The following is a 72,089-nucleotide window of genomic DNA, read 5'->3' on the forward strand; positions in this document are numbered from 1 at the left end:
TCGGCACTGTACGGCTTCTTACGGTAACCACAGTTACCCGCAGACAGCCACGCCACGCTCGTGCTAACCGCTCGGTTCGCTACTCCACTCTCCAACTCAGCTCCTTCTACCACACTCTGATCGATTATACATACGGTGTTTCAAAATTCATGTCTCACGCGTCTAGACATTTTAGTGGGGACTCAGTAGAACAAGTTTTGCGTCGGAATCCATGTCCGGAAACGCTCCAGAGCGTCAAAGTTATAGGCGCCGATGCCTGTAAATGTATGTTTATTCAGGATAATGCCGTAATAATGTTACGAACTTTCTATGAAGATGGAGAAGAATATATGTATCAATTTTAGCTGAGGGTCCATGTACCGGAAACCGTTCTGATACGTCTCACAGTGAAATACATGTGATGACATTGTTGTTAATGACAGTCTAGGGTAGGCAGCTTTCAGAGGTGGTGATATGGATCAAAACAACAAAAAATGTCTGTTAAATATGGGCTCGGAAACGCATATCTTAAGACCTATACGCGGTTGTTAAGTAAAGGAGATGTGTTTCGCAACAGTGAAGATGATCGAGTGCTCGAAGATCCTTGGGTATGCATTTTAGAGCCCAAGTTTATTGGACACATTACCTTATTTTGCTCTGTGCCATCACCCCTTAAAGATGCCTACCTGCAAGCTTTAGAAACAATAGTACCATTACATGTACTCCACTGTCAGAGGTATCAGAGCGATTTTCCCTTATAATTTTCGACTCGTTAGTTTCTGGTACAGCGAGCCTCAGCTAAAATTTGTACATTTATTCTTCTCCGTCATCCTAAAGTTTGTAACATCAGTAGGAGTGCCTATAACTTTAACGCCATGTGGTGCCGTTGTATGGCGTTCCCCGACATGAGTTCCTACGTAAAATTCGATTTATTAAGTCCCCTCAGCAACCTCTAGAGGAGCGTAACATGAAACGTGGAACATCCTGAAGATCAGTAGCTTATCTCTTTGAAAAACAGCCGAAAAACTACGGGTCGACTCCGATCTAATAGGGTAGATCCTTCAACACAGCTTGAAGTTGTTACGAAGTGTATCAACTAAAATATTGTGAGATTACTGAAAATTATTGCAACTGAACATAAGAAAAAAGTTTTTGATGCTTTTATTATGAAGGTGCTATATCTCGGGGCATATTAAAACAGCTACAGAAATTATTAAAAGTATGGTACCTGCTACGAGATCTGACTGTTGTAATCAGTATCAAACCCTGCACAAGTCGCATGCGGACTGACAGTCCGCACAAATGTATTTTTTCCTTTCCTTCTAATTTCTTTCGGCCTAAGAATCAGAAGACCCGAATATCTCCCTGCAAGCTGCAATACTACATTACTATCCTGTTTTTTTTTTTTTTTTTTTTTTTTTTTTTTTTTTTTTTTTTTTAAGGTTCAAATGTGTGTGAAATCTTATGCGACTTCATTGCTAAGGTCATCAGTCCCTAAGCTTACACACTAGTTAACCTAAATTATCCTAAGGACAAACACACACAAATACTCATTCCCGATTGAGGACTCGAACCTCCGCAGGGACCAGCAGCACAGTCCATCACTGCAGCGCCTCAGACCGCTCGGCTAATCCCGTGCGGAGCTATTCTGTTTCATTAGGACAAGAGCACCGGCGGCACACCGATCAACAGCTGCAGACTGACGGTCCCATGCGAACAACGGCGTTATGTATAATTTGCATTGTTGCCTTTAGGAGATATGGTAATAGAGAAGCCATTATATCCGTATCATAGTTGTTTCCCAACGTATTTCTTATTATTCCAATGTTACTTTCTATTAGTTACATTGTTTTGTTAGGTACGGCTTAGTTAACTGTTTTTTTTTTTTTTTTTTTTTTTTTTTTTTTTTTTTTTTTTGCGGAATGATTTTGCCACTTGAATTCACGAAGTCAAGTAAGCGTCCACTGCGTTCAAATATGTTTCTTTTAAAAAATCTCGTATTCTTGTATTATGTATTGTATTTCTAGGAAAAGCAAAAGTGATGACAGTCGCGATGAAGAGATAGGCAAATCAGAGAAGACAGTTTCGTACACTCGACGGAAGCAGGTGAAGTCATGTGTGACGCGTTGTGTGCGTTCTACTACTGCGCAAGACACACTCGTAGCCTATGGTCGTATTTTATTAATTACTAAACGCTGGAGATAATCAATTATTCAGTAATTCATGCTGCTAACATGCCAGACAGCGGCAGATCAAGAGATTTCCTACATTTTCTGTTTAATCCATTTGTTTCAAAACATATGAAAGTTCGAGCTGCCGTTAAAATTTAAACGTAGCACATCATGTGTTCCCAATTACTTTGATGATTTTTTTACTTGTACATCTATACTGATGTCATGTATATAGACTAAATCGGCGTCTGAAAATTTGAATTAGCGCCGGGAATCGAAATTTTCTCTCGCCGCTTCATATATATATGTAGAATTTCGGGAAGATGTGGTTCATATGTAAAGGAGACCGCTTATAAAACACTAATACGACCTTTTCTTGAGTACTGCTCGAGCGTTTGGGATCTCTATTAGATGGGATTGAGGGAGGACACAGAAGCAATTCAGAGGCGGGCTGCTAGATTTGTTACTGGTAGGTTTGATCATCACGCGAGTGTACGGAAATGCTTCAGGAACTCGGATGGGAGTCTCTGGAGGTAAGGAGACGTTCTTTTCGTGAATCGCTACCGAGGAAATTTAGAGAACCAGCATTTGAGGCTGACTGCAGTACAATTTTACTGACACCAACTTATATTTCGCGGAAACACCACAAAGGTAAGAGATATTAGGGCTCGTACAGAGGCATATGTTCAGTCATTTTTCCCTCGTTCTGTTTGGGAGATGAACAGGGAGAGAAGAAGCTAGTTGTGGTACGAGGTACCCTCCGCCACGCACCGTATGGTGGATTGCGGAGTATGTATGTAGATGTAGACCAGTAAAATCTCTGAAACTGTGTCTTTTAATTTGTATGTTGATATCCATGTTGAATGACAGTCTGCAGCGACTACTGATGACACGAAACATGATGTGACTACTGCAGGATCAATGAATATGTGACATCGCACGCTGCATAAGCTGGCGATGCAGGCCGCTATATTAATTTTTAAGGCGTAATCTCTGGCAAGTGCGGGAGAATAATTTCTCGCTGTCGCACCAAATGTCGCAATGGCCAAATTAAATTTTCCGCAGTAAGCCTGGTGGACGCAGGGAGCGAGGTACGCGGTTATTCGGAGTCTTTAGGCGCCGCTTTCACCCGTAATTAGACGGAGCGGCGCGGCCCGTGGGCCGCTTTGCGTGCAGGTGACAGCTTTCTCATCAGCGCGCGTCGTTTATCATGCGGCGGGACACGGCGTGCAGATTAGGACAGGCGCGCGTCGCGGCCCCAAACAGCCAGCCGGGCAGCCAGCGCCGGGTTTAAAATGAGGGCCGGACAAAACGCCGCGCAAAGTGCGAGCCATTCAGCGGCCGACGGCGGCGACGACGCCGGCGCCGGCGCCGGGCGCTAACGAGGCGCCGAGCGCAGCGACGGCTGCTGGGCTCCTCTGCCCACCTGGCGCCCGCAGCCACACCCGTACACCATGTGTCCACGAGGGGTCCGCCGGCATACACCGACGGAAAAAAAAAATCACAGCACCAAGAAGGAGTTGCACGACATAAGCGAAAGTCTGTAGGCGTGTTTCTACATCTGAAATATGATGTCTATTCAAATTTCGCGCTGGTAGCGCCACATGAGGACGCAAAAAACAATGCGAAATGGTTGTGAGCGCTAGTTACCTTTGAGATTGAACGTGACGAGTTGCTATTAGTCAAGAATGCTTTTAAGGTGACAATGACGTCATTATGGACACCTCACTGATTTTGTACGAGGTCTTGTACCAGGCCTATGAGATGATGGATGTACCTTCTGCGATATTACAGAAAGACGTGACAGGAATGTAGGCACTGTGCGATCGGACTCCGGGCGGCAACGTGGCATAACCGTGGGGGAAGACCATCGTGTTCGGCGGAGGCGTGGGGCATTGTACTGAATCTGCAGCAGCAATCTGAGCAGCAGCTGCTGCCAAAGTGACATAAAGAACTGTCGCAAATCGGTTAATTCAAGGACAGGGCCGGTTGGTATTTTCTGCGACCTCTCTATGGCTTTTGACTGTATGAATTACGAGTATAGTTCTGGATAAATTGATGTTTTATGGGACTAATGGTATAGCCAACCAATGGATGATGTCGTATCTAACAAAAAGAACGCAGAGAGTTGTACTTAGTAATTCAAGCAATGTAGTCTAGGGACTTAATTCTGACAGGGGGAAAATCACTTATGGATTTGCCCAAGGTTCAATCGTAGGTTCAAAAGGCTCTGAGCACTATGGGACTTAACATCTATGGTCATCAGTCCCCTAGAACTACTTAAACGTAACTAACCTAAGGACAGCACACAACACCCAGCCATCACGAGGCAGAGAAAATCCCTGACCCCGCCGGGAATCGAACCCGGGAACCCGGGAGTGGGAAGGGAGAACGCTACTGCACGGCCACGAGATGCGGGCAATCGTAGGTCCACTGCTGTTCATCACGTAAGTAAACGATCTTTCGTCTAATATACGACAAGTAGAATGAGTTCTTTTTGCAATTTACGCTAGTATTGTAATTAATGCAATCATACAAACAGAAACAGAAGAAATGCTAAAAATAATCTAAAAAATGTTCAAATGTGTGTGAAATCTTATGTGACTTAACTGCTGAGGTCATCAGTCCCGAAGCTTACACACTGCTTAACCTAAATTATCCTAAGGACAAACACACACCCATTCCCGAGGGAGGACTCGAACCTCCGCCGGGATCAGCCCCACAGACCATGACTCCAGCGCCCAAGACCGCTCGGCTAATCCCGCGCGGCTATTCTTAAAAGTATCATTGATTGGTTTTCTGTGAATTGTCTCCCACTCAATTTGAAAAAGATACCACATATTCAGTTCTGCGCATCTACAGTTACTACACCAATGTTAAGGGTAACACATGGTGAGGAAATATTAAGGTGGAAACTTCAAAATTCTGTGGTATACATATTAATCAAAATTTAAATCGGAAAAAACACATTCTGGAACTCCTAAGACAACGTAGTTCAGCCGCGTTTGCGCTTAGAACCATTGCAAATCTTGGGGAGAAACAAATCAGTAACCTGACGTATTTTACATATTTTCAATCAGTAGTATCAACTAATGTTCTGGGATGACTCATCTTCCAGAAATAAAGTCTTCATTGCACAAAAACGTGTTGAAAGAATAAGATGTGGTGCTCACCCGCGATCATTTTGTAGACATCTGTTTAAGGAGTTAGGCATACTACTACTTCATAGTACATCTATTCCCTCATGACGTTTGTTATGAATAATCCACTACACTTGAAAAGGAACAATAAGGGGATAATTACCGCACCAGAAGGAATAAGACATTCATTACTCCACATTAAGGTTGTTTTTAGCACAAAAAGGTGTGCACAATCCTGCAACAAAAATTTTTGACCGCTTGCCCACTGTTACAAAATGTCTGACAGACAGCAAAGTGCCCGCATCTCGTGGTCGTGCGGTAGCGTTCTCGCTTCCCACGCCCGGGTTCGATTCCCGGCGGGGTCAGGGATTTTCTCTGCCTCGTGATGGCTGGGTGTTGTGTGATGTCCTTAGGTTAGTTAGGTTTAAGTAGTTCTAAGTTCTAGGGGACTGATGACCATAGATGTTAAGTCCCATAGTGCTCAGAGCCATTTTTTTGACAGCAAAGTAAAATTTGATAACAAACTGAGAAAGCTGGTTCTTGACAATTCTTTCTATTCCTTAGAAGAATTTCCATTACTATATTACGGCAATATATAGAAGAAGGTGGGTAGAAATTGTTCCTACATCTTTATTTTTGTTTCTTTATGTAAAATAAGGCCTTAGAAATGGTCACAATGTAACCGAATGTACAAGTTAATTTGCAATATGCATTTGAAATGACTCGCTCCACATCATTTCGATCTATCGTGGAAAATGATCCATGGAACGTGTAAGTAACTGACTAACTAAGAGATACGTTGGAAGCAGTTACGTTGCGACCAGGTCTGGTTCATAGCCGATTGATCAACAGACGACGTTGAGCTCTACTCCGCAAACAGCGAAAAGTCAGAATCGGCGTAAACCAGCGACAGTTCTCGTTAGAGGTGTGAAGTTCCACGTCAGCCGAGAAGAAGTCTACCGAAATCATTGTCCCTACAACAGCACTAATCATTAGATGGCTTATCTAGCTAAGTGTATAGGGACGTGAAGGTGGTGCCGATGATGCTCCGAAACTGGTAGCTAAGAAAATTACTAAATAAAATTGCGGCTGTTGGTATATATTTTCTTCAAGTCAAGTAACTAGAGCAAGTCCACTTGTAAAAGCAAGATTATTATAATTACATTGTTGATCGCACATTATTAGGTTCCTCAAGAAAACACACAAAATGCCTGTGTCTTTAGTCTTTACTGTCATTTACTTCCTCCAAGTGAGTGGGCTGACAGCAAAGTGTACCTGTTCTTCAACCATGCAGTTTTAAAATTGCAATGTTTTTAAAAACAAACTTTAAAACACGGACTTTACACATGTGGTAATATTATGACAGATGATCGTGATGTGATGTTGACGTTGTCAAAAGTTTGTTGTCATTGATATGCTGGACGGTGATACTGACACTTCTGTAGGTCGGCTCGAGTACAACGTTTAGAGGTAATGTTTTCCATAAGCAGTGTTCCAGAGCTTTCAAAAATATTCGAAGAAGGTGATGTTGGTCATGTTGAAAGCACCGAAGCTGTCAAGAACTACCAGTTTCTTTTCTTACAGGTTTCTATAACGTACGTTAGTTCCAAGACACAGAAGCAACGCTATGCGTTAGCAGTGACGACTTTGGAAAATAATATTTTGTGACGAGTTGCTTAACATAAAGATAAACACGCTGAAGATCCAAAGAAAATGGTACACCTGTCTAATATCGTGTAGGGCCTCTACGAGTGCGTAGAAATGCTCAAATACGACGTGGCATGGAATCGACTAATGTCCGAAGTAGTGCTAGACGGAAGTGACAGTATGAATTCTGCAGGGCCGTCCATATGAGAGTACTAGGGAGTGGATATCTCTTCTGAACAGCACGTTGCAAGACGTCCGAGATATGCCCAATAATGTTCATATCTGGGGAGTGTGGTAGCCAGCGGAAGTGTTTAAACTCAGAAGAGTGCTCTTGGAAGAATTTTGGACGTGTGGGGTGTTCGCATTGTCCTACTGGAATCGCCCAAGTCCGTCGGAATGTACAATAGACATGATCCAGGTGATCATGCAGATTGCTTACGTACGTGTCGCTTGTCAGAATCGTATCTAGACAATCAGGGGTCCCATATCACTCAAACTGCACACACCCCACACCATTACAGAGCCTCCATCAGCTTGAACAGTCCCCTGCTGAGAAGCAGGGTCCATGGATTCATGAGGTTGTCTCCATACCCGTACACGCCCCTTCGTTAGATACATTTCGAAACAAGACTCGTCGGACGATGTAACATGTTCCCAGTCATGAACAATCCACTGTCGGTGTTACCGAGCCCAGGTAAGGCGTAAAGCTTTGTGTCGTGCAGTCATCAAGGGTACACGAGTGGGCCTTCCGCTCCGAAAGCAAATATTGGTGATGTTTTGTTGAATGGTTCGCACACTGACACTTGTTGATGGCCCAGCACTGAAAACTGCATAAATTTGCGGAAGGGTTGCACTTGTCTCATGTTGAACGATTTTCTTCAGTCCGCATTGATTCAGTTCTTGCAAGGTCTTTTTCCGGCCGCAGCGATGTCGGATGTTTGATGTTTTACTGGATTCCTGATAATTACGGTACACTTGCGAAATGGTTGTATGGGAAAATCCCCACTTCATCGCTACCTCGGTGATGCTGTGTCCCATTGCTCGTGAGCCGTCTATAACTGCACGTTTAAACTCACTTAAAACTTGACAACCTGCCATTGTAGCAGCAGGAACCGATCCACCAACTGCGCCAGACACTTGTCTTATATAGGCGTTGCCGACCGCAGCGCCGTATTCTGCTTACCTCTGTGTTTGAATATTCAGGCCTAGACCAGTTTGGGGTGGCGGAGCGGTTCTAGGCGCTACAGTCTGGAACCGCGTGACCACTACGGTCGCAGGTTCGAATCCTGCTTCGGGCACGGATGTGTGTGATGTCCTTAGGTTAGTTAGGTTTAATTAGTTCTAAGTTCTAGGGGACTGATGGCGTGAGAAGTTATGTCACATAGTGCTCAGAGCCATTTGAACCTATACCATTTTGAAACTTCCTGGCAGATTAAAACTGTGTGCCCGACCGAGACTCGAACTCGGGACCTTTGCCTTTCGCGGGCAAGTGCTCTACTTGCCCGCGAAAGGCAAAGGTCCCGAGTTCGAGTCTCGGTCGGGCACACAGTTTTAATCTGCCAGGAAGTTTCATATCAGCGCACACTCCGCTGCAGAGTGAAAATCTCATTCTGGAAACATCCCCCAGGCTGTGGCTAAGCCATGTCTCCGCAATATCCTTTCTTTCAGGAGTGCTAGTTCTGCAAGTTTCGCAGAAGAGCTTCTGTAAAGTTTGGAAGGTAGGAGACGGATACTGGCAGAAGTAAAGCTGTGAGTACCGCACGTGAGTCGTGCTTCGGTAGCTCAGTCGGTAGAGCACTTGCCCGTGAAAGGCAAAGGTCCCGAGTTCGAGTCTCGGTCTGGCACACAGTTTTAATCTGCCAGGAAGTTTCATATCAGCGCACACTCCACTGCAGAGTGAAAATCTCATTCTATACCATTTTCTTTAGACGTTCAGTGTTATTCCAAATAATTTTGTCCACTATTAAAGCATTTGTAATGAAACACAGGAATTAATGAATCGATGTCTTCGCTTGCAATTAACCACAAGAATTAATGACGCCCAGGACAAAATATTTACCTATGAATGATTACAAATATTATTACCAAAAATATTTTTAAAGAGATTTGGCCTTACACTCTTTGATTAGACGATCGTATTCCTCATTGCGACTTTTTAATCATATGAATGTTAAGGTGATGGTTTCTCTGTCTGACAATGATCATTTATATTACGAGAACCATTGACAATACTGAAAAATTCTACACAAAATCAAAAGGCCTTCAGGGATTTAGGCAGATATACTATGGGGCGGCGAGTACGTTACTTCACTGGTTTAAAGTTTTGATGCAGTCTTTAATCACGTGAGCCTGGCAACTAATCTGGTGGTCAGCCAGAAAGCGAAGGGAAACATACTGACCTTAGTTTCCAGTCTGCACGGCCACATTCCGGTCCAGCCCACTGAAAGAAAACTGTCTATTTCCCATTTCTCTGCGGGATCAGGACTGTGAATTCAGTAAAAGTTTAAAATACAATCAAGATTTAATTTAATTAAAGTTTCTCACAAATAACACTTAAAATTGCGTTATGTTCAGTTGAAAACAAGTCTTTCTAATCTAACAGCACCTTTAGGAGTTCAGAGGTGACCTCTACGGTAACTTCCTACCAGATTGTTTTTTCGCCCTGACTAACATCACTCAATTAAAAGTGGAAATAAATTCACAACTTGCCACGCGGAATTGAATTTCACATGGACGGGACACTAACAGTTATTTTACCGAATTCTAAACGATCCAGGACGGTATACAGTCCTCGCTAGTTCACTATCCGTTTTCACTGCCAAATAGGCGCTTGTCACAGCTCGGCTCTGACGTCATTCGAGGCAGAGCGCGGCCAGACGTTTAACTGGCGTGGATCTCACAGTGTCTGAGAGCGAAGTGAACCTTCCTACTGCTTCAGGGGCTGTATTTATAAGGTGCCGGTGCGGACTGCCGAGGAAACATCTGTTGTCTCTTTCTATTTGCATACGGCGGCAGTCTACAAACGACCGCTCTCTCGGGCACATAATCTTTAATAATATAATTACGAATTACTTCAGAAACTTCTTAATTTTTGCTAGTATGGGGATAAGCAGTTTAAAAGCACGTAGAAAGTTTCAGCTCGCTAGAATGAAAACTTAGCTTAACAGAATTTATTTAGTGGAATTAACGGTAGATTGTTACCTCTGAACCATACATTTGCTAAGACTTACATCAGTTGGTATTTATGTTACAAGTCTTAATCTTGGTGTAACTCTATTATTTGATATATTTGATCATCTGCTTTAACCAAAATCCTCTATCATTAAAGTTTCAAGTATATAATCTACAACACTTAGGTACATTTTAGTTACAAAATTAGTTTTTATTTAATTACTCAAAAACTATAAGAGGTAGTTTAATGTGGTGTCTCTGTTATTATTTTTCGGGTGTACTGAAGCATAAAAGAAATTTTCAAGTTTCTAAGTCCATTATTTACCGCCTCTGATTTTTCCGAAAAACGTGGATTCTGGCGTTAATTTTTGTTTTATGGTTTTGGAAACCAGCATCACTGGTTTATAACTTCTAACTGCACATTCTGGAAAAATTCTGGATTCCTAGCGTCATTATTTAGCGCCTCTGATTTCTCTCGTAAAACGGCATTTTTCCGTAAACTATTAAGTTTAGAACATCAAGACCTGTTATTTGGAACATTATTACACTAAACTATAATTTTACAAAGTCTTAAACATAAATTTTGATTTTTAATTTCATACTCAATTGTGGTGCAACACTTGTGCGCTACATGCAGACGCGTTAAGGTGACCTGGCGCTACTAGCAGTGAACTGGGGTGAGTCCCGGCGCACTCGCTCGCCTCTATACACGATACAGCGCTTGGTTTGCTTCAATACATCTGATATAGGAAGTTACTGAGCCTCTTAGAAGAATTCACTTACAAATTATACAACGAAAAGAAAAAATGAATAATGTCCATTTTGTTCGATTAAAAATTTTATACAAAAAAATGAAAGGGCAACATTCTTCTAAACATCAGTATCTGGATTCATATAATTTTGACAACTGTAATCTACAGCCTTGTGAAACAGACCTGAAATAGATTACTGAAAACAGAATATGCCTCGAAAATGTGGAAGAACGCTCATATGGAAAGTCTAACCCAACAGGTTTAGGATGGTATCACAACGATGGACGTTACGATTTCTCGTGATTCTGCTGGAGCCAACTACCAGAAACGAGCGACGTTATGTAAGACGAAGGGTGAAGCTGAAATGAATTTTTCTGTAGGAATTTTATACGGTAATGGGTGATTTCGACTAATTATATTTGAAACTGAAGAAATTGGCAGTGATTTGGAGACTGATTTTGAAGATGACGATAATGCTGTTGAGTATGACAGAGATTAAATTGTTTCACATTTTTTCTCTTTAGTAAACTGTTTTATTCGAACTTTATTCCATTACCTTTTTGTGCAAGTTATTTAAAAAATCCGCCAGTACGATCATATCCAGTAAATTATTTTTTAATCATATCAGAATTTGATGGTTGCAGCTTATTCAATGGCTTCCTACACAGACTTTCACACGCCTAAACTTGTGATGATTTTTAAGTATCAAGACGTTGATTACTAAGGTGCTAGGCTAAACTTGTCTGATACCAATTTTTTCTGCGTCTGGGCAACTTATTTAATTATATCCGGCAGTTTTCCGACGCAATGCTTTGTTACCGATCGGTAAAATTTCGTAACTTTTTCATAGCAGTCCCGAAATGAATGGTGCACAAATTTTCTGCTGAAAAAGAAAAAGGTTTTTGCGTATTAATTGATCCAAATCTGTTCGTAAAACAGGTGTGGAGACATTTGATTATGATTTTGATTTTTTATTTCATTGGTTGTTTTTCCAAATGGTTCCCTAGATTTCCACTGCGCTATTGGCGTGAGAAAAACGAGTTTTTGGTGTCTTAAATTTGTCATTTATCTACACTCCAAGAGTCAGATACACTGCTATGATACGGTAAAATGTATTGAAAATGCGCTCAGATTATAAGTGACGCTAGAAATTTCTGTAATTATATTTTTTGGCTTAGGGTAATCGAATCAATCGATTTTATGTGTTTTTTCCGTACTACTGTTTTAAGTTCTCTTGTACTGATAGAAAAATAAAGTGATTCATCTGAACGGTTGTTTTATGTAATTTTTTATGAATGTTTTTAGTCTTGATGACATGCTGATGGAGAAAAGTAGAAGTGGGATTTCGGCAGGCAGCTCAGGTTCGAGGTTGAGAATGGAATTCATCCTTTTTTATTCCGATGGTTAGGGTAAGAAAACATGTCTGTCTACGTTTGTAGTGGGGGTTGGCTTCAGTACATCTGAAAGCACTGTGCATGGTTAAGGGTTGGGAGAGGCCGAAGGGAAGGTGAGGGGTCTGCCATCGAAGCAGTATATCTAGGTACAGGGGGAGGCGGGGAGGAGGGGGGGATCTGGGGGAAGAGGCAGACAAAACTGCATCTGAAAATATTGACAGGACTGACGTGGAAATAGCCATTGTTAATGAACAAGAGAAATGCCTATCACAAAAAATGCTGGGAAAAGTTAATTCTGATAGTTTTTATAGTTCCAGGGGCTGCCTGTTTTAATCCTCGTGACTAGCATTATGGTTTGGATGAACTGTGTAATTTAATTAGAACCTCCGACTGCTGGATTTTTTAATACAAATCGGTCAACTAATACGAAGAAATTAAATAAATGACACCTGAGTGGGAAGTTTCTTAGTGTATGATTAACAAAGTACAGATGAAAGCACTACCAAATCGATTTAGGAAGGTAGTGTCTACGAAGGACGTTAGTATTATATGCCGAGCACAACCCAGGCGTTAGGGTTCTTGTTCGTCTCTCCAATTCCACCCTCTTCCCCGTACAATTCCCACCCCATCCCCACAAACCTCCTACCATATCACCTATCTCAGTCTTACGAGCACATTTTGGCCATCATCAAGCGAGATGTGCAACTTGTAGCCAGGCTAGATCACTCCCTTTGAGATGAGTGGTACCTCAAGCAGACAACAGCCAGGGAGGAATTTACCCAATCTGTTGTATTAGATCAGGAATACCCCTACGCTCTATTTTTCTCTCTCTCTTATTGTTTGTTTTTTTGTGGAATTCATAAGAGGATGATTTTGTTCTGCCTTCAGGACGAAACAGGGTGCTTGGCGCTAGCAAGTAGTTGTCTTTTATTCAGTTAATCATTACAGAGAGAGTGTTCTCGATAACAAGTGAAGGTTAGTTTGGATACTTATCTTATACACCAAGGAACGTAGTGTGCAATGAAAGTTGTCCAGTCCGAAAGCATCGACTGCACGCCGACCAGCGCAGCTCCGAGAAATGGCATCAAGAAAGCGCTGACCCATGCGCCAATGGAAAGCACGCAAGAGGCACAGGAAGCAAGTTAGGTTATGTTTGTTTTAGTTTTAGAAATAAAATGATAATTAATCTTTAAATGTTGCATACAGATCATTTTGGATTCCTCCCACCGACCATCACAACTTCTCTTTGTCCTTGTTTGTGTGCGTGCTGACTTCCACAGTAGCTGAGTCAACAAAATTGGTTGTTGCTTCTGTTATATTATCAGTAGGTCATCAGTTGAATCCTACCATATTTCCTAGTAAACAAATATCTATTCTTCACATTGGAAAAGCTTTCCTGACAGTATGTTTGGAATAATTTCCATGCAATGAACAGTGGTGATGTATGTAGAGTATGTAGAGTACATAAAGCGTGAGTCAGGTGGAAAGGTACACGCTTTGATGGATGACAGTGTTAGTGATTCTGAACAAAAAACGTCATATGAACATATGTTCTGTTGTTATCAGTATCCGAGAAAACTAATTAAAATCACCGGAACAGAAAAAATGCAGGTGACAGTAAATGAAACCTTGTAATCTAGTGTTTTGTTTAATTGTGCATGTTTCCTCACAAAATATGTTCACAAAGTCCACAGTCAACTGCAATGCAGTTTGCAGCTCTTGCAGACAACTGCTATGTCGCTAATCTGAGCTTATTTTTACGATTCTTTACTTGAGCGCACACATGTAAAATACGAGCGAGAAGTTCCTCAAATGTGTCCACTCTGCACTAGTAGACTTCGCTCTTATGCCAACCCCACAAACTGTAATCTAACTGAGTAAGATCGTGTGACCTCGATGTCCTGGAAATGTCTCCACGGAGACCGATTCAACGCACAGGATACATTTCAGTGAGACGTGTTGTCACGTATGCAATTTGCAGAACTCTGTCGTGCAGAACGTACTTATGACGTCGTTTAGCCAAAACATATCTTCCAAGTGTTCTGGTAACACATTTTGCACGAAATACAACCGTGTACTCCATTAAGACGGTTATATAAATGAACTGGACGGATGAGTTGGTCATCAATAATACCGTATCACACGTTCAGTGAGAAATTTCTTTGAAAATTTATTTCCACGTTCGCATTCGAATGCTGGTGAAGAGGGACATGTGACTGACGCCCGTGATTTTCAGACAGTTACATGGTTAAGAAAAGGAAATATGTTCAATAGACGTTTCTTGTTCAGAATCACCAATACCACTACTTCTCAAAGCATGCACCTTTGCTCCTGACTCAGCCTGTATATACTTGAGCCGTGGCGGCTGTCGCTAGAGTGTTCTACTTGCATCGCTGATATCGATATTCGGCTATCTTTGACTGCTTCCCCCCCCCCCCCCCCCCCCCCCCGGCGGGTTTTTTTCCGGATGAACATGTGACGGAGGTCTGCGGTCGGCGTTCATCGAGCCAACTTGTGTTGAAAACAAGCAGGCTTCCCTAACTCTGCTGCATTTGCCTCGCCGTGCTCGTGTCCTTGTCTTTTGTCGCGCCGGATGTACATTGCCGAATACTGGGCGCCTTGACGTGCAAAATTGTGGTGGGTTAGTCGTCTCACGTTGAACAGCTTCCCATCTCGCAAGTTGCAAGCTCCAAGTTATTCTGCATTTAACTTAGAAGATTATTGAAACTTATTGTGGTTCTGAACTTGGTTCCACAGTCACTATTCTAAGGAGTCTGTTTCTCATCAGTTGTGGAGTGTGTGTTTTAAGTGGTTTTCATGCAAGTTTTAACTTGTTTTAAGACATATTGACCGCTTGGGAACTAGTTGCCTTGTGTATGCGCCTGGCAACCGCAGAGTTAATGGTTTAATCATTTGTCATAGCAGGATTTGGTATGTTTATTTAATGTTGAAAGTGTCTTAAGGCAACTGCAAGTGATCGCTAAGTTTCCTGCTAATTTTCTGGGAGACGGGTAAAGTTAGAGTATTACTCCATAAGAATTTGGTGGCATGCTTATTACACAGGGTGTTACAAAAAGGTACGGCCAAACTTTCAGGAAACATTCCTCACACACAAAGAAAGACAATATGTTATATGGACATGTGTCCGGAAACGCATACTTTCCATGTTAGAGCTCATTTTATTACTTATCTTCAAATCACATTAATTATGGAATGGAAACACACAGCAACAGAACGTACCAGCGTGACTTCAAACACTTTGTTACAGGAAATGTTCAAAATGACCTCCGTTAGCGAGGATACATGCATCCACCCTCTGTCTCATGGAATCCCTGATGTGGTGATGCTGCCCTGGAGAATGGCGTTTGTATCACAGCCGTCCACAATACGAGCACGAAGGGTCTCTACATTTGGTACCGCGGTTGCGTTGATAAGAGCTTTCAAGTGCCCCCATAAATGAAAATCAAGAGGGTTGAGGTCAGGCGGGCGTGGAGGCCATGGAATTAGTCCGCCTCTACCAATCCATCGGTCACCGAATTGTTGTTGAGAAGCGTACGAACACTTCGACTGAAATGTGCAGGATCTCTATCGTGCATGAACCACATGTTGTGTCGTACTTGTAAAGGCACATGTTGTAGCAGCACAGGTAGAGTATCCCGTATGAAATTATGATAACGTGCTCCATTAAGCGTAGGTGGAAGAACATGGGACCCAATCAAGACATCACCAACAATGCCTGCCCAAACGTTCACAGAAAATCTGTGTTGATGACGTGATTGCACATTTGCTTGCGGATTTTCGTCAGCCCACACATATTGATTGTGAAAATTTACAATTTGATCACATTGGAATGAAGCCTCATTCGTAAAGAGAACTTTGCACTGAAATAAGGATTGACACATTGTTGGATGAACTATTCGCAGAAGTGTACCCGTGGAGGCCAATCAGCTGCTGATAGTGCCTGCACACGCTGTACATGGTACGGAAACAACTGGTTCTCCCGTAGCACTCTCCATACAGTGACGTGGTCAACGTTATCTTGTACAGCAGCATCTTCTCTGACGCTGACATTAAGGTTATCGTCTACTGCACGAAGAATTGCCCCGTTGATTGCAGGTGTCTTCGTCGTTCTAGGTCTTCCCCAGTCGCGAGTCATAGGCTCGAATGTTCCGTTCTCCCTAAGACGCCGATCAATTGCTTCGAACGTCTTCCTGTCGGAATACCTTCGTTCTGGAAATCTATCTCGATACAAATGTACAGCGCCACGGCTATTGCCCCGTGCTAATCCATACATCAAATGGGCGTCTGCCAATTGCGCATTTGTAAACGTTGCACTGGCTGCAAAACGACGTTCATGATGAACACTAACCTGTTGATGCTACGTACTGATGTGCTTGATGCTAGTACTGTAGAGCAATGAGTCGCATGTCAACACAAGCACCGAAGTCAACATTACCTTCCTTCAATTGGGCCAACTGGCGGTGAATCGAGGAAGTACATTGCATACTGACGAAACTAAAATGAGCTTTAACATGGAAATTAAGCGTTTCCGGACACATGTCCACATAACATCTTTTCTTTATTTGTGTGTGAGGAATGTTTCCTGAAAGTTTGGCCGTACCTTTTTGTAACACCCTGTATATTCCAGTGTGGCTGTGATTTGACCTAGTTTTCATTGCAATCTGTTTGTGTTGCAGGCCATTTGTTAAGTCTGCTCCTTTCCTGGCGTCGGTGCGGTTATGGATTCTTGTCAGGACCATGTATTGTGAGGCCGGTCGGACTATATATAAATATATACCGCGTGCTTGTGAGCCCGTGCACAAGCCGTGGGGAGTGAACGCTCGTATTTCCTGCCGCTCGTAAAGTTATTGCTTCTAAAAACCGTTGTGGGCCTTAACATTGTTCTCTAAACTTAAGTGAGGCCACTTTGTTAATATTAGCGTTTCTGTAAGTTATTTTACTGGTCACTACTAGCCATTCTTATTCAACACTTATGTTAATGATTTGTGTATCTTTAATGAATGTGAAACTTGTTATTTTTCCTGTGTGCCAGTTTTTCGACCTTAGTGGGCCCACTTTGCATTTTTAGTATAAGCATGTTTCACTGTGGACCTTTATGTGGGCAGTTCAGTTTTATTAAGCTTTAAGAACCTTGTTTTTTTTTTCTCTTTTTCTTTTTTTTTTGGCTGGAATTGTATGGTGTTACTAGCCTTTTGAGATATGGTTAAACAAGAACTATTTTGTATGATTAATTATTCACTGTGCCTACTTTGCTATCTATGTTTTTGGTTGCGGATGCAAAATATGATTCTTATTCGTGTTTAAGTAATTCAGTTAAAGTGAAAATTTGTATATTGCGTCAGTGTGCGAATTGAAGTTGATAATAAAGTCTGTTTCAGTCAAAATAAAATTGTAAAACAATCACAAGCTTGCCCATCACCAGTGATCCCGGGCTTCCTATTTTCTTTAAATAACTGTGGTGAGATTGTAATTTTGATTTTCTAAAGAATTGAGTAGTCCCACGGTTCACACTACTGAAAGAAGAAAGGCAGCAGGTATAGACACGGCAGTTGGAAGGACCACATAGATAATATTGTCGGGAAGGCGAGCCAAAGGTTGCGTTTCATTGGCAGGACACTTAGAAGATGCAACAAGTCCACTAAAGAGACAGCTTACACTACACCCGTTCGTCCTCTGTTAGAATATTGCTGCGCGGTGTGGGATCCTTACCAGGTGGGATTGACGGAGGACATCGAAAGGGTGCAAAAAAGGGCAGCTCGTTTTGTATTATCACGTTATAGGGGAGAGAGTGTGGCAGATATGATACACGAGTTGGGATGGAAGTCATTACAGCATAGACGTTTTTCGTCGCGGTTAGACCTTTTTACGAAATTTCAGTCACCAAATTTCTCTTCCGAATGCGAAAAAATTTTGTTGAGCCCAACCTACATAGGTAGGAATGATGATCAAAATAAAATAAGAGAAATCAGAGCTCGAACAGAAAGGTTTAGGTGTTCGTTTTTCCCGCTCGCTGTTCGGGAGTGGAATAGTAGAGAGATAGTATGATTGTGGTTCGATGAACCCTCTGCCAAGCACTTAAATGTGAATTGCAGAGTAGTCATGTAGATGTAGATGTAGATGTAGATACGGCACGAAAGAAAGTGAATGGCATGTACACTGGAAGTCTACACACAACTGGAATTCGTTATTTGCACAGCCGTTATGGACACAGGAGTCGTTCGTGTGTCCTGTTCCCATGTTCACAGTGAGCGTTACCGTGATCTCACCACTAGAAACATACCTGTAACTGGCTTACACTCACTTGCCAAATCCACAAACTCATTTTCTGAGCCACACGAGGATGACTGAAATCGCCAGAAAGCAGTAACCATGGATAATAAATACGAGTGCTATTCGGAAAGTAAGGAACGATAGGTCGCGAAATGGAAACCACAGTGAAAATCAAAGCTGTTTTATTTACAACAGTTAGTTACAAGTTCCAGCTACTTACCTCCGTAGTCGCCTATCCGAGTTATACGTTTGTCGCAGCGTTGTACCACCTTTCAAATACCCTAGTTATAGAAGGCAGCCGCCAGTGCATTCCGCCAATTCTCTACGCTGGCCTACAGTCGTTGTTTGTGCCAAAATGTTGTCTTCATGGCCAGCGGTTCATGTGAGCAGAGATGAAACTCGCAGGGAGACAATTACGGGCTGTATTGTGGGTAATCAAACATTTCCCATTGAAGGCGATGCAGGAGCATCTTCATTGCCCCTGTAGAATTCGGCTGATAATTGTCTTGAAGAACGAACCGCACGACGGTTATGTAATGTTGGCTCCATAGCTTCAGGCGAAATTTCTCACCAGGCCCTCGCACTTGGAGGTATCTTTATGTGCTCCCTGTGTGCTCAGAACTAAAAAGAACGACGTAAAGCGATCGACGGGCATACTAGAGACACTGCCCAACAAACCTGTGCAAAACTTCACCGGAGTTTCACTGTGGTTTCCATTTGGCGACCGATCGTTCCTTACTTTCCGAATAACCCTCGTACATAGAAATTCATACTTTCCGCAACTTCACAGATTTAAATTAAGATGGCAAAATTTCTTTTGTTAAGCAATCTGAGACTGTCTCGTCGAGTTGCAATAGGTATTGTGGATGGGATGATCAGGAGCATGTAAGGCTGTAAGTCTTTTGCTGGAAATCAGCGTGCTCTGGAAGGGGGTAGCAACGCATATCCTTAAAAATAACAGAACACACTACTTTGTCATAACTGCTATTTTTCAGTACTTGGAGAGATTTGAAGCTTTTTAGATGCTCATGTGCTAAAGAGGCTGACAAATACAAGGGAAATATACTCGTAGGTCTATGATGCCACTATACCTACAACAGTCTACCCGACACATCATCCTGCGTTAGGAAATTACAGTGAAGTTGAAAGTTACACGGGAAAAATATCGGAGCAGTAGATGACACAATTGATCATAACCTTGGAAATGATACAATCACCCACTTAGAGAATACTACTTTTCTCAACGCCCTATCGGCTGCGAAACTAAAACAACAGTAAAATCCGATGAAAGTTTGCGCAGATGTGTTGCGCAGTGTGTCTAGTATGCCTGTCTATTGTGTCATGTCACGCTTTTCAGTTCTGAGCCCACAGTGAACACCCAAAGAAGCCTAAGGCAATAGAAACTCCTGTCAAGTGCTGTTATTCGATTCGGTTTCCTCATGTCTGAGGGTTCCGCCTGGTTTCATGCAGTCCATATTGCGTAATAGACAAGTTTGTCGTTCATTGGAGTGTTTAGTTGCGCACTGCAGGTGCAACAAAGACCCTGCTGCATCGTCTTCGTTGAAAAGTGTTTTACTCCAGACTTGGCTCTCTCTAATTTTCATCTCTTTGCTAACATGAACCGCTGGCTATGAGGACAGCATTCCTGCTCAGACATCGAGCTGCGAACCAGTGTAGGGAACTGGCGGAAAGTGCAGGGGGCTGCCTTCTATGATGAGAGGATTGGAAAATTGGTACCACGCTACGTCACATGTTTAAGTCCGAGCGGCGCTATGTAGAGAAGTAGATGGAAGGTGTAGCTAAATGTAGCAAATAAAACAGTTTTGATTTTCACTGCGGTTTTTATTTTGCGGCCAATCGGAGCTTGAAGAAAAAAAAAGCCGTCTTAGAAACGACAGACAAGGAGTTGTTCTTTTCGTTATGAATAATGAAACAGTGTCTGAACTAATCTGTCATTCCCTCCTTTCTTTGCATCCAAACCAACATGCATGGGTGGTGCCAAATATTTTTCAGCACTTTGTAAACAACAGTAACCTTTCGATGAGTGCCAGTTTAGAAACGAAATTTACTGTAACCAGTGAAGTCTACATTCCCACCAACATGTTTTTCCGAAGCGCGTAGTGGTAAGAGTGATAAATGTGACTGCTAACAGTTATCTGTATTTTTAAGTTGATAATCATAACAGTCACTCTGCAATTTACAGATAAGTATCGTTGTTGGTCGATCTTAAAGGAATTTCAACAACACTTGGACAATTTTTTTTTTTTTTTTTTTTTTGAAAGACACTATGTTTACGCCAGTGACTGTTAAACTTTTTATTTCCAATATTGCAATTTCGGTCTCAGGCCATTATCAAGTGTAGATATTTTGGCTTTAAGCCACGTCTACTTTATACAAGTTGACACATTTATATGTCGTTGTCATTTGCTATTATATGCATTCGTAACAGCAAATTACAACGACATATAAATGTGTCAACTTGTATAAAGTAGGCATGGCTTAAAGCCAAAACATCTGCACTTGATAATGGCCTAAGGCCGAAATTGCAATATTGGAAATAAAAAGTTTAACAGTCACTGGCGTAAAGTTGATATCTTTCAAGAAATTTCACATAACTGTGAATCCCAGTTGTGAAATGTTAATTACTTGGACAAAATTTTATTCTGTGTCATGAATGACAGGTCTCTTTAAACGTATTCCAAAGAGAAAGAACACGAGCGTATCATATTGCAATATTTTCGATGGGAATCTTGTACACATCTTGTACACATCACAGCGTAATCAGGGGGAATGATGCCTCGGTAGCTCCGTGGTCAACACATCTGACTGCTTTGTGGAGGCACTTTCGTAGGTGTTTCCCGTAGTGAGATGACTGGAATGGCGACTAGACAGCCACATAGTGCCAACTAAGGAGCTACATTGATAAGGTGTAGCTACTCCAGGGTCTGTAAAGATGACAACTGCGTAGAAAGCGGTGTGCTGAGCCGATGCTCCTAAACAGCACACTCAAACCACGCCATGTGGCGGAGGTTGACAAGGCGACCAGTTGCCATTTCGAAGTCCTCTGGGCCTGATCGCAGAATTAGTTACCAGTGACAAAATGTGGGACGTTTACGTAAAATCAGTATTACGAAAGGTGAATGAAAGAGTTTAGTTTGTTAGAAGCGTTCTGGGGAAATGCTATGTATCTGTGAAAGATACTGGATATAAGACGCTAATGCGACAGATTAAACAGGGTGAAAAGTATTTGAACTGACAAACTCTCGGAGGTTGTAGGGGACATCAAAACAAATATTTTTCCGTATTGTAATTTATTCCTATGAGGATTATTTAAACCGGTGTAGGCGGTATTACGCTCTTCAGTTGTTAGAGACCGTATTATGCTCTTCACTGGTATAGGCAAGTGCTGTCCACCATTGTAGTAGTGCATTGTCTCTGTTTACTAATGGAGCGATACACCTGGAAGGAGTACACTGATATGGTTGGTGCGTACGGACGAGCTGCACAGAGGGTTTATCAACAAAATATCCCAATCGCCGTATCCCGCATCATACGACCTTGGCTGCTGTGTACCAACGTCTGCGTGAGACCGGGTCATTTAGCAGATTACCTGGACAGGGACGCCGCCGCGCGGTAAGAACGCTGCAATTTGAGGAAGCTGTCTTGTAGCATGTGGAGAGGGATTCTTAAATCAGCACTAGTGCAATTGTACGTAAAATGGGGACGCATCAGGCCAATGTAAGAACAGTCCTTCGAGAGCAATTGTTACTTCCATTTCACTTACAGAGTGTCCACAACCTGGAACCAGTTCATTATCCATCCAGAGCACAGTTTTCGCAGTGGTACCTGGAACAGTGTGAAATGCATTCTACATTTCCATCCTCTTTGTTGTTTACCGATGAAGCAACGTTCGGGCGTGATGGAGTCTTCATCAAGCACAATTCGCATGTTTGGAGAATAACCCACATGCCACAGTTACTAGCGCTCATCAAGTGCGGTTCTTCGTTAATGTGTGGATCGGTGTTGTTGGGAACTGTTTAATTGGGCCGTATGTGCTACCTAGGCCATTAAATGGCAGGCACTATTAAAATTTTCTCGCCAGAGCATTGCCAGAATTGCTGGAAGACGTCCCGCTCCCTACAAGACAACACATATGGTTCCAACATGACGGGGCGCCGGCACATTTCAGTCGTCGTGTGCATCGATTCCTGGACCGACGATTCCAAGAAACGTGGATTGGCGGAGGTGGTCCTGTACCATGGCCTGCTCGATCCCCAGATATGTCCCCTCTGGACTTTTTTTGTGTGGAGAGAGATGCGCAACCTTGTTTACGCAACTCCTGTTGCATCAGAAGAGGATCTGGTTGCCCGGATGGTAGCAGCAGCAGGAAGAATTCAGGATATTTCTGCGGTTTTTGCCCGTGTCAGACAGAACATGATCCGACGGTGTAACCTTTGTTTCGTGTCAATGGAGGAAGTTTTGTAAATCTACTGTCATTGAAATTGAGTTGTGTTAATGTGTTGTGTCTTGGTCATAAAAAATGGAAAAGTATTTGTTGGCTTAATTAATTTGCCGCCAGAGAAATCTTCCTCTGCCGGTTTAAATACTCTTCATAGGAAAAAATGACATCATGTAAAAATATTTGTTTTGATGTCCCTTACAACTTCCCAGAGTTTGTCGGTTTAGTACTTTTACCCTGTAGAGTATTAGAAGACCTTATCGAATAGCCGGAAATGCCCGAGAACTTCATGAGACTGTTTGAAAGAAAGACGACATTACCCCGAAATCCTTAATAAATAAATTTAGAGAACCAAAGAATTATAAGTTCACCAACGTGTATCTGGCGTAGGGATCCTGAGAATATTATGGAGAGATGACAGCGCCTACAGAGACACACACTCATTTTTCCCTCGCTCCGTATGTTAATGGAATGGAACAGAAAATCGATAATATTGTCCGGTGCACCCTTGTCCAGGCAATGTAAAATTGCTTGCGGAGTATACATGTTGGTTATAATTAACCTTTAATTACTTGAGGCAGTGTTGACGTAAAACTAATTATCGTATGAGGACCCAACTTTACAGCAATGATGTTCAGTGCGCTGCAGTATTTGCGTTGTTGGTAGTGTCAGTGTGAGGACTTACCTGTAGGCGCCGGTAGTGGTTCGGCGACGGAGCGGTGAACACGAGAATCAGTGTGCATCGCTGGTGCAGGCAGTCGACATTGGTCTGGACAAGGTGAGCAGGGCTTTACACGTAAAGCTGTTTAATAAAACTACAGCACTAGTGCTGCTGTTCTTCGCTAGTATCGACGCAGCAAAGGATACAGACAGGTCGTCTTTTCTCAAGAACGTTATGCGGAAGTTCGAATTAACTGGCGATTTCGCGATTGCTCCAGGAAGAGGCCGATGGCTAACTGCGACATAAACTGTTGAAGAAGTTAGTGTTCCCATGGCTGAGAATGCTGGATGCAATGTGCGATCATCAAGCACTCTACGTGCCGTGTCACAACAGCTAAACACTATGTAGTCCATCGTTCGAAAGTGCTGCGAACAGTTGTGAATTGGTGTTTCTAGTGTCCGTACGTTGTGGACGAGCGATTCTAGGAGCTACAGTCTGAAACCGCGCGACCGCTACGGTCGCAGCTTCCAATCCTGCCTCGGGCATGGATGTGTGTGATGTTCTTAGGTTAGTTAGGTTTAAGTAGTTCTATGTTCTAGGGGACTGATGCCCTCAGATGTAAAGTGACATAGTGTTCGGAGCCATTTGAACCATTTAGTATTTGTAGTGCGATACCAGGCTGTCGTGAATGAAGGCGGTCATCACATTGAGCAAGTTTGTAACCCGGAAAGTAAACACCGTACACAATTAACAAATGTTACCCTCTCATGTGGAAATTAAAATGTGTTAATTTCAATGGTTTATTCGTTATTTTACTTCCGCATATTCTTAACGATATTTCAAACAGGTTCATTGTCTCACGATGACTCTCTCGAGCAACAAAAGTTTAATTTTAACAACCATGTATGTAAAGCGTAGTGAAATGAAAACCAGACAGATCGGAAAAAGGTAAGTAACTTTTATTATTACAAAATTAATCATCATAACTGTTAATACAATTACCCAACTGCGAGACAAGAAGATCAATTCCTCTATGGAAAAACGTCTTTGGTGGCCTACGGAAATAGGATTTTACCCAGGAGTGCACTTCTTCGTGGGAAGGAAATTGACAGCCTTTCTTCACTGATCGAAAAATATGGAAATCGGATAGCGATACTTCTGTAGCGTTGTCGACACAAACTTGGCACATGTAGGAGAGGGAATGGGGTGGGGCATCATCCTGGAGCAAAATGATGTCATCCGTCAGTATCCCTGAGCGCTTGGACCTAATGTCGTGCTTCAGTTATTGCAAAGAGTCCACATATCAATTCGTTAATTGTGGTGCCGTGCTCCAAAAATTGGATGAACAGCGGCCCTTACAGTCAAGAAAAAGATAATCATGACTTTCCCGGAAATGGCGTTCCTCTTTTTTTCGACAAGCGTGCGGAAGTTTTCGCTGGGAAGTCCCGATCTCTCTCCAAGCGATTTTAGGAATACATTTGTCTGGGTAATATACTTAAGTGACTAACATTTCAAGACCACAGGTTTGTGAAAGGCCGAGATATGACATTGCAGACGCACAGGCGTAACCACCAGAATGTTAATTGTAAGCATGCATATGTGAATGTGTTGTGAAGGTGCTGAATGTCAGTTTGTGGGCTGGAGTACCATGCTTCTTGTACTTGTTTCATCAATACATTGACGTTTAATGCTGGTTTTGGATGAAGCTGGAGTTCTCGTCCGATGGTGTCCCACAAATCCTCGGTAAGAGACAGATCTGGCAATCGAGTAGGTCAGGACCAAATATCGACACTCCGGAGAGCAGGTTGGGCTACAACAGCGTTATGTGGTCGAGCGTTATTCTATTGGAAAGCACACCCTGAAACGCTGTTCATGAATGGCAGCACAATAAGTCGAATCACCAGACTGGCGTACAAATCTGCATGGGACAACAATGAGCCGGCCTCTGTGGCCTAGCGGTTCTAGGCGCTTCAGTCCGGGACCGCGCTGCTGCTACGGTCGCAGGTTAGAATCCTGCCTCGGGAATTGATCTACATCTACTACATCTACATCTACATTTATACTCCGCAAGCCACCCAACGGTGTATGGCGGAGGGCACTTTACGTGCCACTGTCATTGCCTCCCTTTCGTGTTCCAGTCGCGTATGGTTCACGGGAAGGACGACTGCCGGAAAGCCCCTGTGCTCTCTCGAGTCTCTCTGATTTTACATTCGTGATCTCCTCGGGAGGTATAAGTAGGGGTAGCAATATATTCGATACCTCATCCAGAAACGCACCCTCTCGAAACCTGGACAGCAAGATACACCGCTACGCAGAGCGCCTCTCTTGCAGAGTCTGCCACTTGAGTTTGCTAAACATCTCCGTACCGCTAACACGCTTCTCTATCTCCTCTGTCAACCCGACCTGGTACGGATCCCACACTGATGAGCAATACTCAAGTATAGGTCGAACGAGTGTTTTGTAAGCCACCTCCTTTGTTGATGGACTACATTTTCTAAGAACTCTCCCAATGAATCTCAACCTGGCACCCGCCTTACCAACAATTAATTTTATATAATCATTCTACTTCAAATCGTTCCGTACGCATACTCCCAGATATTTTGCAGAAGTAACTGCTACCAGTGTTTGGAGAGGTTCTAGACGCTACAGTCTGGAACCGCGCGTCTGCTACGGTCGCAGGTTCGAATCCTGCCTCGGGCATGGATGTGTGTGATGTCCTTAGGTTAGTTAGGTTTAAGTAGTTCAAAGTTCTAGGGGACTGATGATCTCAAAAGTTGAGTCCCATAGTGCTCAGAGCCAATTGAACACTTTGAACCAGTGTTTGTTCCGCTATCATATAATCATACGATAAAGGATCCTTCTTTCTATGTATTCGCAATAGATTACATTTGTCTATGCTAAGGGTCAGTTGCCACTCCCTGCGCCAACTGCCTATCCCTGCAGATCTTCCTGCATTTCGCTGCAATTTTCTAATGCTGCAACTTCTCTGTATACTACAGCATCATCCGCGAAAAGCCGCAAGGGACTTCCGTCACTATCTACAAGGTTATTTATATATACTGTGAATAGCAATGGTCCCATAACACTCCCCTGTGGCACGCCAGAGGTTACTTTAACGTCAGTAGACGTCTCTCCATTGATAACAACATGCTGTGTTCTGTTTGGTAAAAACTCTTCAATCCAGCTACACAGCTGGTCTGATATTCCGTAGGCTCTTACTTTATCAGGCGACAGTGCGGAACTGTATCGAACACCTTCCGTAAGTCAAGGAAAATGGCATCTATGTGGGAGCCTGTGTCTAATATTTTCTGGGTCTCATGAATAAATAATATCCTGTAATGTCCTTAGGTTAGTTAAGTTTCAGTAGTTCTGAGTCTAGGGGACTGATGACCTCGGATGTTAAGTTCCATAGTGCGTAGAGCCATAAGATAACGATGAAAGCGCTCTTGCTGTCTTAAGAAATCTCACCTCCGACAATAATTCCAAATGTAAGTCCAGTGTGTTTAGTATTCAGACAAATTGGTTGCAGGCCCTCAACTGACCTCACTGTAACCAACACAGGACCATCACTTTCACCGAGGCAGAACCATATTGCATCAGAGAACACAACAAACCTCCGCCCTGCCCTCCAGTGAGCTCTCGGTTGACACCACTGAGGTCGCAAATGTCGGTTGTTTGGGGTCAGTGAAATGCACGCCGCAGGGCGTGTGGCCCAAAACTGTCCTGGAAGTAACAGATCTGTAACAGTTCGTTTTGTCACTGTGTGCGAAGTGCTGCTCAAACTGCTGCCGCAGACGTGGTAGGATGCGCCCATCACGACGATCTTCCCTCTTGGTAGTGCCACGTGGCCGTCCGGAGCCAGATGTTATTGCTACCGTACATACTCAGGACCACTGCTGCCGGCAATCATGTGCAGTGGTTACATTCCTGGAAAGTCTTGGCGGAAACATCCAGCTTTTTCTAGCTCTTTTACACAACCTCGTTCAAACTCAGTGGGATGTTGGTAACAGAGTCTTGTCGCCTTAGAGGCAGTCTTGAGTAACATTGACTCAAAGGTAACTAACGCTCGAGATCGTCACAGCGTGTATTTAAATCAAACACAATTTGCATTCTGGAATGATACTTAAATGGACACCCTAGCTGCAAAGAGGCGTCGATATACTTCATTGGGGACATATTGAAATTGTATGCCCCGACCGGGACTCAAACCCGGGATCTCCTGCTTACATGGAAGACGCTCTATCCATCTTTTTTATTTTATTTTATTTATTTCTTCAATGTCAGGTTTACCCCCTTTGCTGACATACATTTTGTTGTACTACCGCATAAATTGTGTCTACAATCTCAATATGTTGACAAATAGTGGCTAATTAGAAAATTAATTAATTAAGGAAATGAAGAAAACTGAAAATGCCCAAATGAAAGACAGGAAGACATTGCGGATAGTACAGATACAAAATAAACATGCTCCTGTAGCAATGAAATGAAATTCGTGTCGGGGGCGACACCTGTTCACGACCCGACGTTCGATAGAGCAAGAGAGCCATCTATTGACTCGTTCCCCAGACGTTCGTGCAAGACTGGGTTGTCTTCTCGAAATTAACTAAGGGTCCGTAAGTGTGATCGATGTCTATCTCAGCTTCTTCGTCTATCTCATCTCTCACCCATCACACCTCATCTGGCCGGCGGGTCGGTAAATGTAAGTCGCAAGTAATTAGCGAAATCTTGCCCATATCTCTTATGCTGTTCCAACTTCGTGTGTCCATCCAGGAGAAAATGCCAAAAATCAATTTTGTCCTTTTCCGATTCGTTATATACGTAGCCCACCACCATTCCCCGTACCCACGTCACTGCATTGGTTTTCCGACCGGAAAATAAGATTCTTGGGGGAAAAAAGTGTGTATGACGAAATTGTGTGAGGGGTGGAGCGTAACAGGAACGCCAATATCTGTTGTGCCAAGTGCCACACTCGAGCCGTCCCACTACATGCTAAACGATGTTCATCAGTGTCCACTGTTGCGCAGCCTAAACATAGTGGAGTGTCCGCCAAATGAATCGCGTGCCACCGTTGATTCGTCGCGTACTTCCTATTTACCACCACATACCATGTTGAGCGTACCGAGGTTGGGAGGTAAACGTACCGAAAAAAAAACTTGAAATGTGACAGCTTCGGTGAAATCTATCCAACATTGACTGGGGGCACCATTGAAGTGGGCGCTAGTACATCGACCAACGCACCCGAGATATTGCAAAATTGACCGCGCCACTGTCGGAAAATCGTACTGACGAATAACTCCCGTGCCTTTTCATATACTTTCACTTGACCAAGTCCACCCTCTCCAGGTGGTAGCGTAAGCCTTGTGTATTAGATCTTTAACAGGTGTCCCACACTCACGTATGTTCCGAAAGTTGCTTATATCAGTGATGCCAATGCGCGCGTTGAAGGCAGGACATGCGCTACGTGAGTCTCGGTGCTAGGTATACGCTAACATAGGTCACCCTCTGAATCATATCCAAGGCTCCTAATTTCTGTAACAGCACCATTGTCCGCATCAGCTTTAATATGCGTCGGTTGTTGTCCGCTGCTGTTCGCTGCACATCCGTGTGGAATGTAGCACCTAGACATTTTATGGTCTTAACTAACATGAGCGGGCCTTCCTCCCCTTCCTCCCTCGACCGACATTCATGCAGCGTGATTTCTGTAGATTAAGCACGCTTTCTGCCGCCATCCCGTATCGCTGTATCCATGCCAACACCGTACGTACTTCGTCGCCTGTCCTTGCCACCAGCATCACATCGTCAGCATAAGCGCGGCAATGAAAGGTCAGTTGTGGCAACGGCACTCCCTCCAACCGTCTTCGGAGACCATATAGACAGGGTTCCAAAGCTACTGCATACAAAAATATCGAAAGGGAGCAACCTTAACGATCTGACCTTGAAATAACAATGTTGTCAGTCTCCCGTCCATTCACCGAGACCTTTGCTCGCACGCGGTGTAACAGTCGCATGATCACTTGAATGAAGGCCTGTGGGATTCCCAATCTGACCATCACCGCATGCAAAAAGGTTTGATCCACTCTGTCGAACGCATAATCGAGGTCAATAGTGACGAGCGCTCCACGCACTCGGCATGCCGCTGCTAATGCGATGATATCCCGACAGTCACCGAGCGCCTTATGTACGCTACTCTTACCGCCGAGGCAAGTTTGGTCTATGAGGAGTCTATCAGAAATTGAAAACCGTAGGCGAGCCGCAAGGATGCGCGCGAAAATCTTACAGTCGCAGTTCAAGAGAGTGAGTGGTCTATAATCTCCCGGCCTTCTGCCACCAAGTGGTTTGGGTATTGGGATGATGATACCCTCCCTGAACTCGGCAGGTATCTCAGTCTGTGGTAACAGGAGTTCGTTGTACATCTGAATCCAGCTCCGTCCCATGAGGCGCGGCAAAATTTAATTGGGAAGCCGTCCTGTCCTGTGGACTTGTTCGGAGCCCCTCTGGCAATTGCATCTGTCAGCTCGTCCTCTGTTATCGCTGTGATGAAAGTCTCTGCATCCAGTGTTCGTCCTTTATCTGGCATTTCCGAGATGACATCATATAGTGTCTCGTGGTTCACTTGTACAGGTCCATATAACTGGCGGAAATAGTCAGTAAACACATGAGCAATATCACGCTGGCCAGTTTCAGAGATTAGTTCCCTGATCGTTGGCGTTCACGTACTACGTGGTGCATGGAGGGGGTTTCGGCAGTAACTGTGTCCGCCAATCTCGCCCGGACCATTATACCTTCCATTCTTAGTCTCGTCAGCTATAATAACTTTGCTTTTATCCTGCGAATGGCCGTGTGTCTTTCCGGCGATGGTTGTTGGGTCATCAGCTCCCTCAGGGCAATAAATAAAAATCAGCCCTCGTGCGGTTCCACTGCGATTTGTCCTGCCCGTATCTTATCAACGTTCTCCGTAACGTTGGTTTTGCGCATTTGATCCACCACTGGAGAACTGAGGTGTATACTCGTTGGCGGCGAACGCAGGTCTCCCAGGCCGCCTCTATCGACCGGCAACATGCAGTGTCACATAAAAGTGCACAATTCATTTTCCAGGTACCCTCACCCCGCCATATCTTCTGACGCGTTAGTGAAATCGTACAGACGTACGCCATATGATCCGTAAAAGCAGCCGGCCAGATTTCGGCATCCAGTATCGCCGTCCGCAGAGCTCGTGTCACATACACTCTATCAAGTCTACTCGCCGAGTGTCCCGTTACAAACGTGTAACCCGGTCTGTCGCCACACTACAGTTCCCAGGTATCCAGAAGCGCCATTTCGGTAATCAACGCACGCAGTTCCATGCATGGCACGTAATGAGGTACTTGCTCCTTTTTGTCGACGACACAAAGTCGCCGCCCACTATATAGTTATCATAGTGTCCAGCGAACAACAGTGCTATCGCTTTGGTGTAAAAGGTCGCCCTTTCTCTTCGTTTTGTGGAGCCAGATGGCGCGTATAAATCGATGAAACGAACGCCGTCGACAGTGATCGCTATGCCACGTGCCGAAGGGAGAGACATGACGTCCTCCAGTCCTATTCCTTCCCTGTTGAGAATCGCCACACCGCACCCACTTTCATCGTGCACTGAATAATGTGCCTCGTAGCTGTAGAACTCTGGCGGCGATGTGAGACGCACTTCTTGTAGGAGTACAATATCCAAGGCCGCAGCGCGCAACATATCTTTCAGCATTTGAATTTTAAGCGGTGTCCGAATGCCATTAATGTTTATCGCTGCAATGCGGTACGCTGGCGTGTGTTCATCAGTTGTAGGGCGGTGTCATTAAGCGTCTACCTGCACCCCCGGCGCTCCTCACCACACTAAGTTGTTCAACATTTCCCGACCCCTCCCGGCCTCTGGCCAGGACTATCCTCAATCGTCGCGTTCATATTTTCATTCTGTTCCTGTTGGTCCATTTCTTGCGCCCAGTCACCCAGCATATTTCCGGAACTTGTCGGAAGATGGGAAGCAACGTTGTCACCGCTCTGATGTTGGATAATTGTCATCTCCACTCCTGCCTTCCGGTCACCAGAAGGAGAATTCAAGTTATCGTCGCTGTGTAATTCCTGCACCGTCATCTCGCTATCTGTTGAATCCACTGGTCTTAGGTTGATACTGTCGTTGTCGTCCACTGTCCCCTCGGGATTATAGCTATCGTCAGCAGAAGTCAGTCGACGCTTCTTTCTTCTCTTCGGCGAACGCTGTTTCCGTTGCCTTGCTTCCGCGTCGGCTGTTTGGGTTGCGTATCCTCCGTCTTGGGCCTGGCCTATCACACTCACGGTGGAAGCACTGGCAGTCACCACGGATGAGCCTGGAGCGGCCTTCAGCTGTATCTCTTGTGTGGTGTCCTGTGTCTGCTGCGGTGGAACCGGTGGTCGGAGTTCCAGTCCGTTGGTGTCCATGTTCTCTATAGGGGGCAGCTGCTGGTGCCCATCGGAAATCTCCCTCACATCGCCTCTCAGGGCTTCCGCAAAGGTCAACGGTAAGACAGTCATCTGTTGTGGTGTCTGAACGTCATCCCGTGGGGTTTGCACTAAACGTCGCTGGAGGCATTCCGAGCGGACGTGACCTTCTTTTCCGCACCCCGAGCAAGTGCGAGGTTGCCCATCATAGATTATAATCGCTCGACAACCTCCTATGTACGAATAAGAGGGGACGTGCTTTCGCAGTTCTATCCGTATTTGGCTCACCCCATTTAAAACGGGGTACGTGGTAAAACTCGTCCATTTTTCGGCCACATGGGATAGAACTGTACCGTATGGTCGAAGGGCGTCGGTAACAAGTTCAGACGGGACCTCAAACGGAAGTTCGAAGACTCGTGTAGTGCGGATCCCCATTCCGGCGTGATCGACCGTAACCGCACCAACATTCCCGTCGACATGACAGAAACGATACCCGTTCGGTGATCGTTGTAGAAGCCTTTCGCAAGCAGCCTCGTCAGCAAACTTGACATAGACGACGCTTGAAACGATCGAGAAATTGATTCCCACGATTTCCTGTGGATCGATTTTTACCTCTTCTCTTAAGAAACGTTCGATCTCGTGTGCCTTTGGTCGTGTATAGTCGTTCGCAAAACTGAACTTCAAGATCGTTTTTCTGTACAAGTGTGCCATCTCGTTCTAGACTCACAACACCGCACACGCGAGGCTGCTCCGGCGTAAACAAGCAGGCGCGCGCACCACAGCGCGGCCGGCAGGCAACACGGTCCGCACTGTGTCACTGCCGAAGGCAGGCTGTCCATCTGAGCCACCGAGGACACAGAGGATTGCGCGACTGCAGGGGCATATCCCTTGCACGCTCCCCATGAGACCTGCATTCTTTCGGGAACAGTTACTACCGTCATATATAGTTAAAATATGGCTTCCCGGCCATTGACCTTCTTGTGCGAACGCACACGCTATGCCCGAACTCGTACGGGACTTGGTAGATTAATCTGCCACGAGTAATGAGTATGATGGTGTAAGACGTGTATATTTCAATTGTCAATTGTCAAGCCACAATGTATGAAAGATGTTTGTATTTTATTAATGGGATTAAGTAGGAATAATTAATATTTGTCATGACATCTCGTAAAATCGGGTGTACTGCCGGTGGTCCGCGTCTTCCCAACACGATATTTCGACGTCGTAACTCGGCGTCTTCATCAGGTGTTCCCTGAGACTGGTTGGCGAGCTGACCTCGTCCCATATTTATGCCTGGGCGGTGTGCGGTGCTCCCTATGCCGTCCGCGCCCGCTGTGGCCATTTCTGTCGGTGGTATCAGTCTCTAGGCGCTTCCTCTTCGGTCCGCGCCCGTTGCGGCTCTCTTCTGAGGTATCGGACGTCCCAAGGCGTTCCCTATTGGGTCCGCGCCCGTTAGGCGCGATCCTAGCACTATCATGGCTCTTCTGAAGCTCCTTATGCTGTCCGCGACCGCGGCGAGTTTCTCTCGTGGCCGAGCCATTGTCCTGGCCTTCTGAACCCGGTGTGCGCCTGTGAGGTGCGCTTCCTGTGGCATCCGACTGTTGTTGGAGCTGCATATTATGATGGCCATCCTCCAAGGAGCTTGCTGCCGCCAGGTGTCGAGTATGCCTTTCTGTTCCGTTACTTATACCCTTGGACGTCTGTAGCACCGGCAGTACACCAGATTTTACGAGATGTCAACAAATCGCCGGGAAAGTCTTAGAAATTACAATATTTGTCATGTTGGAAATAACTGCGGTAGCAGGGAATATCTGCACCAAAGTATTATTGATATAACTTTAAAAAGGGCGGGAGAGACCGCGTATGGATACATTTTAAGAAAAGAGCGTGAAAGACCGCGCATTGATACATTTTGTAATGGTATCACGGATTGTCTGTACCAGAAAGCATTGTTGGCAGGAGGGACCGCACTTTAGTTTTCATAGGAGTCAGTAGTAAGCGAGATGTGAAGCGAGTTGGTAGCAGGTCTGAAGCGAGAGGTTGAGAGGAGCGGTGTGCCTGCCAGCCACTAGCTATGGTTCAAATGGCTCTGAGCACTATGGGACTCAACTGCTGAGGTCATTAGTCCCCTAGAACTTAGAACTACTTAAACGTAACTAACCTAAGGACATCACACACATCCATGCCCGAGGCAGGATTCGAACCTGCGACCGTAGCAGTCGCACGGTTCCGGACTGCGCGCCTAGAACCGCGAGACCACCGCGGCCGGCTCCACTAGCTATGATTTACAAGAGATTATAAACGGATGTACAGAGACATCAGCTAACTATTATAATAATTATAATTATAATAATTATAATAATAATATTATTGAATTAATTTTTTTGAGAAATTCAAGACTACTGAAGGTATGTATGCGCATTGCTAGTTGTAAGATTATTGTAAGTAAGTCCCATTTGAACGCTTGTAAAATCATTTCATTCAGAATATAATTAACTTTTGCCAGAAATATTGCATTTCTAATTATAATCCATCCCAAAAACCATCAACGTAAAACTTTGCAAAATTTTATTGTTGTCAAGAAAAAGTTTAACTATGAATTACGTAACTTCAGTCAAATTAATTAAAGAATAACGTCAGCTTTGCTATTAAAGAATAACGTCAGCTTTGGTAATAAATACAGCCACTTATTATGAAAGCCCACCAGTAGCTAACAGAGTATAGTAAAACAGAGTAAGTATATTCATGTCACAGCTCGATGTAGCAGTCAGATGGCGATCCAGTAACAGTAAAAAAAGGTAAAGAACAGTTTTGGGTTATTGCAGATAACGACTGAGGGCCACGACGACGACACATTCTATGTTTCGTCGAAATAATCAGAAAATCACTTTTAATAAGCAACAATTAAATTTGTATGCGAAGATTGAGAAAGAGAATAAACTTCAAAGGGAAGATTTCATTTGTTATTATTAAGCAAGAGATAGAAATCCTAAGGAAAGGTTTCATAGGTTATTATAGAAGGGAAGGTTGCGAAACAAAAACAAAAAAAGAGGTATAGAGGAGATAGGAAAGTTTCAATGGCCAAACATCTATTAGGCGCACTACGAATGTAGTGGTGTGGACATGTTGGGAATGTGGGTCTCACGGGGAGCGTGAAAGGGATAAGTCCGATCCCGGGTTCGAGTCCCGGTCGGGGCACACGTTTTCAATGTTCCGAATGAAGTATATCAACACCTTGCAGCTAGGGTGGCCATTTAATTATCATTTCATTCTAGCAAAGCTGCATGGTCGTTAACGGTAACTGTTCTTTCGGGAACCGATACTACCGTCATATATAATTTGCATTCTCATAGTGACGCTACTAGTGTCATTCTTATTGGAATGTCTCAGAATTTGAACATACATTACGTTTGCGATGTAGAAACACGCCTGCCAGCTTTCGCTTGTGTCGCACAATTTCTTCTAGGTGCTGTTTTTTTTCCAAAAGTTTTCTTATGTCACTGACCTACATCGCCACCAGTTGGTATTCAGTCTCGTGGTCGGCAGTGGTCATCTCTGTCTGCAGATGATGTAGGCTGCATAAATTTGTCCTCCTTACGTTGCCCCTCGGTGTTAAGCGTAACCGATCAGTAGCTTGACGGCGATGTCTTGGCAGGAGGGAGCAGCCTCCGTCCCCCGGCACTGCGCTGTGCACACGTCCGTGCCGGGCCTGACTGCAGAGCCAACACGGGCAGCAGAGAGGCCGGACAGCGGCGGCTAATTGGGTTTCCCAAGTTGGACAGCGGCGCCGGCTTAGCTCACGTGTTGCTCTGAGATTACACTGCCCGCTCTCCGCTGCCCCCTGCTCCAACCACTGCTCACTGCCGCGTTAGCATCCCCACTGGTCGCCTCCGTGAGATCGCCGACATCTGTGGAATCATCACGGGGTAATTAAACCGAACACGAGGCACGTGAATACTTCGCCAATACGTCGAACAACAGGGTGACGAAGATAAAAGCGGCCCGTGTAAGTATAAAAGCAAATGCAGTGAAATTACAGACACGAAGAGCTGAAATGGACTTATGATATATTTACAACGAAAAATACATCTATAGAAGATGCTGAAGGTGACCCTTTGCAACATCAATAAACAACTGTGCACGCCTAAACATATTCAGATACACCTGGCGTAAAGTTAGCATATCGATTGCGACAACTTCATGGCCGATGTTATCTTTCAGTACCTGTGCTGTGTTTGCATTTATTTCATACACCCTGTGGACCGAGCACGGGGCTCACAAACCCAAACTACAAGCCACTGTTAAGCACATTAAGGTCAATCCTACACATTTGAAATAACATAAATGAAGTTATATTTGAATCTGTCTGACATTAAACAGGAATTTAAAAAAAATTCAATATCAGTTGATTTAGTGCGTGAAGGGCGAGTTAAGCCAATAACCAGATAAACTGAACAATTCTCCTGAATTCAAAAGAAAGAGAAAAACAAAATTCAATCAATACACTCCACTGACAAATATCCAAAAAATCTTACAATACTACTCAAAAGGATACACTGAAGTGGGGAGCAGTCATTCACCCTACAGAACACTTCAAAACGAGCCAATAACACAGCAGCGTGCCCCACAAAACTGAAGACATTAAATACACTTCATTTGACGAATGACAAATACTCATTAACATTACGCCACTCCTGTTTGAACTGCAGTGTCCCAAAGAAACAGGCGCTTATTCTGAAAGAACAAATTTTTTATATGTTAAAATTACAGCCTTAAGGAATTCCGAAAGATGTCCAATCCCCTTCTATGCCGAGGCTGAGCCAGAAACACAGAATGCCACAAAAACACAGTTTTGCTGTGAAATCTTCCAGGGCACCCGGAAGCAGTAACAGCCAAGGGGTCGGCACCCACAAATAACACAGGCTAAGAGTCAGGCTGGGAGCACATCCTACGAGAACTTGTTCACACTATGCTCACCACAAACTGTAGACATTCCGGCCGAACATCCGCTTGCGGTGGCTGCCAGAAGGACGACGTAACCAACAGGCCCACGCCGTGCTTCTCATGCAGGCACCTCAATTTGTACAAACATCTAGGCCAACACCAACTCCGGACTCCACTCTCACTGCGAGGCTCCGCACAGTTTATAAGAAATGCCTGCCAGGCAACCAGTAACCGCCGCAGGGGTTTCACGATTAGCAAACAGCCCCAGCGTAACAGACACCACACATGTGCTTACGCCCGTCCACAGCTCCGCCAGTCTCACCGGCCGCCCCAAACCGCCTGCCTCTCGCCGTCCCGCGCGCCCCGTCCGAAAACGCAAAGATGCTCATGTCTGGGAACACGCCAAAGATTACAAGCCGATAGCTGATGGTCGACCAGCAAAATGGCTCACTCTGCTCTTCAAATTTTCCCACAGGAAAAAACCGCTTGTTGTTAGATCCGGCGAACGTGGTGGCCATAAGTTTCTGCCGACAGTTCGTTCCTCAGTGAAGTCATCATGGACTCGTTCCACGGATACTTTAGATATGTTGCCCCTTCCTGCTGGAAGAAAGAGTATTGTCTTTCATATTCAGTGAGAGGAGCACCATGTGTATCAAAAATTTCCAAATATGCAACCGTGTTGATATTAGTGTCAAAAAGTATCATTCCAACGATGCGCGTTCGTGTCACACCGTACCAAACGCCAATTTTTTTCATCATGGAGTGGTTGCTGGCACACAAGTATTAGGATTCTCCGTCGCCCAATATCTTGTGTTCTGTGAATTCACATCTTCGCAAAGACGAAACCATGCTTCATCACTCATGATGTCATGGAGAAATTCTATGCTTTCAAATTAAGAATTTCCAATATCCGCTGGCAAGTCCTCCTACTTAACATGTGTAGACTTCTTTGTGCTCTGAATAATTCTGCCGCGCCCGGCCGCGGTGGTCTCGCGGTTCTAGGCGCGCAGTCCGGAACCGTGCGACTGCTACGGTCGCAGGTTCGAATCCTGCCTCGGGCATGGATGTGTGTGATGTCCTTAGGTTAGTTAGGTTTAAGTAGTTCTAAGTTCTAGGGGACTGATGACCACAGCAGTTGAGTCCCATAGTGCTCAGAGCCATTTTTGAATTCTGCCGCGAATGTCTGTAGTAACTTCTGGTATCCGAGCTGACAGAATTCCTTGTCGTTTTACATTTTGATCAGATGCGTAGGGGCGCCAGTTTTTCAGCAGACTTTATGCTGGTAGTCCTCTACCCGGATACTTGACCTCGAAGATTACTCGAGTTTCCTTAATCGAAGCTATTTTCACATATGGTTCCACACTTTCAATTCTTTCAAATGGTAGAAATGGCTCTGAGCACTATGGGACTTAACATCTGAGGTCATCAGTCCCCTAGAACTTAGAACTACTTAAACCTAACTAACCTAAGGACATCACACACATCCATGGCCGAGGCAGGATTCGAACTTGCAACCGTAGCGGTCGCGTGGTTCCAGACTGAAGCGCCTAGAACCGCACGGCCACTAGCGACCGGCTTCAATTCTTTCTTCTATAGAGAAAGTCATTTTGTAAACCGCAATTAGAAACGTGTAACTTCACTAAGGAAATAAACTGAAATGCTGACAGAAGAATGCTAACGATCGTTTACACAGGTCTGCGACATTAAAATTGTTTGAAATTTATTAAGTGATTTTTATAGTGCTTATGCAGCCTACATCACTTCGGGAAAAATAGTGAAAAAATTCCATCACGTACAGTTATTTCACAAACTGCTTGTCTACTTTTAGCTTTTTCGATATTTCAGCACTCTAGTGAGTTTGAATTTTGGTTTTTAGGATCTCCATAAACTTATTTAGCTTTTGCATATTAGATATACGTAAAATTAAGAGTAATTAGGAGAAACCAGTGGTATTTTCCTGTCGGTGTCTGTCATGCTGCCCCTTCCTCCGCCACCACCAAGTAGTAAGGTTCTGCTATTGTCCTTCAGTTCACAGCACCTCTTTTCTCTACGCTGTTCACGTGGTGTTATTGGTAGTGCTTTAAAGTAGTGACTGTTTTCTTGTGTTGTGAAGTTGTTTTATGGGCAATGGACAATGGCTACCAGAGGATGTATAAACTCGCCAGATTGCTTCTGCTACATTTGTGGTGACTATGTGGTGATTTAAAAGTGATTTCAATGCTGCTTGGTCAACAAAGTGGCTATACAAAGTTCTCTTGCTTTCTCTGTGAATGGGACAGTAGAGACAGAAAGCAACAACACATAAAAAAGCTTGGCCCTTGAGAAAAAAAAACCTTACAAGTATGGGTTAAAAATATGGAGAGGAAAAGCCTTGTGGATCCCAAAAAGGTGTTACTTCCACCAATTCACATTAAATTGATGATACAATATATTAAGGCATTGACAAAAGAAGGAGAGTGTTTCAGATATCTTTGTGGGCATTTTCCTGGTTTATCTGAGGCAAAGCTAAAGGAAGGAATCTTTGTCTGACCAGACATTAGAAAACTAATGACACATCCCAATTTTGTGGACAAAATGCAAACAAAAGAAAAGGCAGCATGGACATTTTTTAAATCAGTTCCCACCGGTTTCCTAGGAAACAAAAGAGATCCAAACTACACGACAATCGTGGCAGACAAATGGTCGCAGACATGCTCGTGAACTTTAAGAAGCTGGGCTGTAACATGAGCATTAAAGTTCGTTTTCTCTATTCACATCTTTACTACTTCCCTGCAAACCTTGGTGATGTAAGTGATGAGCAGGGCGAAAGATTCCACCAAGACATCAACGAAATGAAGAGAAGATAACAAAGAAGGTGGAACGTCAACATGATAGCGGACGACTACTGGATAATAAAAAAAGATGATCCTCAACGAGTCCACTGCCAGAAAAGCAATAAAAGAAGCTTCGTCAGAAAGCGAAAGTGTTACTATAAGGACTTTTGAGCTTAAAGACAAACATGGTTAGAACATGATTTATAAATAAAATAAAATTTTATAAGATTCGAAAAAATGTATTTTACCCTAAAATAGGCCCTTTTTTGTGAGAAAACCTGACGTAAAAGATAAAAAAATGGATTGCATTCTGTAAATCAGCGCTGAAAAGTACACAAAAGTCAGTTACCAAATTACAAACAACTTTCAAAAAATATTGTATAAAAGTGCCCATTGTTGTAGCTGTTGACTAGTTTATTCGCATTCATAATGGGCACATGCTATTTGGAACTGCACCATCCCGTAGTATTAGCCTCCTGATAGAAAAGCGAGACAAAAGCTAGACAGTAAATAAATTTATGCAAGACATAATGCCAATAAGGAGAGTTCACGATCATTTTTAAAAGCACGTCATTTGTGTACTGTTGGTAGTGAAATGTGTACATCTTTTTTGTACGCTTTCATAATTTTGTAGTTTTTGCTTTGCATTTTTGAATCACTTCTGTGAGTACCTGTATTATCTTTGGATCACATGGAAATGCTTAAATGGAGAATTCTATGGGCCATTTTATTTTCATTCCTTTACTGAGATCAGCGGTCTCATTCTTTGTTGATACCAAGTCCTGGATTATGTGTCTGCAATTTCCTTTCTGTCGTCTCTGTGTAGAATCTTGAGAACGTTCGTTAGCGCTTATTTGAAACCTGTCTTGGAGATCCGAGTTCACCGGTAAACACGAGCATTCCCTCCTTTCTAAAAAGTGTGCCTTGCGATTGGTCGAGTAAAAGCCTGTGCGGGATACTGTGGAAAGTTCCAGTCCCTTTCTCTATTCAGAAATTTCGTCTCTGTAGTTCTTGGTGATTGATCGTCATGTACCCTCACCCAAGGAAGTCACAACAGACATGGCATACTTTGAGGCTTCTAAAATTCATTGAACGAATCCCTGCGTCGGTGTACGCGGATGGGTTTCTGCAACAGGATCTTACAATAAATCTGGCTGAGTTTTACAATTTAGAGTGTTGTTATATTTGAAGGAACAACCACCTTAATGTTTAACCAGTGATCAGTCATGCTTTCCTCACTGATGTTTTGCGTGTGAATGTTCGTAATTTCGTGCATAACTTTAAAAAAATATTGCCTTCGGGCATTACTCTAATGTTGTGGTCATCACTAGCTACCAGCGATTAGTTTGACGTTAGTTTTTCCCTTAAGGGGGGTAGGACGTCAAACGGGCCGACCTGGAGCAGGAATAGGCATCACAGGGCATTTTAATTTCCACTGTCTATACATTTACAAATAAATTCATAAAACTTTGTCAGCATGACCAGGCAGGATTCAGAATTAACACTCACAGCAGTGGAATTTCGAAAACATAACAAAATAAGTTTTCTTACATGTGAAATTTCATCATTTTTTTCACTTACTAATGGCAGCATTTGTTGCTATAGGTACACTTTTCTTTATAAGTAAGAGAGATTCTTCGATGTATTTTGCACAGCATGCAAACCATACTCAAAGGTTTATTAAACTCTAGAATTTTACAAATCTATTAAAAACTCTGGTAAAAATTGTGGTAATTGACTAGAAAATTTGTGTTTTTTTCTAAACATGACGTTTAAAATATAACAGCTCATTCGTTTTTTCATAAATTAAATAAATTCTAGAGTTTAATACACCTGTAAGTATGGTTTATATGCTGTGCAAAATTCACCGAAGAATCCCTCTAACTTATAAAGAAAAGTGTACCTATAGCAACAAATGCAGCCATTAGTAAGTGAAAGAATGATGAAATTTCACACGTAACAAAGAATTATTTTGTCATGTTTTCGATCTTCCACTGAAATGAGTGTGAATCCTGGATCCTTCTTAATGATGCTGACAAAGTTTTATGAATTTATTTGTAAAAGTATAGTCAGTGGAAATTAAAATGTCCTGTGATGCCTCACCTGCTCCAAGTCGGCCCGTTTGACGTCCTACCCCCCTTAAATGCAGAATGGTAATTGAGAGAAAGTCTTAACAACAACGAAATTACTACAGTAAAATGGAATTATTGAAATCAGGTGTTCCCCAGGGAAGCGTCCTGGGACCTCTGCTGTTCCTGATCTGTATAAATGACCTGGGTGACAATCTGAGCAGTTCTCTAAGATTGTTCGCAGATGATGCTGTAATTTACCGTCTAGTAAGGTCATCCGAAGACCAGTATCAGTTGCAAAGCGATTTAGAAAAGATTGCTGTATGGTGTGTGAAGTGGCAGTTGACGCTAAATAACTAAGAGTGTGAGATGATCCACATGAGTTCCAAAAGAAATCCGTTGGAATTCGATTACTCGATAAATAGTACAATTCTCAAGGCTGTTAATTCAACCAAGTACCTGGGTGTTAAAATTACGAACAACTTCAGTTGGAAGGACCACATAGATAATATTGTGGGGAAGGCGAGCCAAAGGTTGCGTTTCATTGGCAGGACACTTAGAAGATGCAACAAGTCCACTAAAGAGACAGCTTACACTACACTTGTTCGTCCTCTGTTAGAATATTGCTGCGCGGTGTGGGATCCTTACCAGGTGGGATTGACGGAGGACATCGAAAGGGTGCAAAAAAGGGCAGCTCGTTTTGTATTATCACGTTATAGGGGAGAAAGTGTGGCAGATATGATACACGACTTGGGATGGAAGTAATTACAGCATAGACGTTTTTCGTCGTGGCGAGACCTTTTTACGAAATTTCAGTCACCAACTTCCTCTTCCGAATGCGAAAATATTTTGTTGAGCCCAACCTACATAGGTAGGAATGATCATCAAAACAAAATAAGAGAAATCAGAGCTCGAACAGAAAGGTTTAGGTGTTCGTTTTTCCCGCTCGCTGTTCGGGAGTGGAATAGTAGAGAGATAGTATGATTGTGGTTCGATGAACCCTCTGCCAAGCACTTAAATGTGAATTGCAGAGTAGTCATGTAGATGTAGATGGAGATGAATGAGGTCGCTCACGTGTCTCTCTTACTGATTCTCGATCCTTCTTGTACATGATTCTTCCGATTGCACTCAGAAAGCATAATTCTTTTAATTCAAATTCCGAATGTAATTCCTTTTTCTATTTCGAATGACATGTTCAGCCTCTGTGAAGTGCTGGACACCATGTGGCAACAAATCTGTGTCTTTCGATTAGCGATCCCTGTCATCAGGAAGTATTCGAGTCCCCGAGCAGAACCTATACCTTTCCCCATCAGCTTAAGCGTGTGAACTGATTTGAGCTAATTTTACCGAAGTTTGCTTTCTTCTTTCTGTTCATTGTCTCCCAACCTATCTGCATGATACTAGCTTGTCCTGAGTAAACTCTGATGTGTATTAACCCTAGATTACTGAATCCTCGTAAAATTTACGATTGCAATAGGGTATGAAACAGGACATTTTGTACTTAATTTGATAAGTAACATAGCATTTGAGATCTAATAATGGTAATTAACAAATGCATAATCTAAAACTTATGACTTCCTTTCAATAAATTGGGGAGTAGTAAACTTTACTACCGTTCAGTGGCAGTTTAACATCCCTCAAACGAAATTTAATATTCTGTCATATGTGTAAGGAAACATAGTTGCCTAAGTCTAGTACTCAAGGCACTACCCTCATGTCCATTAGAAATGACTTCATGAAACAAATTACCAGTTTGGTAATGGAATTTATTACGGAGGTAAATCACTCTATCTCTTCTACACACGTATTGTCCTATGCTAGTAATATTCATTAAATACTAATAATTCATTCATCATCCTATTGTACCGAATCAAATGAGTTTACCGTTGCGTCACTTTATCATCATATCAGTCTAAGAAATCACTATTTCACTTTTATGATTTGTTTACGTTCAGTACGACCCTTGCATATGCGGTGGAAATTCTCTCTTTGCCTATGGAATAAAACATGGTGTAACCGCTATTGTTGGATCACCACCCCCAAAAGAAAATCTACGAATGATGACGGACAGAGTCTCTCCCTATGTACTGGTATTGACAAGGATCCACTTGTATCGCCACCGAACGTAGCGACAAATGAAACACCCCTCCCCTTTTAGATATTTAAAGTTACTATACCTGGAAGAAAAGCAACTACTGAAATTAAATTTGTAGGTCATCTGTAGGGTAATAAGATGATGAATTTTAATACACAGAGCTCTCAGCGCCAGAAGCAATAACAGATCCATCCAAGATAGACATCGAATCCTAAAGAGCTTGGATGGCAGATACGGATAAGTCATTCCATGTTGTTATGGTTCATAGTGGCTGACGAGAGGAAGCTTGCTACTCCCTCAGCAGCTCATGGCCGAGGCTTCTAACGGATGAGAGATCTGGCCACAGCAACAGTAGAACCTCCTCTGTACTGATGTGGAATTGGGTAGCATGGGAAACATGTCGTATTGTATTATTTTGCTGACGAGTAATGTCACAGACACCTCGGTCGTAATGCTTGAGAAATATGACGACTGCAGTCCAAATTACCGGTACGCGAACCAAAGGTGATGTTCTTGTATACCCAGAAGCATCCCATACCGTCATAATAGGTGCTGGACCCGTATGTTGGTGATGAATACAGTCTGGCCACATTCGTCCACAGAAGCGGTACTTCTCTGAAAAGACGAGAAGGTGTCACTTCACTACATTTAATGTTCCACCTACAGAAAGCAGTACCCTACCCCTTTGATATGAGGTTCTGACACAGACAAGAATTTTTGGTGACACAAATACTTCGATCTGAAGATGATCCACAGTAATTACAAACAAGTTGTGTAATTAAAACTGTGCAAATGAGACTGAAGAATTAATGAGAATTATCGTACTTTACAATTAGTGGACTGCATTAATAACTCGGAAAATAAGGAATCATTCTAAGAACCTTTGGATAACAAAGGTATTTTATACGCATTACTGTTTTCTCTAGCAACGTGATAGCTAAGCAAACAAGCAACTCCAGCTAATAAGCTGATATTAATACTAGTATAAGACGTAAAATAACTGTCCTGTAAGTAAATATCTGGCCTGTATATGATAAGCACCAGTCGGCCAGGTGTCGCCCCACTATTGACGTTAAACATGGCAGCAACGTAGTTTGTACGCGCCTACCGGTTGTATGTATTCAGCGCCATAAGACTGATGGATTTACAGACATGATGGAATGGCAGTAAAGAGTTGTACTTTTAAGTGATCAATACAATGCCCTAAATGAAGTTGCACGATTTCTCTATGTATCAACGCAGACGAATCAAAGTGTCTACAGACAATGGTGTGCTGCTCAAATCGCGTAACACAGAGTAAAAACAGTGGTCCAAGGAAATCCTTACCTACAGGACATGGAGACGATTGTTCCATATATGACAGTAGGACTGTCACGACAAGAATTGCTGCTGTCATGAATGAAAGTCCATCTCAGCCAGTTTACAGACCTTGAACTACTAGACATATGGAAGCGAAAAGCCATTGCTAACGACTGCACATTCAGTTGCATGTATTAAATGAGATAAAAGAGACTGCACAACAGCTGGCTAGAGGTGTGTAATGTGGTCCGGTGAGTCACAATGTTGCCATCTTCAGGTGCAGTGTCGGGTTCGCTCTCTCTCTCTCTATCTCTCTCTCTTTCTCTCTCTCTCACACATACGCACACACACATTTTACTTTCCCCTCCTTGCAGCAGTGTATGGAGGAGTTTATAGCCTGTTGGCTTTTACTCCACAATATATGTTGTGTGTGTGTGTGTGTGTGTGCGTGTGTGTGTGTGTGTGTGTGTGTGTGTGTGTGTAATTATCTTTTATCGTTTTGGCTGTCTGTGTATTGTGGTTGTGTTCTGGTGGTGTCTTGTACTTGCCTGAGGTAGGTGAGATGTTGGGTATTTTAAGCCTTAACGATTGGTAATATGAATTGGAGATTTTTGGGATTTTTCTCTTATACTTAGTCGTCTAAGATCGTCATAGGGTGTTTGTGCTTTTCACGAGATATGCCATACCGACCTAGGGAGTGGATGAGCTTATTTCCTGATTTGGATGAGCTCTCGTAGAAAGTCCTTGCCAGATCTTGGAATCTTTCTTTGAGGAGGGGGATGTCGGCAGTGGCGTGCAGATCGTCGATGGGGGTAGATGCAGTGCCCTCATGAGGGCGCGGTTCTGCAGCCTCTGGAGTTTGTCCAGATGCTGCTTCACCACGTATCCCCAGACAGGGCGCGCATACTCCATTACTGTCACATAAGGGCCTGATAGACATTTACTCCTACAGAGCAGGGAAGGGAGCTGGTTGTGTTGAGAGCTGGGTGTAGGATGGACATTCTGGTACAGACCTTCCTGTGGTCCTTGTCTATGTGGGGTTTCCATGTTAGTCTTGAGTCCAGGATTACACCGAGATAACTTGCGGATCGCCGTCAAGGGAGTCGGGATCCATGTAGTAGGTGCAGGTGACCCGTGGGGGGGGGGGGGGGGGGGCGTTGAGGGGTCCACATCTCCCGAGTCTCTGAGTCTCTGGCTGATCAGCATAGTCTGTGTCTTTTCAGGGTTGATGGTGATGTGCCAGTGACGGGCCTCGGCTTCTGTGTTATCTAAAACTCTTTGTAGCCTACGAATGACCAGGTCCTTATTCGCAATATGAGTGTAAAAGTCTGTGACCGTACTGTGTGGTGTGTACCAGGGGTGCTGTGGAAGTATCCGCAGTGTTCAGACTACAAAACGGGTCCCAGGACCGATCCCTGTGGCACCCCAGCACGAATGCGTCTTTTGGTGGAGGTGGCATTTATACCTTGACAGAGAAAGATCTATTCGTGAGATAGCTTTGGATTAACCTGACTATGCTCCCAGGGAACCCCTGTGTGCATAACTTGCATAATAGCCATTTATATGCTTTGGCAACATCAAGCAGCACTATTCCACAGTAGCCTCTGTGGTTGAAGCCCTGTGTGACTGCTTCCACTAGACTCATGATCTGCCGTAGTGCTTCTGTCGAAATCCGAATTACGAATCCGGCTGAAGTCGCTCATTGGTGATGTGGTCTCAAATGGGAATAAGCATGAGGGGAACATAGATCTTGCTGAGAGTCGGCAAGAGACAATCGGCTTGTAGTGCTGTGGGAATAAAGGGACTTAAAAATTTCTTTATTCAGCTAATGACATTCATACTTATTAACCCACCATCTTATACATTAGTGGGTTTTAATGTCTACAATACAGTTATTTACTTTAGTAACAGTGTTACTATTACAAATTCCTTCCTTCTTACTTGCTACAGGATGTGAAAGTGTTTATTATGCTATTGATAAATACTCGACTCTACTAACCTAGCAAGCTACTCCTGCAGCGTTACAGATGTGCCAGTTGCTCTATACACCTACAACTTTGTTGGCTTTGCCCACCAATCTAACCCCAGTGGACGTGCCCCTGGTATTGGGCTGGCCTTAACCTGGAAATCGCTGCAGGTACTGTTAGTAGATATCAAAAAAATCTACTCTCTACTTAAGACCTACCTACCTACTACAAGTCATTGTAGGTGCGCAATAAGTCAAATCCGGGATATTTCCGGGCTTTCTCCCTACTCAAAGATGTAGCGGATTCTGACCGTCACGACGATTGGCCAGTCCACGCCCCGGCGGAATGGGATGGGATGATCACGATTTATAGATTGCCCCTATGATATTCTTGCAGGACCTTTGGTGATACCTCGCAGGAAAGACTATCGATGATCTTCAATGTGGTGGATTACTAATCAGATGGTATGTGTCTTTATTGGGTAACTGACGTCTTAGATCGGTGGCTACGTCTTCTAAAATGGGACACTGTAGACTACGTGGTCTGGAGTGCCAATTTTTGCACCACAGTCAGAAGAGGGGGTGACCTTCTTCCCGAACCGGCAGAGATATGCCGGATACGGCCCATGACCTGTAAGGAAGTGCAGCAATCCCTTGCTTGGTTTAAATCGCGAGAGTTGATGCCGTTCCTTGATGTTTGGCAACAGCTTGTATGTCCTTCTTCCTGTCTCTCCTCTGTCCCAGAGTTGCTGCAACACTTCTTCCCCTCTCCTTCTAATTGTACCACTCACACCCCCAAAATGTGGCCAATTTTTTTTCAGTTTCCGCTCTTTTAACCCAGTACCAGGCTGCTTGTTACCTGATTTTGATATCCAAGGGATGTAACTCCATGAAATTTAACAGTGCCCCCTCCCTCTCCAGGAGATGTTCTGTAAGCTCCAATCGAGCGCAAAAGCATATTGCGCTGCACCCTCCTCACAGCCATGACAGGCATGACACTCTTGAGCCTGTGTGCCCAAAGCCCGGACCCATAACCCATGACAGAGGCGAGAATGGTGATGTGGTAAAGTCTAATCAGTTCTGGGGGAGGTGAAATCTCCTATGCCCAATCATGATGAGGTTATTCAAAGCCTCTAACGACATTTGGTTTACCGCTTCGATATGTTGGCCAAAGTTCGACTTTTCAACTATGGTACACCTAGATACCGGGCCTCATGACACCAAATAACTGGTGAGCTCTCGAGCCACACTGCCGGATTTCTGGCCAATTGGCTCTTTAGCAACAAGTATGTTGATTTGTTGTGCGCAATTTTTATCTTAGTCCTTTGGCACCATTGTGTTAATATTGTTATTTCCCTTTCGATTTTTGCTTCAAGATCTTTGTCGCTATGGCCAGCCACCAGCAGGAGGATATCGTCCATGTAGGCTATCGCCTCAAGCACATCTGCACTACACTGCATGCTTTCCAGGAGAGGCTCCATGTTAATGTCCCAAAAGAGTAGTCCCAGGGCAGAGCCTTATGGACACTTCTTTGTGACCTTTTTGCCAACTCTCCCGCTAGGGGACGATAGCCAGACCTCCCTTTCCATACAATAGCTCCTGCGACAGCCATATAGTGGCCCTGGACACTCCTTCTACTGCATACAGAAGAAGAATGAAAGCCACCACAGGTCGTCAAAGGGCCACTGATGTCAACCATGATGCCCACTATGTACTCGTGTGGGGATGACCCACAGACCTCGGCCACTAGGGCAATTGCGTCAGATTCAGATCGCCCCTGCCGAAAACCGAATTGTCTGTCACTCATCGCACATAGCACTTTATGTGCCGTCAGTATGTCAGTGAGCAACGTCTCTAGCAGTTTGCCCAACAGGTCCAACAGACAGATTAGTCTGTAGGACTTGACATCCTTTGGGTCTTTGTCCTGGCCTTTCTTAACAATCACCACATTGGCCTGTTTCCAGGAGGAAGGAAATGTCCCGAGGTGCAATGCTAAATTGTATATTCTCGTTAGAGTTGTTGCTAATTGAGGAGCGAGGTACTGCACCACTTCCGCTATAATGCTCTCTGGTCCTGGGGCCTTCCTTCTCTTTAATGATCTTATCTGTGCCGACACTTCCTCTTTGAAGATTAGATAAACCACCATGTTGTTGTGATATCCTTCCTGCACTGTTTGCCTAGTTAGGCGTTGCTCTTCTGTGTCCTCTTCTACTTTATCGTCAGGGAGCAAGGACTGGAGGAGGACCTCAGCAGTTTCCTGCCAGGATCCTGTCATCTGGTTTCCATCCCTGGCAGTGGAGAGCACCATTGGCGACCGGACATTTTCTCTCGCTACCTTGTATGGAATGCCCCAGGGAACAATAGCCAATTGGCTCTGCACATATCTTTCCCAACTCTGGAGCCTGACTGTTCTTAGCTCCTTCTGGAATTGCTTGTTAGCGTCTCTGTCGATTTGCAACCAGCGTTGTTTATCTTCCCAAACGACACTTCACTCGTTGTACCTCCTCGCCGTCCTGACAGACCGACGCATCTGCTCTAGTTCTGCAGACCATGGTGATGGAGAGGCCGTTACAGCTCTCCTCCCGCTTGGTACAGCAGCCACTATTCCCCCTGGTAAGTCCTCTCACCAGCTCTCCGGCGTGTCTGTTGACGTCTTAATCACCTTCCAGCCATATCGGAACGTCAAACTCTCTTGCAAGGCGCTCCCAGCTAGCTTTATTATAGTTAAGTTGCACTTTCCACCCCATGTCCCAGTTACACTCTTAGTAAGAATGCGTAAATGTAGTGAGACTATGGTCACTAGTGGTGATCCTATCTCTGACCATCCAATTATGTGTGTTGGAAACAATATTTGTTAACATTAACGTTACATCGATGTTCGTGCCCTCGCCCCCTCCACCAGTATAAGTAAGGGGGGGGGGGGGTTATCTAGTCTATTGGCAATAAGCAGCTGCAAAGACATAATGGTGTCTTCCAGTTTACCTCCTCTTTCATCACGAGTGCCAATGTGCCATAGGAGGGATTTGGCATCCGCATCAGCCACCACTACAACCTTGCACACTCTGAGCACCGTAGACACTTGCACAAGTTCGTCAAGGTGTACATCTATGTTGGTGCTGTACTGAAAGTACATATTCACCAAGTATATGATGCCCGCTGGTGACTGGAGGTCTACAAAATTACAGTGATCACCGGAGAGATGTGAGAGCACTGTGATCTGTAATGCTTTGTTGACCACTATAATGATAGCCTTCGGGCCATCCCCAAAACTTACTACCTGCCAGTGCATGGCAGCAAATGCTATGTTCCTTGCAAGAGAGTATGACTCCTGCAGACAGAGCACATCAAGGTTCGTCTCCTCCACCACTCTCCGAAGCTTCTGCATGACCAGCCTGCTGTTGTATGCGTTTAACTGTCCTATCTGAATTGCTGTAGGTATGGGAAGTGTGTATGGACATATGATTCTGGAAAGGTCTTCCTCCAATCGAAATCTATTCTTCCGTTAGATAGGCCAGACTGATTGTAGATTTCATTTAGATTGAAAGTTTCGTTTCGCCTTTCAAAGACATTTTAACAAGGTGACGCAGGGCGCCGAAGTCGGTGGGGAGATTCATAGTCTTCAACTGTATTCTGTCAACAGCCTCCATGACCGAGAAGGTGACTTTACGCCCGTACTTGTGTCCTACTCGCACTAAATGTCGCAGTGCCTTGGTCAGGACAGCCGGCTCCTCCAGGCGGGAAAACTGAAAGGAATGTTCAAGGTTAGGATAAATTCCAACAGGATCAACTTCCACTTGTCGGACTGGTGGTTGCCCTGAGACTGAGCTGTCACCAAACTGTACTGGTGGTTCTGAAGCAGAGCTTTCTTGAACAAACACTGGTCAGCCCACTACAACAGGACGCCTATCTAGTGTTGCCCGGTTTTCTGACATTGTGTAACATCGGCAATAGGGTCTTTCCCTGATTTGTGTATCACAACCACTTCAGAGTGTTTCCAGTAAGATGGGAACTCGCGGGTACGATTAATCTCGTTGAAGACGTTCCTGAGGTGTTCGATAGCCGAAGGCGGGAGGGTTTTAACTATTTTGTTGGTGACACTGTGGTGTGCTGGCGCCTTTTTTGTAGGGAGGGAGACAAATAGTCTGGGAGGTGTACTTTTGGGGATGGGTGGCCTTTTGTGGAGGAGTGGCATCTTCCGCTGTCTGCAAGGTGGTATCTGTTAGGTCTTGTCCTACGGTTTCGGCAGTAGATGGCGGAGAGCGAGCGTTATCAGAGGCGACAGTTTCTCGGTATCGCTCCCGGTCTGTACGTTTGTAAAATGTCTCGTACAGTGGGAGTGCTACCCATTCTCCCACATCGACCTGTAAAATCAGTGGGTTGTGGTCGGAGGACATTCTATTGATTCTCCTTGCGGCCACAAACCCCTCGATCCTCCTAGTGAGGCCTATGTCTAACATGTCGGGCCTACCTCCATTTTTTGGAAAATGTGTGGTCTCGACCGGACACCATGTTTCAAAGTGGATGTTGCGCGCTAGTTGTTGCAGTTTAGTGCCTGCTCTGGAGGTTACTCTAGAGTTCCAATCGGGTTGTTTGGCATTGAAATCGTGTCCTATTATGTATGAGTTTACCTTCAATTTGCCCTAGAGCAGCTATGCCTCCCTCGTCTATCTCGTCTTGTGGGGGTCGGTAGATTGCAATAATTGTCAGGGGTCCGGTGGCAGTGGTTACTTCCACTACCACTGCTTCGATTTTATTGGTAACTGGTAAGAATATCAGGTGGTGGGGGATCCCTCTTTTTATGTATATGGCCATTCCACCTCCTTGGGTTGGCCTCTCTTTACAGTAGCTAACGTAGTAGGGAACTGTGCCAGGTTCACGTCTCGTCCGGAACTTTATAGCCGCTGGACGACGGGCTTCTCTGCATCCTCGGCGGCAGTCGGGCCAATCAGGCGCGAGTGTAAACGGGGCGGCGCCGCGTGGTGGCGGTGAGAGGGGGGGGGGGGGGGGCGGAAGGGAGCCTCGGGCGCCGGGTCCTGGCGCCTCGGCTCTGTGCGGCCTGTTTATTCCATCCGTCGCCACCGACCTGCCTCCATCGGTGCGCTCTCGTTTTATTCTTGCTAATGTTGTATTTCACGCGGTGCTGATTTGGAAGGCACTGTCCCGGTTGACCAGGTTTCAATTACCCGAATCTCCCATGCCTCTCTAATAATAGAATCCCAGCAACCTTTCTCAGACCTACTCAGTCTCCTTGTTTCTTCAGACTGAAACGTGTGTTCTTCACTGACGCTGTGCTCTGCTACCACGGATTTCACCTTTTGTCGGAAATGAAGGCTTCTCACATGTTCAGAAATGCGTTGTGCGATGAATCTCTGCGTCTGTCCAATATATTGTTTTCCACATTCACAGGAAATGCTGTAGATACCGAGTGTTCTTAAGTCCAAGCTGTCCATCATTGAGCCCAGCATATTCCTGATTTTTGCTGGAGGACGGAAGATGGTTTTTATCTTGTTCTTCTCCAGTATCCAGGCAAACTTGCCCGTCGGTGGTCTTGCGTAAGGGAGGAACGCCAGACCTTTGTTGTTATTGGGCCCAGTAACAATTGCGCATTTACAAATGTGCTTCTTGTATACAGCGTATGGCTTAAATTGTGAGCAGTCTGCGCCTGGCCGTCACAGAGAGGGGGTCATTTTCGATCGTTGCCTGGCACTGATCGGCGAACGCTACCTGCTTAAGGGGATGTTAGTGTCGCAACTGCTGTTGCACGATCCAGTCTCTTTGCAGTTCATTATTTGCTCACCTTCTCGAGCAAGTTGTGTGTTATAATTTGGGGCTTCTCATTATAACATTACCTTCAATTTCGTGAGCTACCCAGATAAGCATCTCTTATTGCGCTTGCTCAATGTAGTCTTCCAAATTTTTTGATACCTCCCCACTGTATTAGCGTCATTTTTTAATCTTATTCGTGTTGTAAAAGACTTTGCTCTCTGTTAGCTTCATTATGGTTGATGTCAATCATTAGAGAACTTAAATAACTGTTACCTCACTGATGACTTGGATCTGAAGACCCCTTCCCCGGTTCGGAAACTGGGACTTCCGTTTGTGTTTTACTTTGCAGTAAGGACTTATCTTTATAAATGACGTCGTTGTCCAACTTTCAATTATAAGTTGCTGTGGATGTCATAGTTCTACGGAACCTGCCCAGATCGAAGCATGGGTCGTATTTTTTTGTTTTTATTGTATTTTACGAACGTATCTCTGTATTTCATCCTCCTATCGTTGTTCCATTGTGTAAATTGCACTCGTGACAACTTGGAACTGTTGTACTGGCTGAATTGTGTACAGTTTTAGTGTTTTTATTTTACATAAAGAACGTATGTTTTTACGTTGGACTCATTTTTCTACTGCAAAAATTGCAGTTATGCTAACGTGGCACTTTTGTAACTAATGTGCGCTTTACCATCGTTGCTGTCCAAAGATAAAATTAAATAAATAGTTTAAAAAATCCTTTCACATGTCCTTCAACTTGTTCCATGTCGGCATCCATTAAAAATAAATATAATTAGTTTTGTACACAGCGTTGTCCTTGAGCTAGCGGCCATCTACAGAGATAATTCATTTATCATTTTGTGCAGCAATGAGCATTGCAATCGCTCATCTTCCATCAGTGAGATTTGGTTTCGTGTGCTGCCTTGTGAGAGAAACAAACATTGCACTCACTCGTCTTCTAATTACTAGAAGCTGTCATTGTTAAGAAAGGGGCTAGAACGTTGAAGTGCCTTAAGTGATTTTTGATGTATGTGTCAACCCTGAAGAAATTTGTGGACTCTCTTGCTCGCTGAAATGAAGACATTGTAAAGAGTAGAGACTGTCTCACATGTTACTACCGCGTTGTCTCCTCGGGTGGGTAATTTTTTGTGTGGTACGCTTACTTCGTTAATGTTGAAAATATTCAGTGTTGCCAGAAGTTGCGGCAGCTGCTCCTGGCTGTTTACAAGCAAGTTTGGCACGCTCGTTGCCTCGGAATGTGCACAAAGTGGGTTGCTCCCGCCGCCTAGGAGTAAGCTGTTGCTCCCCTAATAAGCGCGGTCGCCTAGAGCGAACGGCTAACGAGTTGGCAGGCGCGCCAGGGGCGGCAACCACGCGCTACACTCTCGCGACGTGTCCCGCGGGCAGCGCGGCAGGTCAATAAGGGGCACGCCCCGCGCTAATCCCGGCGCCAAACAGACGAGTCGGCGGTTCCACTCAGCCGGGGGCAAACAAACTGCCATTAGCGAATTGAGAGGCGCGCCGAGGCAGCCGCAGGATTCGTCTGCTCGTGCACGCTCTCCGGATCCTCTCTGTACGGGCTGCGGCCCCTTAGAACTGGGTCAAGGGCCACTCCAGAGCTGCTTCACGTTCTGTATTTCTTCGTGCCATCCACGGCACGCTTCGTGTACATTTAAGCGATAACAGCAAATGTTCCCGTAAGTCCTTGATATACCGGGTGATCAAAAACTCAGTATAAATTTGAAAACAGAATACATCACGGGATAATGTAGACAGAGAGGTAAAAATTGACACACATTCTTGGAATGACATGGGGTTTTATTAGAACAAAAAAAAAGTTCAAAAAATGTCCGACAGATGGCGCTTCATCTGATCAGAATAGCAATATTTAGCATAACAAAGTAAGACAAAGCAAAGATGATGTTCTTTACAGGAAATGCTCAATATGTCCATCATCATTCCTCAACAAGAGCTGTAGTCGAGGAATAATGTTGTGAACAGCACTGTAAAGCATGTCCGCAGTTATGGTGAGGCATTGGCGTCGGATGTTGTCTTTCAGCATCCCTAGAGATGTCGGTCGATCACGATACACTTGCGACTTCACGTAACCCCAAAGCCAATAATCGCACAGACTGAGGTCTGGGGATCTGGGAGGCAAAGCATGACGAAAGTGGTGGCTGACGACACAGACACCACCAAACGAAGCGCGCAAGAGATCTTTCACGCGTCTAGCAATATGGGGTGGAGCGCCATCCTGCATAAACATCGTACTTTCGAGCAGATGTTTATCAGCCTGGCTGGAGATGATGCGCTTCTGTAACATATCGGCGTACCACTCACCCGTCACGGTAGCAGTTACAAAACCAGAATCACGCATTTCTTCGAAGAAAAAAGGCCCGATAACGGTATATGTGGTAAATCCAACCCATACCGTGGCTTTCTCGTCGTGCAATGGAGTTCCCAGGACAGTTCTAGGATTTTTGGTTGCCCAAATTCTGCAGTTGTGGGCGTTGCCAGACCAACGGAGCGTGGAATGAGATTCCTCGGTCCACAACACGTTACCCAACCAACCGTCATCTTCCGCCATCTTTTGAAACGCCCACACCGCAAATGCCGTCCGCTTCAATAAATCGCCAGGTAACAGTTCATAATGCCGATGGATTTTATACGGATAGCATCGGAGGCTACGCGTCAGTGCGAACCAAACAGTAGTGTATGGAATGCTGGCTGATGCGACGTGCATAGACGAACACGCTACAGTCTCCATTTCTTCCTGAACTGTCTCAGCAACATTACGCCTTGTGTTCGGTTTGCCACTACAGGATTTCTCGTCTAAACAACCCGTGGCTTCGAACTTCGAAATAATTCTCGCCACAGCTGCATTTGTCAACGGACCTTTAGCCGTTCGAATCCCCTTCCTATGGCGATAGGATCGTAACGCTGAACTAGCACATTCCCCATTCTCATAATACAGCTTCACTAAAAGCGCCTTTTCAGGTAACGTCAACATGCTGCGACTGCTGCATCTGATTCTTTCTATCGTTACAGCTCCTTCTATACACGATTATCATGCGCAGTCACTGACGTTTTGCTGTCCAGCGCCATCTGTCCGACGCTGTATGAACTTTGTTTTTTTTTTAGTTCTAATAAAACCCCATGTCATTTCAAGCATGTGTGTCAATTCTTAGCACTCTATCTACATTATTACGTGGTTTTCAAATTTTTACTGACTTTTTGATCAATTGTGATATCAGAACGCTTATGTTGCAGGGTGTCTTATAATATTCTTTGAAACTGAATATGTCTCAAATGAAAGCTGTAAACACACTTTATTTTTCTGCAAATAACATATACACATTTTGAAAAATAATAATGTGTGAAAATGTTATATAGTTATGCTGATGTATCCGCTTATTATTACAATCCAAAGGCGATTACAAGGACCCAATCGATCGCTTCATCCAGAAGCCACTTTTTTAACCAAAACCTAAGCTTTCACATATTATAGTTTCTTCTGATAAGACACTGAAAATCAACGTCAAATGGTTCAAATTATTTCGTCTCTACTCTCCCTCTATCTTTTGCATCATCAGTCTCCTGACTGGTTTGACACGGTCTGCCACGAATTCCTCTCCTGCACTAACCGTTTATCTCAGTGCAGCACTAGCACCCTACGTTCTCAGTAATAAGGGGACAATCAAAGGCTTTCAGTTTGAGGGCACTGCTGTGTTGATGTGTATCAAAAACACCGACGAGCTTGAAGGGCAGGTTTCTTACACCAAATCAAGAAAAAATGTACAGTAAACGTGATCTCTAAAATGCATACCTTCAGAGGTATGTTTCACACTAGCAAAGGTGAACAAGTGCTTAAAGCTCTTAAAGTATGCATTTTAGACTCCATGTTTACTACGAACTTTTTCTTGGTTTTTGCCACCTCCTCTAAAAATAAGGAAAGCAAAGCTCCTGCTATAGAAGAGATCTGTTACATAGCATCGAAGATGAAGGAGTGCTCATCACTCTAAAGGTATGCATTTTAGAGTCCATGTTTACTTGACCTTTCCCTGAAAGTTTTCGAGGCTTTTTGGGACACCTTTTATATGAACTGTAGTGTGACTCCGATGCTGGTATACAAGAACTGAGATGAAAGCAAGGGATTAGTGTGGCATTCGTGTCTTTCCGACGTGCATGCGGTAATTGTGGAAACGCGAACTATGGGGAAGATATTTAGAAACGCGTCCGAACGGGGCCACTGTGCTGTTATCCTTTTACTTGCTGCCTATGGACGAACACTGGTGGACATACACCGGAAAATGAAGAATGCTCGAAGTTCCTTGCTGGATGCGACTCGGCACGAGACGCTGGTCGATCTGGACAGCCAGCCTCATGCAACTCGAGTGGTAGACACTCAATCACACGGCGTATAGTTCCGATCTCTCCCCATGTGATTATCACGCCTTTGATCCCTTAAAGAAGGCCTTGAGGAATCGACGATTCCTGTCGGATGAGAGTGTGGAGCAGGCAATTACAGACTTTTTCATTCTGCAGGACACGTTGTTTTACCAAATGGGTATCTGCAACTGGGAGTGTCGGTGCGATGATTTCCTCAGTGATCATGGCGATTTTGGCAGATTGGTGATCAAATTCTGGAATATACGGTTTTCGAACGGAAACTTTTTCGTGTATTATATTTGCTGGATTTATTCTAATCTTTGTCTTCCTCTATAGGTTTCACGCTCTACAGCTCCCTCTGTTACTTAAGAAGTAATTCCATGATTTCTTAACGCCCTGTCCCTTCTTCTTGTCAGTGTTTTCCACATGATCCTTTCTAGTGGTGAACCTCTTCACACCGTATTTATCCACTTAATTTTCAATGATTTTTGTAGCACCACATTTCAAACGCTTCGACTCTCTTATGTTGCGGTTTTACCACTGTCCATGATACACTACCATATAACATTGTGCTCTAAACGCTTACATTTCATGCTGGTAGACTTCTATTGGTCAGGAATACCCTCTCTGTCTGTTCCTTGTATCGTTTGACGTGCATTATTTTGCTTCCATGGTAGCAGAATTCCCTAACTGCATCTACTTCATGATAACCAACTTTGTTATTCAGTTTCCCACTGTTCTCATTTCTGTTACTACACATTACATTCATTTTTTTAAAATTATATATCGTGTGCCGTAAGGCCAAAATAGAGAAGCAAGTCTCCATGGTAATGGAACGAGTCATACATGCAATTACAACAGAGGAACAATAATAGATAAAACGAAATTTATATGAATCTAGCGCAGACGACAAGTCGTAAGTTTAAATAAACGTAATCAGCAACCTAATTTAGGAATAGTTTCATTTGTTAATATTGCGAAAAGTTCCTTGACGGAGTGGAAGACGCGAAACACTTAAACTTGAAAGTGTATGGATTACGGCAGAGATTTCTGAATTCTTGTGGCAACTTACTGAAAATCCATAACCTGTATTCATAAGACTGTTTATCCCATTCAACTTGTACTGTAACGGTTCAGAATGGCTCTAAGCACTGTGGGACTTAACAGCTGAGGTCATAAGTCCCCTAAAGTTAGAACTACTTAAACCTAACTAACCTAAGGACATCACACACACCCATTCCCGAGGCAGGATTCGAACCTGCGACAGTAGCAGCAGCGCGGCTCCGAACTGGAGCGCCTAGAACCTCACGGCCACCGCGGCCGACACTGTAACTGTTTTCCTCTTTCATTGAGAATAGCAATGTCATCAGCGAATCTTATCATTGATATCCTTCCAACCTGAATTTTAATCCCACTTTTGAATCTTTCTTTTAAACTTTTGAACATTTTATTCCTGAGTCATATCTGAAATATATTGCGGATCTCAGTTATCGTTTTTGCTCTCTCATTACTACTCTCTGATTCATATTCTACCTAACATCTTCTGTCTTGTATTCCATCCTTACCACCGAATTCCAGTCCACCACGGCAATTAGATTATCATATCCCTTTACATACTGAATGGCACTTTCAATATTATGATATACTAACTTTTCATCTTCTGCTTGTGTCGTCGACGTGAATACCTAAGTTGTTATTGTTGGCTTTCCTACTCATGTAATTTTCTGTTGATGTTACTATGCGTTCATCCCCCCAGAAATTCTTATCTCCTTTCCTTTTCATTTGACTGGACTAAGCTTTGCATTTCCCTTTCCAGAGTTTATAGCTTACCTACCTCAGTAAAACATCTAACATTTCACACTCCGAATCGTAGAATGTTATCCCTTCGTTGGTTAATTTAATCTTTTTCTCATGGTTGTGTCCCTCTTGGCAATCCCCTCGCAGAGATCCAAACGGGGAACTTGCTCGAAACCTTCGGCCAATGTGGAGATCGTAACACTTTTTCAATTACAGGTCACATTTAATCTTAATACAATTTCTGTCTTCAATGCAGTGGATTTCACTGCCTTGTGCATCCTGCTGCGGCTGAAGATTGCAGGCTTTCCCACCGTTTAGGAACTTTTTCTTATCCCTAGGTCCAGAGATTGTAGTGAAACTTTATCCTCTACCCTGCGCTCATTAGTCGAAGATCAAATATTGTCGAAGTCTTTCACCAATTCTGTATGATTGTCCAATGACGATATTTTACTGTACACAGCAGCATAGTCAGCAGAAAGTCTCATATTGTTGTTGCTGCCATATGATAACTAGTGTATGTGTATTGAAAACATTAAATGTTCTTTTACTCTACCTCTACCGTACGCTACATTGATTTGTGTGGTATATCCAACATCCACTACAATGTGCTGGTGTCTATTGGTCAAATATTTCTCGTGTCAACCATATGTTTTCGAAGGCTCTCCATATGATCGAACTTTGATTACTGGTAGATGATGTGTTATAGTGTCGAATGCCTTTTGGGAATCTAGAATGAGGAAATTTACCTCTTCGCCTTTATCTGTTGTCTGCAAGATGTCATGTATGAATAAACCCAACCATGTTTCAAATTAGTGGTTTTATCTGAATCCTTGTTGTTTACCTCCATCAACATCACAATATTCAAGTTCTAAAAAACAAATAAAATAATACACTAAACCGCTACCACTTTATTCTGTCTTTTAGCTTTTGTGTTCACGGGAATGCCATTTACTTCCTCTTATTCTCATGGGACTATTCGCTAAGCAAGCTATTCTCGATAAATATGAGCAATTAAAGTAGCTAATTCCGAGCGTTACAACGCAATGGATTATCTGCCGTACATCGTCAAAGTATCGAACAAAATCTGCGGAATCTTGTTTCGACATAATACACTTTAAAACAAAAAAGAGCGACACACCTCGAAGGAATTACCCGCATGGGACGGGAATCGGTAGATGTGAAATACGTATACAAACAAATAAATGAATATAATTTCAGAAAAATCTGATGATTTATTCACGAGAAAGAGCTTAACAAATTTAGCAAGTAAACAACGCATTGGACCACCTCTGGGTAGACAGGTACACTCCTGGAAACTGAAATAAGAACACCGTGAATTCATTGTCCCAGGAAGGGGAAACTTTATTGACACATTCCTGGGGTCAGATACATCACATGATCACACTGACAGAACCACAGGCACATAGACACAGGCAACAGAGCATGCACAAAGTCGGCACTAGTACAGTGTATATCCACCTTTCGCTGCAATGCAGGCTGCTATTCTCCCATGGAGACGATCGTGGAGATGCTAGATGTAGTCCTGTGGAACGGCTTGCCATGCTATTTCCACCTGGCGCCTCAGTTGGACCAGCGTTCGTGCTGGACATGCAGACCGCGTGAGACTACGCTTCATCCAGTCCCAAACATGCTCAATGGGGGACAGATCCGGAGATCTTGCTGGCCAGGGTAGTTGACTTACACCTTTTAGAGCACGTTGGGTGGCACGGGATACATGCGGACGTGCATTGTCCTGTTGGAACAGCAAGTTCCCTTGCCGGTCTAGGAATGGTAGAACGATGGGTTCTATGACGGTTTGGATGTACCGTGCACTATTCAGTGTCCCCTCGACGATCACCAGAGGTGTACGGTCAGTGTAGGAGATCGCTCCCCACACCATGATGCCGGGTGTTGGCCCTGTGTGCCTCGGTCGTATGCAGTCCTGATTGTGGCGCTCACCTGCATGGCGCCAAACACGCATACGACCATCATTGGCACCAAGGCAGAAGCGACTCTCATCGCTGAAGACGACACGTCTCCATTCGTGCCTCCATTCACGCCTCTCGCGACACCACTGGAGGCGAGCTGCACGATGTTGGGGCGTGAGCGGAAGACGGCCTAACGGTGTGCGGGACCGTAGCCAAGCTTCATGAAGACGGTTGCGAATGGTCCTTGCCGATACCCCAGGAGCAACAGTGTCCCTAATTTGCTGGGAAGTGGCGGTGCGGTCCCCTACGGCACTGCGTAGGATCCTACGGTCTCGGCGTGCATCTGTGCGTCGCCGCGGTCCGGTCCCAGGTCGACGGGCACGTGCACCTTCCGCCGACCAAAAAATGGCTCTGAGCACTATGGGACTCAACTGCTGTGGTCATTAGTCCCCTAGAACTTAGAACTACTTACACCTAACTAACCTAAGGACATCACACACATCCATGCCCGAGGCAGTATTCGAACCTGCGACCGTAGCAGTCGCACGGTTCCGGACTGCGCGCCTAGAACAGCGAGACCACCGCGGCCGGCTTCCGCCGACCACTGGCGACAACATCGATGTACTGTGGAGACCTCACGCCCCACGTGTTGAGCAATTCGGCGGTACGTCCACCCGGCCTCCCGCATGCCCACTATACGCCCTCGCTCAAAGTCCGTCAACTGCACATACGGTTCACGTCCACGCTGTCGCGGCATGCTACCAGTGTTAAAGACTGCGATGGAGCTCCGTATGCCACGGCAAACCGGCTGACACTGACGGCGGCGGTGCACAATTGCTGCGCAGCTAGCGCCATTCGACGGCCAACACCGCGGTTCCTGGTGTGTCCGCTGTGCCGTGCGTGTGATCATTGCTTGTACAGCCCTCTCGCAGTGTCCGGAGCAAGTATGGTGGGTCTGACACACCGGTGTCAATGTGTTCTTTTTTCCATTTCCAGGAGTGTAGTTATGCGATGTATTGCAACAGATCACTGTTCGAGACATGAACACAATCAGTCCCATTCCATCAGACATATTGACACTCATCCGGAATATACACAGTGGATGTGTGGCAAGTGGCTCCATTCAGTGCACTCCATTCTTCAAGTGTCAGCAGTTTCTAAATGGAACCACCAGTAACAGAATTAATGGTGAGATAATGTGCATTAACTTCGGAAACATTTTCCAATCGAATCCATTTGCAGTCCAATACCTTTCCAACCAAAAATACACTGATAAGCCAAAACATTATGACCACTTCCCATGTGTATAGTTGAAGCAGACATGGACGGAGGATCACCCTAGCGAAGTTAAAGGCTGAAAATGGGAACATCCATTGATATAAGCAACTTTGACAAAGGGCAAATCATTATTATGCAGAGCCTGTGAACAAATATCTCGCAAACGGGAAAGCCGGTTGAACGTTCACGTGATACTGTCTTGAGCATCTATGGAAAGTGGCAGAAGGACACTGAAACTACCACTCAGCGCTAAGTTGTTGGACGTCCATGACTCTTCACACAACGTGGGATTCGGAGGTTTTTCTAGTCTGTGAAGTAGGATAGATGCTGATCTGGGCATCTCTGCCGAAAAAGTACAATGATGGTGCACGCACAAGTTTTTCAGAGTACACCATTCATTGTACAAAGGTGAACATGGACCTCCACAGCAGACGACATGTACATGTTCACATGATTACCTGATGACAGCGTCAATTACGAGTGCAGTGGGAACAGGACCATCGGGATTCGACCACCGACCAATGGAAACGTGACGGCTTTTCGAGTAAATCAGATTTTTATTAAACTGGGACGATGGTCGTCTCCACAAACACTGTTGTGAGCGTGTGGGTGCTATTCTGCATTCTGCGCAACGGATTAATCTGAGATGTACACTTTACCCTGTGGCTCCTGCAAGATGCAATTTCCACCCCCACACTACTACAAAAGTCAGACAGACGCTCCTAAAGAGAAATGCCTGAAAAACTTTCAGCAATAAATATCTTCTGGAGTCGTCCGCTGTAAGGAAATGACACAAAAATTCACAAAATTTCTTATGGAACTAGTGGGATACTTGGGTACTGGAGTAGTGCTGTTGTGGAGGAAATACGGGGCTCGCAAGAGCTGTAGTGTACAATACCGAAAGCTGCTATGACTGCTGTCTGTGCTTCTCACTGCTGACAAATAAGATAACTCTCGTTCTATCTGGATTGACCTTCGCCAATCATACTCTCCCTACGCCTTGATGAAGTCAAGGACTCCTATTCGCCCCTAGTCTAACTATTGGCGTGGTTCACCGGTCGGCTAACCAGTCCACCACGATGCCACTCAAAAATTCGCTTGCAGGCGTTTAACTATAACTCTGTCCGTTCACACTGCACAACAAGTGTGGTGGCCAACACTGTGAACAACGCTTAATCGCAAGGAATCAATACAGAATCGCACTTCGATTCGCTCTCGACAAAGATGCTCTCCCAGTGAAGTACTGAGGAGAGACTTGTTCCTCGTTCTTTGAGTACACGTACGAGTGCGCATGCTCTTGTTACGTGATCTCGTTCCAAGAGCGACAACGGAACGGCCCCTCTCCACGCCAGACGTGAAGGGGTATATCTTTCGGTCTCTTCCATTATTCCTTCAGCTCAAGGTGTAAGAAATATCGTCTGCCAATCAGCATTGCTCTTCTAAAACGGGAGAATGACGTTTCGTTTAAGGCGACCAAACCGGAAATCTGTAGTATCGGCGTTTGGCGTTTGCTGTCTCCCTGTGAAAATCTCTGAAACTGCGTGCTATGTGTAAAGAATGCGTAGGCTGGGTACTCCCACACAATGTGGCGGAATTTGCTTTTAAGCCGAACATGGGGTCGTCCTTTCACTCGGGCAAACGCTGTCTGCTCTACGGGCGGTCACCGGCCGACGTAGATGGGTTGGGACCGACCTCCTGGCATGCGGTTGCCTCTCTCGAACTAAAAGCTCCTGTGACTGTTGTGTCTGGAATGTATGTGTGTACACCAGCCACGAGTATTTCAACAAAGTGCGCACTTGCGATTTATTAGATATATGCATATTGTTTACGTGAATTCGTACAACACTGACTTTATCTTATCAAGTTTGGGTTCGAATGAAGCGTCTTGATGTGCGGAATATGATTGTGAGGGCGAAATTTGTAAGCAATGAAGATCAGGAGACCACGACGTCTTACACTGTCATCAAGGTGAATGGCGGTCCGAAAAGTGCAGAGTGCCACAGAAGCACATATCACTAGGGGTAAGATAGATGCCGTCTACAGAAAAATTAAAGAGACCTTAGGAGAAAAGAGAACCACCTGTATGTATATCAAGAGCTCAGATGGTAAACCAGTCCTAAGCAAAGAAGGGAAACCCGAAAGGTAGAAGGAGTATAGAGTCTATACAATGGTGATGTACTTGAGGACAATATTATGGAAATGGAAGAGGATGTAGATGATGATGAGTTGGGAGATATGATACTGCTTGAAGAATTTGACAGAGCACTGAAAGACCTAAATAGAAACTTATCCCTGGGAGTAGACAACATTCCGGTAGAACTGTTGATAGCCTTGGGAGACTTGATTGAACTCTTCCATCTGGTGGGCAAGATGTATGAGACAGGCGAAATAGGATCAGACTTCAAGAAGAATATAATAATTCCAATTCTAAAGAAAGCAGGTCGTGACAGGTATTAGACTTACTGAACTATCAGTTTAATAAATCACAAATGCAAAATACTAACACAAAATCTTAGCAAAGGAATGGAAAAACTTTCAGAAGCCGACCTTGGATTCCGTAGAAATGTAGGAACACTCGAGGCAGTACGACTTATCTTAGTCGAGGGGCACGAAAGAGAAGCAATGGTCGAGAAGAGAGTCAGACAGAGTTGTAGCCCACCTTCGATGTTATTCAATCTGTGCATTGAACAAGCAGTAAAGGAAACCAAAGAAAAATGAGGAATAGGCATTAAAATCCAGGGAGAAGAAATAAAAACCTTGTGGTGTGCCGATCACACTGTAGTTTCGTCAGAGACAGCAAAGGACTTGGAAGAACAGCATAAAATAACTGATGATGGTCGAAGTACAGAGGGTATGAAAGGTAGACTGGCAACGGCAAGGAAAGCTGTTCTGACGAAAAGAAATTAGTTAACATGAAGTATATATTTAAGTGCCTGGAATCATTTCTCAAAGTATTTTTATGGAGTCTGGCCACGTATGAAAGTGAAACATGGACGATAAACAGTTTAGACAAGAAGAGAATAGAAGCTTTGGAAATGTGGTGCTACAAACGAATGCTCAAGATTAGATAGGTAAATCACGTAACTAACGAGGAGGTGCTGAATAGAATAGGGGAGAAGATAAATTTGTGGCACAACTTGACCAGAATAACGGATCAATTGGTATGACACGTTCTGAGGCATCAAGGGATTAACAATTTAGCACTGGGTGAAGCGTGGAGGGTAAAAATCGTAGTGATGAATGCAGTAAGCATATTCAGGAGGATGTAGGTTGCAGTAGTTGCTCGGAGATGAAGAGGCTTGCACAGGATAATGTAGTATGGAGAGCTGCAGCAAATCAGTATTTGGACGCAAGACCACCACCACCACAACAACAACATAATAATTTGTATGTCTGTACATGTACATCCACATCCATAGATTCCCGTCCCATTCGCATAATTCCTTCGTGTGCATTGCTTTTTCTTTTCGTATCCAGTGTATTAAAAGTTTTTTCTACGCACCTCCGAAAACGGGTGCGATGAAAGACGACCTGGGACTCCGTGTACCGTATTCCATGAAAATGGACACACACTAGCGACCTATGAGGGTAGGCGAAGTAAGGTGCTACAAGCAAATACCCATATCTACGGTTGCGGAACACTGCATAACTAAAGGAAATTCAATTAAATGAAATGTTCTAAAGGAGCGGTTCTAGGCGCTACAGTCTGGAACCGGGCGACCGGTACGGTCGCAGGTTCGAATCCTGCCTCGGGCATGGATATGTGTGACTTCCTTAGGTTAGTTAGATTTAAGTTCTGCTGAGTTCTAGGGGACTGATGATCTCAGAAGTGAAGTCCTATAGTGCTCAGAGCCGTTTGAACCATTTTTGTTGAAATACGAGTGGCCGGGGAATGATTAGCAGAGACGGTACTTCGCTCTCAGTAAAGCGCGAGACTCAGCGCTCAGCCGAGAGAAGTCACAACGTCGGCAGAGAGCGACTAGAAAAGCTCTGAGCGATCGGAGTTTGTTCCCAGCACTCAGCATTCCCCTCCCCCCCCCCCCCCTCCCCGTCCACCGACTCAGTGTGTTGTCGGCTAGTGAGGGGAGGTCTGGGGAACGATAACAGTATAAAGGAGGCGCAGTGCAGCAACGAAGCTTATTCTACAGATACCTCTCGCAGATGACAGCATGGTACCCCAATGAAATATCGTGTTTCGTATACGAATACAACTTGCTGGAAATGCGAAGGCGTTGAAAAAAGAGTAGACTACTGCAACAATCAACAATGAATTCGGAGAATTTATGCGAGAGCAGGCATCAACAATGACACTTTGGTTACGTGGCGCAGACGCATGTAGTTTGGACAAACAAATCCAAATGAAAAAGAACGAAGGCGGCATTCACCCCCTGTGAAGAAGAAAGATTCCCAGGAGAAACTGTGGCCTTGTGCTCGAATACTGGTGATGACGATAATAGTGATAATGAATCATGGATCAGTTTACATAAGCTGGAACGGCATTACCAACATGAACGAGGTGACCGACCGATGATGAGCTCGACTGCTCACATCCATACAAAACCAGCCAAAACCGAGGTAGCAGCGGAATTGTTGCACCCATGTCAGCCCAATCCTTAGCCTTATAATAACCATGAAGGAGTGCTAGGTGTATTACTATCGTCTCTATGTGATCCTGCCCATCCCCACCCACACTGCCCCCCCCCCCCCCTACCACCAAATGAACAAAGAAAGTGACTGAAATATGTGTATTCACCACAGCCGAAATAGGGCCATCTGTTATTGGGAAATGTGATGCTGAGTGCTTTTCTTGCTTTGCCATGTTGTGATACTAACAGGTGGTGGTCGTAAGGGGCAGATGGTCACAGGAACATAGTACCGAAGTCTCCAGACGAACTTAGGTCACAACAACACACCAACTAATTCTGCTCAGTACATGCTGATTCTTTGGTATTTCAAATTTTGTGTCGTCATCAATATTCTTCTGCCACAACAGCCAGCGACTTCTTCCTTTCTTGCAGCCATGAACTCTTACGAGGCGGCATTTCCAGAATATCGAGGAGGTGGTATTGGATGTTGAACGTTTCCTGAACAGCCAAGTGAGATTCCTCGACCGTTGTTTCGGTTTGTCATACTTCCTTTTTGTGTAATGGATAAATGATTGTGAGTTTTCTTTTTGTTAATATTTCCGTTGACGGGTTCCACAGCTGCGAAATGTTCTCAATTTCTTTTGTGTGCTTTCTGTTGCTGTCTCATTAATGTGATCAGCTGCCAAAAGCCTTAATAGCCGCCTTTTTCGGTGCGGACCGCAGGAAGAGAATCATTGAGGTTATGGAAGATACTGACACGGATGTGGAGACGTGTCAACTCCAGACCATAGGTTTCCCGGCTGAAGTTCCATGGCGCGAACAGCCCGAACGTGGTAGCCGCACAGATTCTCGATTCAGTTTAAACCCCTGGGAGTTTAATGGCATGTGGATTACGGTAAACATACCCTGGTGCCCTTCGAACCACGCACATAAACTACGAGCTGTGTGTCACGCTGCCTTGTAGGGCAGGTGCCATCGTGCTGAGAGAAAAGACAAGCATGTCAAAATGGACATGGTCCCTAAGGACAGATGCATGCTTGTGTTGATCCACTATCCCTTCCAGAATGACGAGATCGATCACTGAATGCCCACCGGCCTGGGCCAATCCGACGAAGTTGCAGGGTATTCTTTCAGACGTTTCACGTGGTACACGCCAACGACCTTCTACCCGATGGAGCATAAAACGTGAGTTATCTGAAAAGGCCACCTGTCGCCACTCAGCGGACGTCCAGTTGTGATATTGGCGTACCAATGGCAAGCTTCGTCGTTCCGTTTCAGCATAGGAGTAGAAACCGGGTGCCCAAACGCAGCAACGTTCTCTGAATGGTCGTTGAGGAGGCACTGTTTACCAGGGCTGGTTCTTCTAGGCGACGAGTTGCTCAACAGTTGCACGTCTCTTCTGCCGTACTCATCACCACAGCCGTCGCTCACCCCTGTCATCTACGGTCCTTGGTGCACCAAAGTTGCCTTGGCGCTGGTTTCGAATAGCGCCATTTTGCCATGCACAGTATAACCACAGCGGCCAGTGAACAGTTTGCCAGCTAAGCTGTTTTGGAAATGCTTCCTTCCTTCAAAAGCCAGTCTTGACACACTTTTCGACGTCCGTTAAGTCGCTTCGTTTCGGAGTGGCAACGACTTCACTGTTTTCCGCGTCCCCTTGACAATACTTACACACCCTGTCGTATGTGACTGAGTTTTGGACGTAGACGTCAAGTATAGGCGTTGGTTACATTAATGCGACTGGACCATGTAATACGCCGTAGTTGAATGCTACCAGTTGTCTACAAAGTTGTGTATGGCCACAACAAGTCTCCTGCATTTTTTCCTAAGTGAGAAGGTAACGTTCGTAAATGATGTCCCTGTTTCCTTATGGTATAGCGCTCCTGTGATACATGGTCAGTGTTATCAGAAAGATAATCCCGTAGCTGGCGAGGAGAGAAGTCCGGACAGGGACGGCTGGCTTTTATGAAGGGCTCCTGGGCCGTGCTCCCAGAAAAGACCCACGGTATTGGCCTTTCCATCACCGGCGTCCTCTACATGCTGCAATTTCCGACGTAACCGGCACGTTTACGACTGGACGCTGGCAGCTATAGGTAGTCATGGGCCGTTACCGCGCTGCGTCCGCATTATACGGCCGTGCCGTCAGCCACCACGCTTCCATGGAAACCTGTGGCAGTTACAGAATGGGCCGAGCTGTCCAGTAAAAGGTGCCTCCGGAATGCCGCCTTTTAGAGCGTACTTAGCGCGGGGCTGGAATACCTGGCTGCCAGCGGGCGGCACGCACGGCAGAGAGACATAACGCACCTTTATGGCTTTCCGGCCGCTGGAGAAAGCAGAATCGGGAGGCCGGGAAGCGGCACGGTTCGGTTTGTGGGGCTATCCGGCGGCGTTTCATCGTAATGCGGCGTGGTGTGGCACAGCTACTGTGTCCCTCAACGCCGCTGAGGAGCTGTACCTGTCCGGAGAGGGCGAGAGAAACAGTATTGCGATTCTACCCCATACACTGCTGGACATTATATTCCCAACGCCAAGAAGAAGGCGAGCAACAAACATCACACTTGCAAGACCTGTGCTACATCTGTGAAAGTATACAGGGTGGTTCATTAATAGTGACCGGGCCAAATATCTCACGAAATAAGCACCAAACGAAAAAACTACAAAGAACGAAACTCGTCTAGCTTGAAGTGGGAAACCAAATGGCGCTATGGTTAGCCCGCTAGATGGCGCTGCCATAGGTCAAAAGGATATCAACTGCGTTTTTTTTTAAATATGAACCCCCATTTTTCATTACATATCCGTGTAGTACGTAAAGAAATATGAATGTTTTAGTTAGACCACTTTTTTCACTTTGTCATAGATGGCGCTGTAATAGTCACAAACGTATTAGTACGTGGTATTACGTAACATTCCGTCAGTGCTGTCGGTATTTGCTTCGTGGTACATTACCCATGTTAAAATAGACCGTTTACCAATTGCGGAAAAGGTCGATATCATGTTGATGTATGGCTATTGTGATCAAAATGCCCAACGGGCGTGTGCTATGTACGTTGCTCGGTATCCTGGACGACGTCATCCAAGTGTCCGGACCGTTCGCCGGATAGTTACGTTATTTAAGTAAACAGGAAGTGTTCAGCCACATGTGAAACGTCAACCTCGATGATGCCCAAGTAGGAGTTTTAGCTGCTGCCGCGGCTAATCCGCACATCAGAAGCAGACAAATTGCGGAGAATCGGGAATCTCAAAAACGTCGGTGATGAGAATGCTACATCAACATCGATTGCACGCGTACCATATTTCTATGCACCAGCAATTGCATGGCGACGACTCTGAAGGTCGTGTACAGTTCTGACACTGGGTACAAGAGAAATTACGGGACGATGACAGATTTTTTGCACGCGTTCTGTTTAACGACGAAGCGTCATTCACCAAGAGCGGTAACGTAAACCGGCATAATATGCACTATTGGGCAACGGAAAATCCCCCATGGCTGGGACAAGTGGAACATCAGCGACCTTGGCGGGTTAACGTATGGTGTGGCATTATGGGAGGAAGGATAATTGGCCCCCATTTTATCGGTGGCAATCTAAATGGTGCAGTGTATGCTAATTTACTACGTAATGTTCTACCGATGTTACTACAAGATGTTTCACTGCATGACAGAATGGCGATGTACTTCCAACATGATGGATGTCCGGCACATAGCTTGCGTACGGTTGAAGCGGTTTTGAATAACATATTTCATGACAGGTGGATTGGCCGTCGAAGCACCATACCATGGCCCGTACGTTCACCGGTTCTGACGTCCCCGAATTTCTTTCTCCGGGGAAAGTTGAAGGAAATTTGGTATCATGAACCACCGGCAACGCCTGACAACATGCTTCAGTGCATTGTCAGTGCATGTGCGAACGTGACAGAAGGCGAACTACTCGCTGTTGAGAGGAATGTCGTTACACGTATTGACAAATGCATTGAAGCTGACGGACATCATTTTGAGCATTTATTACATTAATGCGGTATTTACAGGTAATCACGCTGTAACAGAATGCGTTCTCAGAAGTGATAAGATCACAAAGGTACATGTATCACATTGGAACAACCGAAATAAAATGTTCAAACGTACCTACGCTCTGTATTTTAATTAAAAAAAGCCTACCTGTTACCAACTGTTCGTCTAAAATTGTGAGCCATATGCTTGTGACTATTACAGCGCCATCTATCACAAAGCGAAAAAAGTGGTCGACCTAAATCATTCATATTTCTGTACGCACTACACGAATATGTAGAAAAATGGGGGTTCCTATATTAAAAAACGCAGTTGATATCCATTTGACCAATGGCAGCACCATCTAGCGAGCCAACCATAGCGCCATCTGGTTTCCCCCTTTAAGTGAGACAAGTTTCGTTCTTTGTAGTTTTTTCGTTTGACGCTTATTTCGTGAGATATTTGGCCCACTAACGGTCGAAGCCAGAAAAAATAATTAGTGTTCGGCACTGGGATCTGGAGCGAAGTCATGGCAAAGAAGTTTCTTTGGAGCAGGCCAGTCCATTTCAAGAATGTTACTGTCCACAAACTATGCCTCACGGTTTCTGTTTTTCGACAAGGTGCATTGTTATGCTTATACAATCATCGTCTCGGAACAGTTATTCTGCGGTACGCAGCACACAGTGCCTTAAACTGTGTTCACATTTCTGCATTTAGCGTTATCTTAAGCGCAATAAGTTTAGCAAACCCGAACCACGGAAAACACCATCATGCCTTAACACCATCTCCTCCGTACCTCACTGTTGGCGCTAGACGCAGTAACCAGTAACCTTCTGCAAACATTCGTCAAAACTAGACTCTTCCAACAGATTTCCATAGGGTATAGAAGGATTAATCACTACAAATCACTCGTTTTCAGTCATCCATTGTGCAGTGACGACACTCTTCACAGTACCTCAAGCGCCGGTTGACAATGACTACAGACAGAGTTTAATGAAACGCACCGGCTGTGAAATACTTTTATCAAAGTCACGACCGGTTTCGCATCGATTTAAGACATATCCTCAGTA

Source organism: Schistocerca gregaria, chromosome 7 (genome assembly GCF_023897955.1).
Source record: "Schistocerca gregaria isolate iqSchGreg1 chromosome 7, iqSchGreg1.2, whole genome shotgun sequence".
NCBI classification, from domain to species: Eukaryota; Metazoa; Arthropoda; class Insecta; order Orthoptera; family Acrididae; genus Schistocerca; species Schistocerca gregaria.